This window comes from Kogia breviceps, chromosome 7 (genome assembly GCF_026419965.1).
Source record: "Kogia breviceps isolate mKogBre1 chromosome 7, mKogBre1 haplotype 1, whole genome shotgun sequence".
Classification (NCBI taxonomy): domain Eukaryota; kingdom Metazoa; phylum Chordata; class Mammalia; order Artiodactyla; family Physeteridae; genus Kogia; species Kogia breviceps.
The window spans coordinates 87676956-87745124 of NC_081316.1; positions in this window are offsets into that span (position 1 = coordinate 87676956).

The following is a 68169-nucleotide window of genomic DNA, read 5'->3' on the forward strand; positions in this document are numbered from 1 at the left end:
TTCAGTGTCAGGGTTTTAGCTAGGGTTAGGTTTAGGCTCCCAGTGAGGTTTAGGTTCAAGATTGGGGTACGGATACGTGTTTGGGGGCATGTGCGTTGCAGGACGTGGCTTATCGTTACTGTAGGCCTCTGGTTTCAGGCGGCGGGTGAGGTTAGGGTTAAGGGTCAGTGTTGGAGGTAGGGTTAGGGTTAGGCTCCTAGTTAGGGCTAGCGTCGAGATTGGGGTACGGATATATGTTAGGGGGCGAGTGCGTTGCATGGTGCAGCTTACCCTTAGGGTAGGCCTCTGAGTTCAGGCTGAGGGTGAGGCTTATTGGTCAGGGTCACGGTTGGAGCTAGGTTTACAGTTCGGGTCCCGGGGAGGCCTAGGGTCGAGATTGGGGTACGGATATGTGTTATGAGGCGTGTGCGTTGCATGGTGCGGCTTATCGTTAGGGTAGGCCTCAGGGTTCAGGTTGCGGGTTAGGATCAGGTTTCAGGGTCACGGTTTTAGCTAGGGTTAGGTTTAGTCTCCCGTTGAGGCCTATGGTGGAGACTGGGGTACGGAAACGTGTTCGGGGGCGTGTGCGTTGCAGCGCGTGGCTTATCGATAGGGTAGGCCTCAGGGTTCAGCCTGCGGGTGAGGCTTAGTGTTCAGGGTAAGGGTTGGACTTAGGGTTAGGATTAGGCTTCCGGTGAGGCCTAGGATTGCGATTGGGGTACGGATACGTGTTAGAGGGCATGTGCATTTCAGCACGCGGCTTATCGTTAGGGTAGGCCTCTGGGTACACCCTGCGTGTGAGGCTTTGTGTTCAGGGACAGGGTTGGAGCTAGGGTTAGTGTGAGGCTCCCGATTAAGCCTAAGGTCGAGATTGGGGTACGGATACGTGTTAGGGGGCGTGTGCGTTGCATGGTATGGCATATCGTTAGGGTCGGCCTCAGGTTCCAGTCTGTGGGTGAGGCTTATTGTTCAGGGTCAGGGTTGGAGCTAGGGTTAGGGTTAGGCTCCCGGGGAGGTCTAGGGACGAGATTGGGGTACGGATACATGTTAGGGGGCGTGTGCGTTACATGGTGCTGCTTATCGTTAGGGTAGGCCTCAGGGTTCAGGCTGCGGGTGAGGCTTAGTGTTCAGGGTCAGGGTAGGAGCTAGGGTTAGATTTAGGCTCCCGTTGCGTCCCAAGGTCGAGATTGGGGTCCGGATACGTGTTAGGGGGCATGTGCGTTGCAGGGCGCGGCATATCGTTAGGGTTGACTTCAGGGTTGAGCGTGCGGGTGAGGCTTTGTATTCAGTGTCAGGGTTTTAGCTAGGGTTAGGTTTAGGCTCCCAGTGAGGTTTAGGTTCAAGATTGGGGTACGGATACGTGTTTGGGGGCATGTGCGTTGCAGGACGTGGCTTATCGTTAGTGTAGGCCTCTGGTTTCAGGCGGCGGGTGAGGTTAGGGTTAAGGGTCAGTGTTGGAGGTAGGGTTAGGATTAGGCTCCCAGTTAGGGCTAGCGTCGAGATTGGGGTACGGATATATGTTAGGGGGCGAGTGCGTTGCATGGTGCAGCTTACCCTTAGGGTAGGCCTCTGGGTTCAGGCTGAGGGTGAGGCTTATTGGTCAGGGTCACGGTTGGAGCTAGGTTTACAGTTCGGGTCCCGGGGAGGCCTAGGGTCGAGATTGGGGTACGGATATGTGTTATGAGGCGTGTGCGTTGCATGGTGCGGCTTATCGTTAGGGTAGGCCTCAGGGTTCAGGTTGCGGGTTAGGATCAGGTTTCAGGGTCACGGTTTTAGCTATGGTTAGGTTTAGTCTCCCGGTGAGGCCTATGGTGGAGACTGGGGTACGGATACGTGTTCGGGGGCGTGTGCGTTGCAGCGCGTGGCTTATCGATAGGGTAGTCCTCAGGGTTCAGCCTGCGGGTGAGGCTTAGTGTTCAGGGTAAGGGTTGGACTTAGGGTTAGGATTAGGCTCTCAGTGAGTCCGAGGGTCGAGATTGGGGTACGGATATGTGTTAGGGGGCGTTTTCGTTGCAGGGCGTGGCTTATCGTTAGGGTAGGACTCAGGGTTCAGGCTGCGGGTGAGGCTTATCGTTCAGGGTCAGGGTTCGAGCTAGGGTTAGGGTTAGGCTCCCGGTGACGCCTAGGTTCGAGATTGGGGTACGGATACGTGTTAGGGGGCGTGTGAGTTGCAGGGCACGGCTTATCATTAGGGTAGGCCTCAGGTTCCAGGACGCGGGTGACGCTTTGTGTTCAGGGTCAGGGATGGAGATAGGGTTAGGGTTAGGCTCCCGGTTAGGCCTAGGGTCGAGATTGGGGTACGGATAATTGTTAGGGGGCATGTTCCTTGCAGGGCGCGGCTTATTGTTAGGGTTGGCCTCAGGGTTTAGGGTGCGGTTGAGGCTTAGGGTTCAGGGTCAGGGTTTTAGCTATGGTCAGGGTTAGGCTCCCAGGGAGGTTTAGGGTCGAGATTGGGGTACGGATATGTGTTTGGGGGCGTGCGCGTTGAAGGACGTGTCTTATCGTTAGGGTAGGCCTCAGGGTTCAGGCTGCGGTGAGGCTTAGGGTTCAGGGTCAGGGCTGTATCTAGGGTTAGGGTCACGCTCCCGGTTAGGGCTAAGGTCGAGATTGGGGTACGCATAGTTGTTAGGGCGCGTGTGCGTTGCAGGGTGCGGCTAATCGTTAAGGGAGGCCTCAGGGTTCACGCTGCTGGTGAGGCTTAGCGTTCTGGGTCAGCATTGGAGCTAGGGTTAGGTTTAGTCTCCCGGTGAGGCCTATGGTTGAGATTGGGGTACGGATACGTGTTAGGGGGTGTGTGCATTGCAGGGCGCGGCTTATCGTTAGGGCAGGGCTCAGGGTTCAGCCTGCCGGTGAGGCTTAGGGTTCAGGGTAAGGGTTAGATTTAGGGTTAGTGTTAGGCTCCCAGTGAGGCCTAGGGTCGCGATTGGGGTACGGATATATATTAGTGGGCGTGTGCCTTGCAGGGCGCGGCTTATCGTTAGGGTAGGCCTCAGGATTCAGGCTGCTGGTGAGGCTGAGATTTCAGGGTCAGGTTTGGAGCCAGGGTTAGAGTTAGGCTCCCGGTGAAGCCTAGGGTCGAGATTAGTGTACGGATACATGTTAGGGGGTATGTGCGTTCCAGGACGCGGCTTATCGTTTGGGTTGTCCTCAGGGTTGAGGCTGCGGGTGAGGCTTAGGGTTCAGGGTCAGGGTTTTAGCTATGGTTAGGGTTAGGCTCCCAGTGAGGTTTCGGGTCGAGATTGGGTTACAGATACATGTTTGGGGCGTGTGCGATGGAGGACGTGACTTATCGTTAGAGTAGGCCTCAGGGTTCAGGCTGCGGTGAGGCTTAGGTTTCAGGGTCAGGGTTGGAGCTAGGGTTAGGGTTAGGCTCCCGGTTAGGGCTAGGGTCGAGATTGGGGTACGGATATGTGTTAGGGGGCGTGTGCCTTGCAGGGTGCGGCTTATCGTTAGGGTAGGCCTCAGGGTTCAGGCTGCGGGTGAGGCTTAGGGTTCAGGGTCAGGTTTGGAGCTAGGGTTAGGTTTAGTCACCCGGTTTGGCCTGGGGCCGTGTTTGTGGTACGTATACGTGTTGGGGTACGTGTGCGTTGCAGGGCGTGGCTTATAGTTAGGGTACACCTCAGGGTTCAGGCTGCGGGTGAGGCTTTGTGTTCAAGGTAAGGGTTGGACTTAGGGTTACGGATAGTCTCCCGGTGAGGCCTGCGGTCGAGATTGTGGTATGGATACGTGTTAGTGGACAGGTGCATTGCAGGGCGCGGCGTATCGTTAGGGTAGGCCTCAGGTTACAGTGTGCGGGTGAGGCTTCGGGTTCCTGTCACGGATGGAGCTAGGGTTACATTTAGGGTCCCGGTTAGGCCTAGGGTCGAGATTGGGTTTCGGATACGAGTTAGGGGGCGTCTGCGTTGCAGGGCATGGCTTATCGTTAGGGTAGGCCTCAGGGTTCAGGCTGCGGGTGAGGCTTATCGTTCAGGGTCAGGGTTCGAGCTAGGGTTAGGGTTAGGCTCCCAGTGAAGTTTAGGGTCGAGATTGGGTTTCGGATACATGTTAGGGGCGTGTGCCTTGCAGCGTGTAGCTTATCGTGAGGGTAGGCCTCAAGGTTCAGGCTGTGGGTGAGGCTTAGGGCTCAGGGTCAGGGTTTTAGCTATGGTTAGGCTTAGGCTCCCAGTGAGGATTAGGGTCGAGATTGTGGTAGGGATACGTGTTTGGGGGCGTGTGCGTTGCAGGACGTGGCTTATCGTTAGTGTAGGCCTCAGGGTTCAGGCTGCAGGTGAGGCTTAGTGTTCAGGGTCAGTGTTGGAACTAGGGTTAGGGTTTGGCTCCCGGTTAGGGCTAGGGTCCAAATTGGGATACGGATACGTGTTCGGGGTGTGTGCGTTTCAGGGTGCGGCTTATTGTTAGCGTAGGGCTCTGGGTTCAGGCTTCGGGTGAGGTTTAGTGTTTAGGGTCAGGGTAGGAGTGAGGGTTTCGTTTAGGCTCCCTGGGAGGCCTAGGGTCGAGATTGCGGTACGGATATGACTTAGGGGGCGTGTGCGTTGCATCGTGGGGCTTATCGTTATGGTAGGCCTCAGGGTTCAGGCTGTGGGTGAGCCTTAGTTTTCAGGGTAAGGGTTGGACTTAGGTTTAGGGTTAGGCTCCCGGTGAGGCCTAGGATTGCGATTGGGGTACGGATACGTGTTAGAGGGCATGTGCATTTCAGCGCGCGGCTTATCGTTAGGGTAGGCCTCTGGGTACACCCTGCGTGTGAGGCTTTGTGTTCAGGGACAGGGTTGGAGCTAGGGTTAGTGTGAGGCTCCCGATTAAGCCTAAGGTCGAGATTGGGGTACGGATACGTGTTAGGGGGCGTGTGCGTTGCATGGTATGGCATATCGTTAGGGTCGGCCTCAGGTTCCAGTCTGTGGGTGAGGCTTATTGTTCAGGGTCAGGGTTGGAGCTAGGGTTAGGGTTAGGCTCCCGGGGAGGTCTAGGGACGAGATTGGGGTACGGATACATGTTCGGGGGCGTGTGCGTTACATGGTGCTGCTTATCGTTAGGGTAGGCCTCAGGGTTCAGGCTGCGGGTGAGGCTTAGTGTTCAGGGTCAGGATAGGAGCTAGGGTTAGATTTAGGCTCCCGTTGCGTCCCAAGGTCGAGATTGGGGTCCGGATACGTGTTAGGGGGCATGTGCGTTGCAGGGCGTGGCATATCGTTAGGGTTGACTTCAGGGTTGAGCGTGCGGGTGAGGCTTTGTATTCAGTGTCAGGGTTTTAGCTAGGGTTAGGTTTAGGCTCCCAGTGAGGTTTAGGTTCAAGATTGGGGTACGGATACGTGTTTGGGGGCATGTGCGTTTCAGGACGTGGCTTATCGTTAGTGTAGGCCTCTGGTTTCAGGCGGCGGGTGAGGTTAGGGTTAAGGGTCAGTGTTGGAGGTAGGGTTAGGGTTAGGCTCCTAGTTAGGGCTAGCGTCGAGATTGGGGTACGGATATATGTTAGGGGGCGAGTGCGTTGCAGGGTGCAGCTTACCCTTAGGGTAGGCCTCTGGGTTCAGGCTGAGGGTGAGGCTTATTGGTCAGGGTCACGGTTGGAGCTAGGTTTACAGTTCGGGTCCCGGGGAGGCCTAGGGTCGAGATTGGGGTACGGATATGTGTTATGAGGCGTGTGCGTTGCATGGTGCGGCTTATCGTTAGGGTAGGCCTCAGGGTTCAGGTTGCGGGTTAGGATCAGGTTTCAGGGTCACGGTTTTAGCTAGGGTTAGGTTTAGTCTCCCGGTGAGGCCTATGGTGGAGACTGGGGTACGGATACGTGTTCGGGGGCGTGTGCGTTGCAGCGCGTGGCTTATCGATAGGGTAGGCCTCAGGGTTCAGCCTGCGGGTGAGGCTTAGTGTTCAGGGTAAGGGTTGGACTTAGGGTTAGGATTAGGCTCTCAGTGAGTCCGAGGGTCGAGATTGGGGTACGGATATGTGTTAGGGGGCGTTTTCGTTGCAGGGCGTGGCTTATCGTTAGGGTAGGACTCAGGGTTCAGGCTGTGGGTGAGGCTTATCGTTCAGGGTCAGGGTTCGAGCTAGGGTTAGGGTTAGGCTCCCAGTGAAGTTTAGGGTCGAGATTGGGGTACGGATACGTGTTTGGGGATGTGTGCATTGCAGTACGCGGCTTATCGTTAGGGCAGGCGACAGGGTTCAGGCTGTTGGTGAGGCTTAGTGTTCAGGGTCAGGGTTGGAGCCAGTGTTAGGGTTAGGCTCCCGGTGAGGCCTAGGGTCGCTATTGGGGTACGGATACATGTTAGGGGCGTGTGCCTTGCAGCGTGTAGCTTATCGTGAGGGTAGGCCTCAGGGTTCAGGCTGCGGGTGAGGCTTAGTGTTCAGGGTCAGGGTTGGAGCTAGGGTTAGGGTTAGGCTCCCGGGGAGGTCTAGGGACGAGATTGGGGTACGGATACATGTTCGGGGGCGTGTGCCTTACATGGTGCTGCTTATCGTTAGGGTAGGCCTCAGGGTTCAGGCTGCGGGTGAGGCTTAGTGTTCAGGGTCAGGATAGGAGCTAGGGTTAGATTTAGGCTCCCGTTGCGTCCCAAGGTCGAGATTGGGGTCCGGATACGTGTTAGGGGGCATGTGCGTTGCAGGGCGTGGCATATCGTTAGGGTTGACTTCAGGGTTGAGCGTGCGGGTGAGGCTTTGTATTCAGTGTCAGGGTTTTAGCTAGGGTTAGGTTTAGGCTCCCAGTGAGGTTTAGGTTCAAGATTGGGGTACGGATACGTGTTTGGGGGCATGTGCGTTGCAGGACGTGGCTTATCGTTAGTGTAGGCCTCTGGTTTCAGGCGGCGGGTGAGGTTAGGGTTAAGGGTCAGTGTTGGAGGTAGGGTTAGGGTTAGGCTCCTAGTTAGGGCTAGCGTCGAGATTGGGGTACGGATATATGTTAGGGGGCGAGTGCGTTGCATGGTGCAGCTTACCCTTAGGGTAGGCCTCTGGGTTCAGGCTGAGGGTGAGGCTTATTGGTCAGGGTCACGGTTGGAGCTAGGTTTACAGTTCGGGTCCCGGGGAGGCCTAGGGTCGAGATTGGGGTACGGATATGTGTTATGAGGCGTGTGCGTTGCATGGTGCGGCTTATCGTTAGGGTAGGCCTCAGGGTTCAGGTTGCGGGTTAGGATCAGGTTTCAGGGTCACGGTTTTAGCTAGGGTTAGGTTTAGTCTCCCGTTGAGGCCTATGGTGGAGACTGGGGTACGGAAACGTGTTCGGGGGCGTGTGCGTTGCAGCGCGTGGCTTATCGATAGGGTAGGCCTCAGGGTTCAGCCTGCGGGTGAGGCTTAGTGTTCAGGGTAAGGGTTGGACTTAGGGTTAGGATTAGGCTTCCGGTGAGGCCTAGGATTGCGATTGGGGTACGGATACGTGTTAGAGGGCATGTGCATTTCAGCACGCGGCTTATCGTTAGGGTAGGCCTCTGGGTACACCCTGCGTGTGAGGCTTTGTGTTCAGGGACAGGGTTGGAGCTAGGGTTAGTGTGAGGCTCCCGATTAAGCCTAAGGTCGAGATTGGGGTACGGATACGTGTTAGGGGGCGTGTGCGTTGCATGGTATGGCATATCGTTAGGGTCGGCCTCAGGTTCCAGTCTGTGGGTGAGGCTTATTGTTCAGGGTCAGGGTTGGAGCTAGGGTTAGGGTTAGGCTCCCGGGGAGGTCTAGGGACGAGATTGGGGTACGGATACATGTTCGGGGGCGTGTGCGTTACATGGTGCTGCTTATCGTTAGGGTAGGCCTCAGGGTTCAGGCTGCGGGTGAGGCTTAGTGTTCAGGGTCAGGGTAGGAGCTAGGGTTAGATTTAGGCTCCCGTTGCGTCCCAAGGTCGAGATTGGGGTCCGGATACGTGTTAGGGGGCATGTGCGTTGCAGGGCGTGGCATATCGTTAGGGTTGACTTCAGGGTTGAGCGTGCGGGTGAGGCTTTGTATTCAGTGTCAGGGTTTTAGCTAGGGTTAGGTTTAGGCTCCCAGTGAGGTTTAGGTTCAAGATTGGGGTACGGATACGTGTTTGGGGGCATGTGCGTTTCAGGACGTGGCTTATCGTTAGTGTAGGCCTCTGGTTTCAGGCGGCGGGTGAGGTTAGGGTTAAGGGTCAGGGTTGGAGGTAGGGTTAGGGTTAGGCTCCTAGTTAGGGCTAGCGTCGAGATTGGGGTACGGATATATGTTAGGGGGCGAGTGCGTTGCATGGTGCAGCTTACCCTTAGGGTAGGCCTCTGGGTTCAGGCTGAGGGTGAGGCTTATTGGTCAGGGTCACGGTTGGAGCTAGGTTTACAGTTCGGGTCCCGGGGAGGCCTAGGGTCGAGATTGGGGTACGGATATGTGTTATGAGGCGTGTGCGTTGCATGGTGCGGCTTATCGTTAGGGTAGGCCTCAGGGTTCAGGTTGCGGGTTAGGATCAGGTTTCAGGGTCACGGTTTTAGCTAGGGTTAGGTTTAGTCTCCCGTTGAGGCCTATGGTGGAGACTGGGGTACGGATACGTGTTCGGGGGCGTGTGTGTTGCAGCGCGTGGCTTATCGATAGGGTAGGCCTCAGGGTTCAGCCTGCGGGTGAGGCTTAGTGTTCAGGGTAAGGGTTGGACTTAGGGTTAGGATTAGGCTCTCAGTGAGTCCGAGGGTCGAGATTGGGGTACGGATATGTGTTAGGGGGCGTTTTCGTTGCAGGGCGTGGCTTATCGTTAGGGTAGGACTCAGGGTTCAGGCTGTGGGTGAGGCTTATCGTTCAGGGTCAGGGTTCGAGCTAGGGTTAGGGTTAGGCTCCCAGTGAAGTTTAGGGTCGAGATTGGGGTACGGATACGTGTTTGGGGATGTGTGCATTGCAGTACGCGGCTTATCGTTAGGGCAGGCGACAGGGTTCAGGCTGTTGGTGAGGCTTAGTGTTCAGGGTCAGGGTTGGAGCCAGTGTTAGGGTTAGGCTCCCGGTGAGGCCTAGGGTCGCTATTGGGGTACGGATACATGTTAGGGGCGTGTGCCTTGCAGCGTGTAGCTTATCGTGAGGGTAGGCCTCAGGGTTCAGGCTGCGGGTGAGGCTTAGTGTTCAGGGTCAGGGTTGGAGCTAGGGTTAGGGTTAGGCTCCCGGGGAGGTCTAGGGACGAGATTGGGGTACGGATACATGTTCGGGGGCATGTGCGTTTCAGGGCGTGGCATATCGTTAGGGTTGACTTCAGGGTTGAGCGTGCGGGTGAGGCTTTGTATTCAGTGTCAGGGTTTTAGCTAGGGTTAGGTTTAGGCTCCCAGTGAGGTTTAGGTTCAAGATTGGGGTACGGATACGTGTTTGGGGGCATGTGCGTTTCAGGACGTGGCTTATCGTTAGTGTAGGCCTCTGGTTTCAGGCGGCGGGTGAGGTTAGGGTTAAGGGTCAGTGTTGGAGGTAGGGTTAGGGTTAGGCTCCTAGTTAGGGCTAGCGTCGAGATTGGGGTACGGATATATGTTAGGGGGCGAGTGCGTTGCATGGTGCAGCTTACCCTTAGGGTAGGCCTCTGGGTTCAGGCTGAGGGTGAGGCTTATTGGTCAGGGTCACGGTTGGAGCTAGGTTTACAGTTTGCGTCCCGGGGAGGCCTAGGGTCGAGATTGGGGTACGGATATGTGTTATGAGGCGTGTGCGTTGCATGGTGCGGCTTATCATTAGGGTAGGCCTCAGGGTTCAGGTTGCGGGTTAGGATCAGGTTTCAGGGTCACGGTTTTAGCTATGGTTAGGTTTAGTCTCCCGGTGAGGCCTATGGTGGAGACTGGGGTACGGATACGTGTTCGGGGGCGTGTGCGTTGCAGCGCGTGGCTTATCGATAGGGTAGGCCTCAGGGTTCAGCCTGCGGGTGAGGCTTAGTGTTCAGGGTAAGGGTTGGACTTAGGGTTAGGATTAGGCTCTCAGTGAGTCCGAGGGTCGAGATTGGGGTACGGATATGTGTTAGGGGGCGTTTTCGTTGCAGGGCGTGGCTTATCGTTAGGGTAGGACTCAGGGTTCAGGCTGTGGGTGAGGCTTATCGTTCAGGGTCAGGGTTCGAGCTAGGGTTAGGGTTAGGCTCCCAGTGAAGTTTAGGGTCGAGATTGGGGTACGGATACGTGTTTGGGGATGTGTGCATTGCAGTACGCGGCTTATCGTTAGGGCAGGCGACAGGGTTCAGGCTGTTGGTGAGGCTTAGTGTTCAGGGTCAGGGTTGGAGCCAGTGTTAGGGTTAGGCTCCCGGTGAGGCCTAGGGTCGCTATTGGGGTACGGATACATGTTAGGGGCGTGTGCCTTGCAGCGTGTAGCTTATCGTGAGGGTAGGCCTCAGGGTTCAGGCTGCGGGTGAGGCTTAGTGTTCAGGGTCAGGGTTGGAGCTAGGGTTAGGGTTAGGCTCCCGGGGAGGTCTAGGGACGAGATTGGGGTACGGATACATGTTCGGGGGCGTGTGCCTTACATGGTGCTGCTTATCGTTAGGGTAGGCCTCAGGGTTCAGGCTGCGGGTGAGGCTTAGTGTTCAGGGTCAGGATAGGAGCTAGGGTTAGATTTAGGCTCCCGTTGCGTCCCAAGGTCGAGATTGGGGTCCGGATACGTGTTAGGGGGCATGTGCGTTGCAGGGCGTGGCATATCGTTAGGGTTGACTTCAGGGTTGAGCGTGCGGGTGAGGCTTTGTATTCAGTGTCAGGGTTTTAGCTAGGGTTAGGTTTAGGCTCCCAGTGAGGTTTAGGTTCAAGATTGGGGTACGGATACGTGTTTGGGGGCATGTGCGTTGCAGGACGTGGCTTATCGTTAGTGTAGGCCTCTGGTTTCAGGCGGCGGGTGAGGTTAGGGTTAAGGGTCAGTGTTGGAGGTAGGGTTAGGGTTAGGCTCCTAGTTAGGGCTAGCGTCGAGATTGGGGTACGGATATATGTTAGGGGGCGAGTGCGTTGCATGGTGCAGCTTACCCTTAGGGTAGGCCTCTGGGTTCAGGCTGAGGGTGAGGCTTATTGGTCAGGGTCACGGTTGGAGCTAGGTTTACAGTTCGGGTCCCGGGGAGGCCTAGGGTCGAGATTGGGGTACGGATATGTGTTATGAGGCGTGTGCGTTGCATGGTGCGGCTTATCGTTAGGGTAGGCCTCAGGGTTCAGGTTGCGGGTTAGGATCAGGTTTCAGGGTCACGGTTTTAGCTAGGGTTAGGTTTAGTCTCCCGTTGAGGCCTATGGTGGAGACTGGGGTACGGAAACGTGTTCGGGGGCGTGTGCGTTGCAGCGCGTGGCTTATCGATAGGGTAGGCCTCAGGGTTCAGCCTGCGGGTGAGGCTTAGTGTTCAGGGTAAGGGTTGGACTTAGGGTTAGGATTAGGCTTCCGGTGAGGCCTAGGATTGCGATTGGGGTACGGATACGTGTTAGAGGGCATGTGCATTTCAGCACGCGGCTTATCGTTAGGGTAGGCCTCTGGGTACACCCTGCGTGTGAGGCTTTGTGTTCAGGGACAGGGTTGGAGCTAGGGTTAGTGTGAGGCTCCCGATTAAGCCTAAGGTCGAGATTGGGGTACGGATACGTGTTAGGGGGCGTGTGCGTTGCATGGTATGGCATATCGTTAGGGTCGGCCTCAGGTTCCAGTCTGTGGGTGAGGCTTATTGTTCAGGGTCAGGGTTGGAGCTAGGGTTAGGGTTAGGCTCCCGGGGAGGTCTAGGGACGAGATTGGGGTACGGATACATGTTCGGGGGCGTGTGCGTTACATGGTGCTGCTTATCGTTAGGGTAGGCCTCAGGGTTCAGGCTGCGGGTGAGGCTTAGTGTTCAGGGTCAGGGTAGGAGCTAGGGTTAGATTTAGGCTCCCGTTGCGTCCCAAGGTCGAGATTGGGGTCCGGATACGTGTTAGGGGGCATGTGCGTTGCAGGGCGTGGCATATCGTTAGGGTTGACTTCAGGGTTGAGCGTGCGGGTGAGGCTTTGTATTCAGTGTCAGGGTTTTAGCTAGGGTTAGGTTTAGGCTCCCAGTGAGGTTTAGGTTCAAGATTGGGGTACGGATACGTGTTTGGGGGCATGTGCGTTTCAGGACGTGGCTTATCGTTAGTGTAGGCCTCTGGTTTCAGGCGGCGGGTGAGGTTAGGGTTAAGGGTCAGGGTTGGAGGTAGGGTTAGGGTTAGGCTCCTAGTTAGGGCTAGCGTCGAGATTGGGGTACGGATATATGTTAGGGGGCGAGTGCGTTGCATGGTGCAGCTTACCCTTAGGGTAGGCCTCTGGGTTCAGGCTGAGGGTGAGGCTTATTGGTCAGGGTCACGGTTGGAGCTAGGTTTACAGTTCGGGTCCCGGGGAGGCCTAGGGTCGAGATTGGGGTACGGATATGTGTTATGAGGCGTGTGCGTTGCATGGTGCGGCTTATCGTTAGGGTAGGCCTCAGGGTTCAGGTTGCGGGTTAGGATCAGGTTTCAGGGTCACGGTTTTAGCTAGGGTTAGGTTTAGTCTCCCGTTGAGGCCTATGGTGGAGACTGGGGTACGGATACGTGTTCGGGGGCGTGTGTGTTGCAGCGCGTGGCTTATCGATAGGGTAGGCCTCAGGGTTCAGCCTGCGGGTGAGGCTTAGTGTTCAGGGTAAGGGTTGGACTTAGGGTTAGGATTAGGCTCTCAGTGAGTCCGAGGGTCGAGATTGGGGTACGGATATGTGTTAGGGGGCGTTTTCGTTGCAGGGCGTGGCTTATCGTTAGGGTAGGACTCAGGGTTCAGGCTGTGGGTGAGGCTTATCGTTCAGGGTCAGGGTTCGAGCTAGGGTTAGGGTTAGGCTCCCAGTGAAGTTTAGGGTCGAGATTGGGGTACGGATACGTGTTTGGGGATGTGTGCATTGCAGTACGCGGCTTATCGTTAGGGCAGGCGACAGGGTTCAGGCTGTTGGTGAGGCTTAGTGTTCAGGGTCAGGGTTGGAGCCAGTGTTAGGGTTAGGCTCCCGGTGAGGCCTAGGGTCGCTATTGGGGTACGGATACATGTTAGGGGCGTGTGCCTTGCAGCGTGTAGCTTATCGTGAGGGTAGGCCTCAGGGTTCAGGCTGCGGGTGAGGCTTAGTGTTCAGGGTCAGGGTTGGAGCTAGGGTTAGGGTTAGGCTCCCGGGGAGGTCTAGGGACGAGATTGGGGTACGGATACATGTTCGGGGGCATGTGCGTTTCAGGGCGTGGCATATCGTTAGGGTTGACTTCAGGGTTGAGCGTGCGGGTGAGGCTTTGTATTCAGTGTCAGGGTTTTAGCTAGGGTTAGGTTTAGGCTCCCAGTGAGGTTTAGGTTCAAGATTGGGGTACGGATACGTGTTTGGGGGCATGTGCGTTTCAGGACGTGGCTTATCGTTAGTGTAGGCCTCTGGTTTCAGGCGGCGGGTGAGGTTAGGGTTAAGGGTCAGTGTTGGAGGTAGGGTTAGGGTTAGGCTCCTAGTTAGGGCTAGCGTCGAGATTGGGGTACGGATATATGTTAGGGGGCGAGTGCGTTGCATGGTGCAGCTTACCCTTAGGGTAGGCCTCTGGGTTCAGGCTGAGGGTGAGGCTTATTGGTCAGGGTCACGGTTGGAGCTAGGTTTACAGTTTGCGTCCCGGGGAGGCCTAGGGTCGAGATTGGGGTACGGATATGTGTTATGAGGCGTGTGCGTTGCATGGTGCGGCTTATCATTAGGGTAGGCCTCAGGGTTCAGGTTGCGGGTTAGGATCAGGTTTCAGGGTCACGGTTTTAGCTATGGTTAGGTTTAGTCTCCCGGTGAGGCCTATGGTGGAGACTGGGGTACGGATACGTGTTCGGGGGCGTGTGCGTTGCAGCGCGTGGCTTATCGATAGGGTAGTCCTCAGGGTTCAGCCTGCGGGTGAGGCTTAGTGTTCAGGGTAAGGGTTGGACTTAGGGTTAGGATTAGGCTCTCAGTGAGTCCGAGGGTCGAGATTGGGGTACGGATATGTGTTAGGGGGCGTTTTCGTTGCAGGGCGTGGCTTATCGTTAGGGTAGGACTCAGGGTTCAGGCTGCGGGTGAGGCTTATCGTTCAGGGTCAGGGTTCGAGCTAGGGTTAGGGTTAGGCTCCCAGTGAAGTTTAGGGTCGAGATTGGGGTACGGATACGTGTTTGGGGATGTGTGCATTGCAGTACGCGGCTTATCGTTAGGGCAGGCGACAGGGTTCAGGCTGTTGGTGAGGCTTAGTGTTCAGGGTCAGGGTTGGAGCCAGTGTTAGGGTTAGGCTCCCGGTGAGGCCTAGGGTCGCTATTGGGGTACGGATACATGTTAGGGGCGTGTGCCTTGCAGCGTGTAGCTTATCGTGAGGGTAGGCCTCAGGGTTCAGGCTGCGGGTGAGGCTTAGTGTTCAGGGTCAGGGTTGGAGCTAGGGTTAGGGTTAGGCTCCCGGGGAGGTCTAGGGACGAGATTGGGGTACGGATACATGTTCGGGGGCGTGTGCGTTACATGGTGCTGCTTATCGTTAGGGTAGGCCTCAGGGTTCAGGCTGCGGGTGAGGCTTAGTGTTCAGGGTCAGGATAGGAGCTAGGGTTAGATTTAGGCTCCCGTTGCGTCCCAAGGTCGAGATTGGGGTCCGGATACGTGTTAGGGGGCATGTGCGTTGCAGGGCGTGGCATATCGTTAGGGTTGACTTCAGGGTTGAGCGTGCGGGTGAGGCTTTGTATTCAGTGTCAGGGTTTTAGCTAGGGTTAGGTTTAGGCTCCCAGTGAGGTTTAGGTTCAAGATTGGGGTACGGATACGTGTTTGGGGGCATGTGCGTTGCAGGACGTGGCTTATCGTTAGTGTAGGCCTCTGGTTTCAGGCGGCGGGTGAGGTTAGGGTTAAGGGTCAGTGTTGGAGGTAGGGTTAGGGTTAGGCTCCCAGTTAGGGCTAGCGTCGAGATTGGGGTACGGATATATGTTAGGGGGCGAGTGCGTTGCAGGGTGCAGCTTACCCTTAGGGTAGGCCTCTGGGTTCAGGCTGAGGGTGAGGCTTATTGGTCAGGGTCACGGTTGGAGCTAGGTTTACAGTTCGGGTCCCGGGGAGGCCTAGGGTCGAGATTGGGGTACGGATATGTGTTATGAGGCGTGTGCGTTGCATGGTGCGGCTTATCGTTAGGGTAGGCCTCAGGGTTCAGGTTGCGGGTTAGGATCAGGTTTCAGGGTCACGGTTTTAGCTATGGTTAGGTTTACTCTCCCGGTGAGGCCTATGGTGGAGACTGGGGTACGGATACGTGTTCGGGGGCGTGTGCGTTGCAGCGCGTGGCTTATCGATAGGGTAGTCCTCAGGGTTCAGCCTGCGGGTGAGGCTTAGTGTTCAGGGTAAGGGTTGGACTTAGGGTTAGGATTAGGCTCTCAGTGAGTCCGAGGGTCGAGATTGGGGTACGGATATGTGTTAGGGGGCGTTTTCGTTGCAGGGCGTGGCTTATCGTTAGGGTAGGACTCAGGGTTCAGGCTGCGGGTGAGGCTTATCGTTCAGGGTCAGGGTTCGAGCTAGGGTTAGGGTTAGGCTCCCGGTGACGCCTAGGTTCGAGATTGGGGTACGGATACGTGTTAGGGGGCGTGTGAGTTGCAGGGCACGGCTTATCATTAGGGTAGGCCTCAGGTTCCAGGACGCGGGTGACGCTTTGTGTTCAGGGTCAGGGATGGAGATAGGGTTAGGGTTAGGCTCCCGGTTAGGCCTAGGGTCGAGATTGGGGTACGGATAATTGTTAGGGGGCATGTTCCTTGCAGGGCGCGGCTTATTGTTAGGGTTGGCCTCAGGGTTTAGGGTGCGGTTGAGGCTTAGGGTTCAGGGTCAGGGTTTTAGCTATGGTCAGGGTTAGGCTCCCAGGGAGGTTTAGGGTCGAGATTGGGGTACGGATATGTGTTTGGGGGCGTGCGCGTTGAAGGACGTGTCTTATCGTTAGGGTAGGCCTCAGGGTTCAGGCTGCGGTGAGGCTTAGGGTTCAGGGTCAGGGCTGTATCTAGGGTTAGGGTCACGCTCCCGGTTAGGGCTAAGGTCGAGATTGGGGTACGCATAGTTGTTAGGGCGCGTGTGCGTTGCAGGGCGCGGCTAATCGTTAAGGGAGGCCTCAGGGTTCACGCTGCTGGTGAGGCTTAGCGTTCTGGGTCAGCATTGGAGCTAGGGTTAGGTTTAGTCTCCCGGTGAGGCCTATGGTTGAGATTGGGGTACGGATACGTGTTAGGGGGTGTGTGCATTGCAGGGCGCGGCTTATCGTTAGGGCAGGGCTCAGGGTTCAGCCTGCCGGTGAGGCTTAGGGTTCAGGGTAAGGGTTAGATTTAGGGTTAGTGTTAGGCTCCCAGTGAGGCCTAGGGTCGCGATTGGGGTACGGATATATATTAGTGGGCGTGTGCCTTGCAGGGCGCGGCTTATCGTTAGGGTAGGCCTCAGGATTCAGGCTGCTGGTGAGGCTGAGATTTCAGGGTCAGGTTTGGAGCCAGGGTTAGAGTTAGGCTCCCGGTGAAGCCTAGGGTCGAGATTAGTGTACGGATACATGTTAGGGGGTATGTGCGTTCCAGGACGCGGCTTATCGTTTGGGTTGTCCTCAGGGTTGAGGCTGCGGGTGAGGCTTAGGGTTCAGGGTCAGGGTTTTAGCTATGGTTAGGGTTAGGCTCCCAGTGAGGTTTCGGGTCGAGATTGGGTTACAGATACATGTTTGGGGCGTGTGCGATGGAGGACGTGACTTATCGTTAGAGTAGGCCTCAGGGTTCAGGCTGCGGTGAGGCTTAGGTTTCAGGGTCAGGGTTGGAGCTAGGGTTAGGGTTAGGCTCCCGGTTAGGGCTAGGGTCGAGATTGGGGTACGGATATGTGTTAGGGGGCGTGTGCCTTGCAGGGTGCGGCTTATCGTTAGGGTAGGCCTCAGGGTTCAGGCTGCGGGTGAGGCTTAGGGTTCAGGGTCAGGTTTGGAGCTAGGGTTAGGTTTAGTCACCCGGTTTGGCCTGGGGCCGTGTTTGTGGTACGTATACGTGTTGGGGTACGTGTGCGTTGCAGGGCGTGGCTTATAGTTAGGGTACACCTCAGGGTTCAGGCTGCGGGTGAGGCTTTGTGTTCAAGGTAAGGGTTGGACTTAGGGTTACGGATAGTCTCCCGGTGAGGCCTGCGGTCGAGATTGTGGTATGGATACGTGTTAGTGGACAGGTGCATTGCAGGGCGCGGCGTATCGTTAGGGTAGGCCTCAGGTTACAGTGTGCGGGTGAGGCTTCGGGTTCCTGTCACGGATGGAGCTAGGGTTACATTTAGGGTCCCGGTTAGGCCTAGGGTCGAGATTGGGTTTCGGATACGAGTTAGGGGGCGTCTGCGTTGCAGGGCATGGCTTATCGTTAGGGTAGGCCTCAGGGTTCAGGCTGCGGGTGAGGCTTATCGTTCAGGGTCAGGGTTCGAGCTAGGGTTAGGGTTAGGCTCCCAGTGAAGTTTAGGGTCGAGATTGGGTTTCGGATACATGTTAGGGGCGTGTGCCTTGCAGCGTGTAGCTTATCGTGAGGGTAGGCCTCAAGGTTCAGGCTGTGGGTGAGGCTTAGGGTTCAGGGTCAGGGTTTTAGCTATGGTTAGGCTTAGGCTCCCAGTGAGGATTAGGGTCGAGATTGTGGTAGGGATACGTGTTTGGGGGCGTGTGCGTTGCAGGACGTGGCTTATCGTTAGTGTAGGCCTCAGGGTTCAGGCTGCAGGTGAGGCTTAGTGTTCAGGGTCAGTGTTGGAACTAGGGTTAGGGTTTGGCTCCCGGTTAGGGCTAGGGTCGAAATTGGGATACGGATACGTGTTCGGGGGTGTGTGCGTTTCAGGGTGCGGCTTATTGTTAGCGTAGGGCTCTGGGTTCAGGCTTCGGGTGAGGTTTAGTGTTTAGGGTCAGGGTAGGAGTGAGGGTTTCGTTTAGGCTCCCTGGGAGGCCTAGGGTCGAGATTGCGGTACGGATATGACTTAGGGGGCGTGTGCGTTGCATCGTGGGGCTTATCGTTATGGTAGGCCTCAGGGTTCAGGCTGTGGGTGAGCCTTAGTTTTCAGGGTAAGGGTTGGACTTAGGTTTAGGGTTAGGCTCCCGGTGAGGCCTAGGATTGCGATTGGGGTACGGATACGTGTTAGAGGGCATGTGCATTTCAGCGCGCGGCTTATCGTTAGGGTAGGCCTCTGGGTACACCCTGCGTGTGAGGCTTTGTGTTCAGGGACAGGGTTGGAGCTAGGGTTAGTGTGAGGCTCCCGATTAAGCCTAAGGTCGAGATTGGGGTACGGATACGTGTTAGGGGGCGTGTGCGTTGCATGGTATGGCATATCGTTAGGGTCGGCCTCAGGTTCCAGTCTGTGGGTGAGGCTTATTGTTCAGGGTCAGGGTTGGAGCTAGGGTTAGGGTTAGGCTCCCGGGGAGGTCTAGGGACGAGATTGGGGTACGGATACATGTTCGGGGGCGTGTGCGTTACATGGTGCTGCTTATCGTTAGGGTAGGCCTCAGGGTTCAGGCTGCGGGTGAGGCTTAGTGTTCAGGGTCAGGATAGGAGCTAGGGTTAGATTTAGGCTCCCGTTGCGTCCCAAGGTCGAGATTGGGGTCCGGATACATGTTAGGGGGCATGTGCGTTTCAGGGCGTGGCATATCGTTAGGGTTGACTTCAGGGTTGAGCGTGCGGGTGAGGCTTTGTATTCAGTGTCAGGGTTTTAGCTAGGGTTAGGTTTAGGCTCCCAGTGAGGTTTAGGTTCAAGATTGGGGTACGGATACGTGTTTGGGGGCATGTGCGTTTCAGGACGTGGCTTATCGTTAGTGTAGGCCTCTGGTTTCAGGCGGCGGGTGAGGTTAGGGTTAAGGGTCAGTGTTGGAGGTAGGGTTAGGGTTAGACTCCTAGTTAGGGCTAGCGTCGAGATTGGGGTACGGATATATGTTAGGGGGCGAGTGCGTTGCATGGTGCAGCTTACCCTTAGGGTAGGCCTCTGGGTTCAGGCTGAGGGTGAGGCTTATTGGTCAGGGTCACGGTTGGAGCTAGGTTTACAGTTCGGGTCCCGGGGAGGCCTAGGGTCGAGATTGGGGTACGGATATGTGTTATGAGGCGTGTGCGTTGCATGGTGCGGCTTATCGTTAGGGTAGGCCTCAGGGTTCAGGTTGCGGGTTAGGATCAGGTTTCAGGGTCACGGTTTTAGCTAGGGTTAGGTTTAGTCTCCCGTTGAGGCCTATGGTGGAGACTGGGGTACGGATACGTGTTCGGGGGCGTGTGTGTTGCAGCGCGTGGCTTATCGATAGGGTAGGCCTCAGGGTTCAGCCTGCGGGTGAGGCTTAGTGTTCAGGGTAAGGGTTGGACTTAGGGTTAGGATTAGGCTCTCAGTGAGTCCGAGGGTCGAGATTGGGGTACGGATATGTGTTAGGGGGCGTTTTCGTTGCAGGGCGTGGCTTATCGTTAGGGTAGGACTCAGGGTTCAGGCTGTGGGTGAGGCTTATCGTTCAGGGTCAGGGTTCGAGCTAGGGTTAGGGTTAGGCTCCCAGTGAAGTTTAGGGTCGAGATTGGGGTACGGATACGTGTTTGGGGATGTGTGCATTGCAGTACGCGGCTTATCGTTAGGGCAGGCGACAGGGTTCAGGCTGTTGGTGAGGCTTAGTGTTCAGGGTCAGGGTTGGAGCCAGTGTTAGGGTTAGGCTCCCGGTGAGGCCTAGGGTCGCTATTGGGGTACGGATACATGTTAGGGGCGTGTGCCTTGCAGCGTGTAGCTTATCGTGAGGGTAGGCCTCAGGGTTCAGGCTGCGGGTGAGGCTTAGTGTTCAGGGTCAGGGTTGGAGCTAGGGTTAGGGTTAGGCTCCCGGGGAGGTCTAGGGACGAGATTGGGGTACGGATACATGTTCGGGGGCATGTGCGTTTCAGGGCGTGGCATATCGTTAGGGTTGACTTCAGGGTTGAGCGTGCGGGTGAGGCTTTGTATTCAGTGTCAGGGTTTAAGCTAGGGTTAGGTTTAGGCTCCCAGTGAGGTTTAGGTTCAAGATTGGGGTACGGATACGTGTTTGGGGGCATGTGCGTTTCAGGACGTGGCTTATCGTTAGTGTAGGCCTCTGGTTTCAGGCGGCGGGTGAGGTTAGGGTTAAGGGTCAGTGTTGGAGGTAGGGTTAGGGTTAGGCTCCCGGGGAGGTCTATGGACGAGATTGGGGTACGGATACATGTTAGGGGGCGTGTGCGTTACATGGTGCTGCTTATCGTTAGGGTAGGCCTCAGGGTTCAGGCTGCGGGTGAGGCTTAGTGTTCAGGGTCAGGGTAGGAGCTAGGGTTAGATTTAGGCTCCCGTTGCGTCCCAAGGTCGAGATTGGGGTCCGGATACGTGTTATGCGGCATGTGCGTTGCAGGGCGCGGCATATCGTTAGGGTTGACTTCAGGGTTGAGCGTGCGGGTGAGGCTTTGTATTCAGTGTCAGGGTTTTAGCTAGGGTTAGGTTTAGGCTCCCAGTGAGGTTTAGGTTCAAGATTGGGGTACGGATACGTGTTTGGGGGCATGTGCGTTGCAGGACGTGGCTTATCGTTAGTGTAGGCCTCTGGGTTCAGGCTGCGGGTGAGGTTAGCGTTCAGGGTCAGGGTTGGAGGTAGGGTTAGGGTTAGGCTCCTAGTTAGGGCTAGCGTCGAGATTGGGGTACGGATATATGTTAGGGGGCGAGTGCGTTGCAGGGTGCAGCTTACCCTTAGGGTAGGCCTCTGGGTTCAGGCTGAGGGTGAGGCTTATTGGTCAGGGTCACGGTTGGAGCTAGGTTTACAGTTCGGGTCCCGGGGAGGCCTAGGGTCGAGATTGGGGTACGGATATGTGTTATGAGGCGTGTGCGTTGCATGGTGCGGCTTATCGTTAGGGTAGGCCTCAGGGTTCAGGTTGCGGGTTAGGATCAGGTTTCAGGGTCACGGTTTTAGCTAGGGTTAGGTTTAGTCTCCCGTTGAGGCCTATGGTGGAGACTGGGGTACGGATACGTGTTCGGGGGCGTGTGCGTTGCAGCGCGTGGCTTATCGATAGGGTAGGCCTCAGGGTTCAGCCTGCGGGTGAGGCTTAGTGTTCAGGGTAAGGGTTGGACTTAGGGTTAGGATTAGGCTCTCAGTGAGTCCGAGGGTCGAGATTGGGGTACGGATATGTGTTAGGGGGCGTTTTCGTTGCAGGGCGTGGCTTATCGTTAGGGTAGGACTCAGGGTTCAGGCTGCGGGTGAGGCTTATCGTTCAGGGTCAGGGTTCGAGCTAGGGTTAGGGTTAGGCTCCCAGTGAAGTTTAGGGTCGAGATTGGGGTACGGATACGTGTTTGGGGATGTGTGCATTGCAGTACGCGGCTTATCGTTAGGGCAGGCGACAGGGTTCAGGCTGTTGGTGAGGCTTAGTGTTCAGGGTCAGGGTTGGAGCCAGTGTTAGGGTTAGGCTCCCGGTGAGGCCTAGGGTCGCTATTGGGGTACGGATACATGTTAGGGGCGTGTGCCTTGCAGCGTGTAGCTTATCGTGAGGGTAGGCCTCAGGGTTCAGGCTGCGGGTGAGGCTTAGTGTTCAGGGTCAGGGTTGGAGCTAGGGTTAGGGTTAGGCTCCCGGGGAGGTCTAGGGACGAGATTGGGGTACGGATACATGTTCGGGGGCGTGTGCGTTACATGGTGCTGCTTATCGTTAGGGTAGGCCTCAGGGTTCAGGCTGCGGGTGAGGCTTAGTGTTCAGGGTCAGGATAGGAGCTAGGGTTAGATTTAGGCTCCCGTTGCGTCCCAAGGTCGAGATTGGGGTCCGGATACGTGTTAGGGGGCATGTGCGTTGCAGGGCGTGGCATATCGTTAGGGTTGACTTCAGGGTTGAGCGTGCGGGTGAGGCTTTGTATTCAGTGTCAGGGTTTTAGCTAGGGTTAGGTTTAGGCTCCCAGTGAGGTTTAGGTTCAAGATTGGGGTACGGATACGTGTTTGGGGGCATGTGCGTTGCAGGACGTGGCTTATCGTTAGTGTAGGCCTCTGGTTTCAGGCGGCGGGTGAGGTTAGGGTTAAGGGTCAGTGTTGGAGGTAGGGTTAGGGTTAGGCTCCCAGTTAGGGCTAGCGTCGAGATTGGGGTACGGATATATGTTAGGGGGCGAGTGCGTTGCAGGGTGCAGCTTACCCTTAGGGTAGGCCTCTGGGTTCAGGCTGAGGGTGAGGCTTATTGGTCAGGGTCACGGTTGGAGCTAGGTTTACAGTTCGGGTCCCGGGGAGGCCTAGGGTCGAGATTGGGGTACGGATATGTGTTATGAGGCGTGTGCGTTGCATGGTGCGGCTTATCGTTAGGGTAGGCCTCAGGGTTCAGGTTGCGGGTTAGGATCAGGTTTCAGGGTCACGGTTTTAGCTATGGTTAGGTTTACTCTCCCGGTGAGGCCTATGGTGGAGACTGGGGTACGGATACGTGTTCGGGGGCGTGTGCGTTGCAGCGCGTGGCTTATCGATAGGGTAGTCCTCAGGGTTCAGCCTGCGGGTGAGGCTTAGTGTTCAGGGTAAGGGTTGGACTTAGGGTTAGGATTAGGCTCTCAGTGAGTCCGAGGGTCGAGATTGGGGTACGGATATGTGTTAGGGGGCGTTTTCGTTGCAGGGCGTGGCTTATCGTTAGGGTAGGACTCAGGGTTCAGGCTGCGGGTGAGGCTTATCGTTCAGGGTCAGGGTTCGAGCTAGGGTTAGGGTTAGGCTCCCGGTGACGCCTAGGTTCGAGATTGGGGTACGGATACGTGTTAGGGGGCGTGTGAGTTGCAGGGCACGGCTTATCATTAGGGTAGGCCTCAGGTTCCAGGACGCGGGTGACGCTTTGTGTTCAGGGTCAGGGATGGAGATAGGGTTAGGGTTAGGCTCCCGGTTAGGCCTAGGGTCGAGATTGGGGTACGGATAATTGTTAGGGGGCATGTTCCTTGCAGGGCGCGGCTTATTGTTAGGGTTGGCCTCAGGGTTTAGGGTGCGGTTGAGGCTTAGGGTTCAGGGTCAGGGTTTTAGCTATGGTCAGGGTTAGGCTCCCAGGGAGGTTTAGGGTCGAGATTGGGGTACGGATATGTGTTTGGGGGCGTGCGCGTTGAAGGACGTGTCTTATCGTTAGGGTAGGCCTCAGGGTTCAGGCTGCGGTGAGGCTTAGGGTTCAGGGTCAGGGCTGTATCTAGGGTTAGGGTCACGCTCCCGGTTAGGGCTAAGGTCGAGATTGGGGTACGCATAGTTGTTAGGGCGCGTGTGCGTTGCAGGGCGCGGCTAATCGTTAAGGGAGGCCTCAGGGTTCACGCTGCTGGTGAGGCTTAGCGTTCTGGGTCAGCATTGGAGCTAGGGTTAGGTTTAGTCTCCCGGTGAGGCCTAGGGTTGAGATTGGGGTACGGATACGTGTTAGGGGGTGTGTGCATTGCAGGGCGCGGCTTATCGTTAGGGCAGGGCTCAGGGTTCAGCCTGCCGGTGAGGCTTAGGGTTCAGGGTAAGGGTTAGATTTAGGGTTAGTGTTAGGCTCCCAGTGAGGCCTAGGGTCGCGATTGGGGTACGGATATATATTAGTGGGCGTGTGCCTTGCAGGGCGCGGCTTATCGTTAGGGTAGGCCTCAGGATTCAGGCTGCTGGTGAGGCTGAGATTTCAGGGTCAGGTTTGGAGCCAGGGTTAGAGTTAGGCTCCCGGTTAGGGCTAGGGTCGAGATTGGGGTACGGATATGTGTTAGGGGGCGTGTGCCTTGCAGGGTGCGGCTTATCGTTAGGGTAGGCCTCAGGGTTCAGGCTGCGGGTGAGGCTTAGGGTTCAGGGTCAGGTTTGGAGCTAGGGTTAGGTTTAGTCACCCGGTTTGGCCTGGGGCCGTGTTTGTGGTACGTATACGTGTTGGGGTACGTGTGCGTTGCAGGGCGTGGCGTATAGTTAGGGTACACCTCAGGGTTCAGGCTGCGGGTGAGGCTTTGTGTTCAAGGTAAGGGTTGGACTTAGGGTTACGGATAGTCTCCCGGTGAGGCCTGCGGTCGAGATTGTGGTATGGATACGTGTTAGTGGACAGGTGCATTGCAGGGCGCGGCGTATCGTTAGGGTAGGCCTCAGGTTACAGTGTGCGGGTGAGGCTTCGGGTTCCTGTCACGGATGGAGCTAGGGTTACATTTAGGGTCCCGGTTAGGCCTAGGGTCGAGATTGGGTTTCGGATACGAGTTAGGGGGCGTCTGCGTTGCAGGGCATGGCTTATCGTTAGGGTAGGCCTCAGGGTTCAGGCTGCGGGTGAGGCTTATCGTTCAGGGTCAGGGTTCGAGCTAGGGTTAGGGTTAGGCTCCCAGTGAAGTTTAGGGTCGAGATTGGGTTTCGGATACATGTTAGGGGCGTGTGCCTTGCAGCGTGTAGCTTATCGTGAGGGTAGGCCTCAAGGTTCAGGCTGTGGGTGAGGCTTAGGGTTCAGGGTCAGGGTTTTAGCTATGGTTAGGCTTAGGCTCCCAGTGAGGATTAGGGTCGAGATTGTGGTAGGGATACGTGTTTGGGGGCGTGTGCGTTGCAGGACGTGGCTTATCGTTAGTGTAGGCCTCAGGGTTCAGGCTGCAGGTGAGGCTTAGTGTTCAGGGTCAGTGTTGGAACTAGGGTTAGGGTTTGGCTCCCGGTTAGGGCTAGGGTCCAAATTGGGATACGGATACGTGTTCGGGGGTGTGTGCGTTTCAGGGTGCGGCTTATTGTTAGCGTAGGGCTCTGGGTTCAGGCTTCGGGTGAGGTTTAGTGTTTAGGGTCAGGGTAGGAGTGAGGGTTTCGTTTAGGCTCCCTGGGAGGCCTAGGGTCGAGATTGCGGTACGGATATGACTTAGGGGGCGTGTGCGTTGCATCGTGGGGCTTATCGTTATGGTAGGCCTCAGGGTTCAGGCTGTGGGTGAGCCTTAGTTTTCAGGGTAAGGGTTGGACTTAGGTTTAGGGTTAGGCTCCCGGTGAGGCCTAGGATTGCGATTGGGGTACGGATACGTGTTAGAGGGCATGTGCATTTCAGCGCGCGGCTTATCGTTAGGGTAGGCCTCTGGGTACACCCTGCGTGTGAGGCTTTGTGTTCAGGGACAGGGTTGGAGCTAGGGTTAGTGTGAGGCTCCCGATTAAGCCTAAGGTCGAGATTGGGGTACGGATACGTGTTAGGGGGCGTGTGCGTTGCATGGTATGGCATATCGTTAGGGTCGGCCTCAGGTTCCAGTCTGTGGGTGAGGCTTATTGTTCAGGGTCAGGGTTGGAGCTAGGGTTAGGGTTAGGCTCCCGGGGAGGTCTAGGGACGAGATTGGGGTACGGATACATGTTCGGGGGCGTGTGCGTTACATGGTGCTGCTTATCGTTAGGGTAGGCCTCAGGGTTCAGGCTGCGGGTGAGGCTTAGTGTTCAGGGTCAGGATAGGAGCTAGGGTTAGATTTAGGCTCCCGTTGCGTCCCAAGGTCGAGATTGGGGTCCAGATACGTGTTAGGGGGCATGTGCGTTTCAGGGCGTGGCATATCGTTAGGGTTGACTTCAGGGTTGAGCGTGCGGGTGAGGCTTTGTATTCAGTGTCAGGGTTTTAGCTAGGGTTAGGTTTAGGCTCCCAGTGAGGTTTAGGTTCAAGATTGGGGTACGGATACGTGTTTGGGGGCATGTGCGTTTCAGGACGTGGCTTATCGTTAGTGTAGGCCTCTGGTTTCAGGCGGCGGGTGAGGTTAGGGTTAAGGGTCAGTGTTGGAGGTAGGGTTAGGGTTAGGCTCCTAGTTAGGGCTAGCGTCGAGATTGGGGTACGGATATATGTTAGGGGGCGAGTGCGTTGCATGGTGCAGCTTACCCTTAGGGTAGGCCTCTGGGTTCAGGCTGAGGGTGAGGCTTATTGGTCAGGGTCACGGTTGGAGCTAGGTTTACAGTTCGGGTCCCGGGGAGGCCTAGGGTCGAGATTGGGGTACGGATATGTGTTATGAGGCGTGTGCGTTGCATGGTGCGGCTTATCGTTAGGGTAGGCCTCAGGGTTCAGGTTGCGGGTTAGGATCAGGTTTCAGGGTCACGGTTTTAGCTAGGGTTAGGTTTAGTCTCCCGTTGAGGCCTATGGTGGAGACTGGGGTACGGATACGTGTTCGGGGGCGTGTGTGTTGCAGCGCGTGGCTTATCGATAGGGTAGGCCTCAGGGTTCAGCCTGCGGGTGAGGCTTAGTGTTCAGGGTAAGGGTTGGACTTAGGGTTAGGATTAGGCTCTCAGTGAGTCCGAGGGTCGAGATTGGGGTACGGATATGTGTTAGGGGGCGTTTTCGTTGCAGGGCGTGGCTTATCGTTAGGGTAGGACTCAGGGTTCAGGCTGTGGGTGAGGCTTATCGTTCAGGGTCAGGGTTCGAGCTAGGGTTAGGGTTAGGCTCCCAGTGAAGTTTAGGGTCGAGATTGGGGTACGGATACGTGTTTGGGGATGTGTGCATTGCAGTACGCGGCTTATCGTTAGGGCAGGCGACAGGGTTCAGGCTGTTGGTGAGGCTTAGTGTTCAGGGTCAGGGTTGGAGCCAGTGTTAGGGTTAGGCTCCCGGTGAGGCCTAGGGTCGCTATTGGGGTACGGATACATGTTAGGGGCGTGTGCCTTGCAGCGTGTAGCTTATCGTGAGGGTAGGCCTCAGGGTTCAGGCTGCGGGTGAGGCTTAGTGTTCAGGGTCAGGGTTGGAGCTAGGGTTAGGGTTAGGCTCCCGGGGAGGTCTAGGGACGAGATTGGGGTACGGATACATGTTCGGGGGCATGTGCGTTTCAGGGCGTGGCATATCGTTAGGGTTGACTTCAGGGTTGAGCGTGCGGGTGAGGCTTTGTATTCAGTGTCAGGGTTTTAGCTAGGGTTAGGTTTAGGCTCCCAGTGAGGTTTAGGTTCAAGATTGGGGTACGGATACGTGTTTGGGGGCATGTGCGTTTCAGGACGTGGCTTATCGTTAGTGTAGGCCTCTGGTTTCAGGCGGCGGGTGAGGTTAGGGTTAAGGGTCAGTGTTGGAGGTAGGGTTAGGGTTAGGCTCCTAGTTAGGGCTAGCGTCGAGATTGGGGTACGGATATATGTTAGGGGGCGAGTGCGTTGCATGGTGCAGCTTACCCTTAGGGTAGGCCTCTGGGTTCAGGCTGAGGGTGAGGCTTATTGGTCAGGGTCACGGTTGGAGCTAGGTTTACAGTTTGCGTCCCGGGGAGGCCTAGGGTCGAGATTGGGGTACGGATATGTGTTATGAGGCGTGTGCGTTGCATGGTGCGGCTTATCATTAGGGTAGGCCTCAGGGTTCAGGTTGCGGGTTAGGATCAGGTTTCAGGGTCACGGTTTTAGCTATGGTTAGGTTTAGTCTCCCGGTGAGGCCTATGGTGGAGACTGGGGTACGGATACGTGTTCGGGGGCGTGTGCGTTGCAGCGCGTGGCTTATCGATAGGGTAGTCCTCAGGGTTCAGCCTGCGGGTGAGGCTTAGTGTTCAGGGTAAGGGTTGGACTTAGGGTTAGGATTAGGCTCTCAGTGAGTCCGAGGGTCGAGATTGGGGTACGGATATGTGTTAGGGGGCGTTTTCGTTGCAGGGCGTGGCTTATCGTTAGGGTAGGACTCAGGGTTCAGGCTGCGGGTGAGGCTTATCGTTCAGGGTCAGGGTTCGAGCTAGGGTTAGGGTTAGGCTCCCGGTGACGCCTAGGTTCGAGATTGGGGTACGGATACGTGTTAGGGGGCGTGTGAGTTGCAGGGCACGGCTTATCATTAGGGTAGGCCTCAGGTTCCAGGACGCGGGTGACGCTTTGTGTTCAGGGTCAGGGATGGAGATAGGGTTAGGGTTAGGCTCCCGGTTAGGCCTAGGGTCGAGATTGGGGTACGGATAATTGTTAGGGGGCATGTTCCTTGCAGGGCGCGGCTTATTGTTAGGGTTGGCCTCAGGGTTTAGGGTGCGGTTGAGGCTTAGGGTTCAGGGTCAGGGTTTTAGCTATGGTCAGGGTTAGGCTCCCAGGGAGGTTTAGGGTCGAGATTGGGGTACGGATATGTGTTTGGGGGCATGCGCGTTGAAGGACGTGTCTTATCGTTAGGGTAGGCCTCAGGGTTCAGGCTGCGGTGAGGCTTAGGGTTCAGGGTCAGGGCTGTATCTAGGGTTAGGGTCACGCTCCCGGTTAGGGCTAAGGTCGAGATTGGGGTACGCATAGTTGTTAGGGCGCGTGTGCGTTGCAGGGCGCGGCTAATCGTTAAGGGAGGCCTCAGGGTTCACGCTGCTGGTGAGGCTTAGCGTTCTGGGTCAGCATTGGAGCTAGGGTTAGGTTTAGTCTCCCGGTGAGGCCTATGGTTGAGATTGGGGTACGGATACGTGTTAGGGGGTGTGTGCATTGCAGGGCGCGGCTTATCGTTAGGGCAGGGCTCAGGGTTCAGCCTGCCGGTGAGGCTTAGGGTTCAGGGTAAGGGTTAGATTTAGGGTTAGTGTTAGGCTCCCAGTGAGGCCTAGGGTCGCGATTGGGGTACGGATATATATTAGTGGGCGTGTGCCTTGCAGGGCGCGGCTTATCGTTAGGGTAGGCCTCAGGATTCAGGCTGCTGGTGAGGCTGAGATTTCAGGGTCAGGTTTGGAGCCAGGGTTAGAGTTAGGCTCCCGGTGAAGCCTAGGGTCGAGATTAGTGTACGGATACATGTTAGGGGGTATGTGCGTTCCAGGACGCGGCTTATCGTTTGGGTTGTCCTCAGGGTTGAGGCTGCGGGTGAGGCTTAGGGTTCAGGGTCAGGGTTTTAGCTATGGTTAGGGTTAGGCTCCCAGTGAGGTTTCGGGTCGAGATTGGGTTACAGATACATGTTTGGGGCGTGTGCGATGGAGGACGTGACTTATCGTTAGAGTAGGCCTCAGGGTTCAGGCTGCGGTGAGGCTTAGGTTTCAGGGTCAGGGTTGGAGCTAGGGTTAGGGTTAGGCTCCCGGTTAGGGCTAGGGTCGAGATTGGGGTACGGATATGTGTTAGGGGGCGTGTGCCTTGCAGGGTGCGGCTTATCGTTAGGGTAGGCCTCAGGGTTCAGGCTGCGGGTGAGGCTTAGGGTTCAGGGTCAGGTTTGGAGCTAGGGTTAGGTTTAGTCACCCGGTTTGGCCTGGGGCCGTGTTTGTGGTACGTATACGTGTTGGGGTACGTGTGCGTTGCAGGGCGTGGCTTATAGTTAGGGTACACCTCAGGGTTCAGGCTGTGGGTGAGGCTTTGTGTTCAAGGTAAGGGTTGGACTTAGGGTTACGGATAGTCTCCCGGTGAGGCCTGCGGTCGAGATTGTGGTATGGATACGTGTTAGTGGACAGGTGCATTGCAGGGCGCGGCGTATCGTTAGGGTAGGCCTCAGGTTACAGTGTGCGGGTGAGGCTTCGGGTTCCTGTCACGGATGGAGCTAGGGTTACATTTAGGGTCCCGGTTAGGCCTAGGGTCGAGATTGGGTTTCGGATACGAGTTAGGGGGCGTCTGCGTTGCAGGGCATGGCTTATCGTTAGGGTAGGCCTCAGGGTTCAGGCTGCGGGTGAGGCTTATCGTTCAGGGTCAGGGTTCGAGCTAGGGTTAGGGTTAGGCTCCCAGTGAAGTTTAGGGTCGAGATTGGGTTTCGGATACATGTTAGGGGCGTGTGCCTTGCAGCGTGTAGCTTATCGTGAGGGTAGGCCTCAAGGTTCAGGCTGTGGGTGAGGCTTAGGGTTCAGGGTCAGGGTTTTAGCTATGGTTAGGCTTAGGCTCCCAGTGAGGATTAGGGTCGAGATTGTGGTAGGGATACGTGTTTGGGGGCGTGTGCGTTGCAGGACGTGGCTTATCGTTAGTGTAGGCCTCAGGGTTCAGGCTGCAGGTGAGGCTTAGTGTTCAGGGTCAGTGTTGGAACTAGGGTTAGGGTTTGGCTCCCGGTTAGGGCTAGGGTCGAAATTGGGATACGGATACGTGTTCGGGGGTGTGTGCGTTTCAGGGTGCGGCTTATTGTTAGCGTAGGGCTCTGGGTTCAGGCTTCGGGTGAGGTTTAGTGTTTAGGGTCAGGGTAGGAGTGAGGGTTTCGTTTAGGCTCCCTGGGAGGCCTAGGGTCGAGATTGCGGTACGGATATGACTTAGGGGGCGTGTGCGTTGCATCGTGGGGCTTATCGTTATGGTAGGCCTCAGGGTTCAGGCTGTGGGTGAGCCTTAGTTTTCAGGGTAAGGGTTGGACTTAGGTTTAGGGTTAGGCTCCCGGTGAGGCCTAGGATTGCGATTGGGGTACGGATACGTGTTAGAGGGCATGTGCATTTCAGCGCGCGGCTTATCGTTAGGGTAGGCCTCTGGGTACACCCTGCGTGTGAGGCTTTGTGTTCAGGGACAGGGTTGGAGCTAGGGTTAGTGTGAGGCTCCCGATTAAGCCTAAGGTCGAGATTGGGGTACGGATACGTGTTAGGGGGCGTGTGCGTTGCATGGTATGGCATATCGTTAGGGTCGGCCTCAGGTTCCAGTCTGTGGGTGAGGCTTATTGTTCAGGGTCAGGGTTGGAGCTAGGGTTAGGGTTAGGCTCCCGGGGAGGTCTAGGGACGAGATTGGGGTACGGATACATGTTCGGGGGCGTGTGCGTTACATGGTGCTGCTTATCGTTAGGGTAGGCCTCAGGGTTCAGGCTGCGGGTGAGGCTTAGTGTTCAGGGTCAGGATAGGAGCTAGGGTTAGATTTAGGCTCCCGTTGCGTCCCAAGGTCGAGATTGGGGTCCGGATACATGTTAGGGGGCATGTGCGTTTCAGGGCGTGGCATATCGTTAGGGTTGACTTCAGGGTTGAGCGTGCGGGTGAGGCTTTGTATTCAGTGTCAGGGTTTTAGCTAGGGTTAGGTTTAGGCTCCCAGTGAGGTTTAGGTTCAAGATTGGGGTACGGATACGTGTTTGGGGGCATGTGCGTTTCAGGACGTGGCTTATCGTTAGTGTAGGCCTCTGGTTTCAGGCGGCGGGTGAGGTTAGGGTTAAGGGTCAGTGTTGGAGGTAGGGTTAGGGTTAGACTCCTAGTTAGGGCTAGCGTCGAGATTGGGGTACGGATATATGTTAGGGGGCGAGTGCGTTGCATGGTGCAGCTTACCCTTAGGGTAGGCCTCTGGGTTCAGGCTGAGGGTGAGGCTTATTGGTCAGGGTCACGGTTGGAGCTAGGTTTACAGTTCGGGTCCCGGGGAGGCCTAGGGTCGAGATTGGGGTACGGATATGTGTTATGAGGCGTGTGCGTTGCATGGTGCGGCTTATCGTTAGGGTAGGCCTCAGGGTTCAGGTTGCGGGTTAGGATCAGGTTTCAGGGTCACGGTTTTAGCTAGGGTTAGGTTTAGTCTCCCGTTGAGGCCTATGGTGGAGACTGGGGTACGGATACGTGTTCGGGGGCGTGTGTGTTGCAGCGCGTGGCTTATCGATAGGGTAGGCCTCAGGGTTCAGCCTGCGGGTGAGGCTTAGTGTTCAGGGTAAGGGTTGGACTTAGGGTTAGGATTAGGCTCTCAGTGAGTCCGAGGGTCGAGATTGGGGTACGGATATGTGTTAGGGGGCGTTTTCGTTGCAGGGCGTGGCTTATCGTTAGGGTAGGACTCAGGGTTCAGGCTGTGGGTGAGGCTTATCGTTCAGGGTCAGGGTTCGAGCTAGGGTTAGGGTTAGGCTCCCAGTGAAGTTTAGGGTCGAGATTGGGGTACGGATACGTGTTTGGGGATGTGTGCATTGCAGTACGCGGCTTATCGTTAGGGCAGGCGACAGGGTTCAGGCTGTTGGTGAGGCTTAGTGTTCAGGGTCAGGGTTGGAGCCAGTGTTAGGGTTAGGCTCCCGGTGAGGCCTAGGGTCGCTATTGGGGTACGGATACATGTTAGGGGCGTGTGCCTTGCAGCGTGTAGCTTATCGTGAGGGTAGGCCTCAGGGTTCAGGCTGCGGGTGAGGCTTAGTGTTCAGGGTCAGGGTTGGAGCTAGGGTTAGGGTTAGGCTCCCGGGGAGGTCTAGGGACGAGATTGGGGTACGGATACATGTTCGGGGGCATGTGCGTTTCAGGGCGTGGCATATCGTTAGGGTTGACTTCAGGGTTGAGCGTGCGGGTGAGGCTTTGTATTCAGTGTCAGGGTTTAAGCTAGGGTTAGGTTTAGGCTCCCAGTGAGGTTTAGGTTCAAGATTGGGGTACGGATACGTGTTTGGGGGCATGTGCGTTTCAGGACGTGGCTTATCGTTAGTGTAGGCCTCTGGTTTCAGGCGGCGGGTGAGGTTAGGGTTAAGGGTCAGTGTTGGAGGTAGGGTTAGGGTTAGGCTCCCGGGGAGGTCTATGGACGAGATTGGGGTACGGATACATGTTAGGGGGCGTGTGCGTTACATGGTGCTGCTTATCGTTAGGGTAGGCCTCAGGGTTCAGGCTGCGGGTGAGGCTTAGTGTTCAGGGTCAGGGTAGGAGCTAGGGTTAGATTTAGGCTCCCGTTGCGTCCCAAGGTCGAGATTGGGGTCCGGATACGTGTTATGCGGCATGTGCGTTGCAGGGCGCGGCATATCGTTAGGGTTGACTTCAGGGTTGAGCGTGCGGGTGAGGCTTTGTATTCAGTGTCAGGGTTTTAGCTAGGGTTAGGTTTAGGCTCCCAGTGAGGTTTAGGTTCAAGATTGGGGTACGGATACGTGTTTGGGGGCATGTGCGTTGCAGGACGTGGCTTATCGTTAGTGTAGGCCTCTGGGTTCAGGCTGCGGGTGAGGTTAGCGTTCAGGGTCAGGGTTGGAGGTAGGGTTAGGGTTAGGCTCCTAGTTAGGGCTAGCGTCGAGATTGGGGTACGGATATATGTTAGGGGGCGAGTGCGTTGCAGGGTGCAGCTTACCCTTAGGGTAGGCCTCTGGGTTCAGGCTGAGGGTGAGGCTTATTGGTCAGGGTCACGGTTGGAGCTAGGTTTACAGTTCGGGTCCCGGGGAGGCCTAGGGTCGAGATTGGGGTACGGATATGTGTTATGAGGCGTGTGCGTTGCATGGTGCGGCTTATCGTTAGGGTAGGCCTCAGGGTTCAGGTTGCGGGTTAGGATCAGGTTTCAGGGTCACGGTTTTAGCTAGGGTTAGGTTTAGTCTCCCGTTGAGGCCTATGGTGGAGACTGGGGTACGGATACGTGTTCGGGGGCGTGTGCGTTGCAGCGCGTGGCTTATCGATAGGGTAGGCCTCAGGGTTCAGCCTGCGGGTGAGGCTTAGTGTTCAGGGTAAGGGTTGGACTTAGGGTTAGGATTAGGCTCTCAGTGAGTCCGAGGGTCGAGATTGGGGTACGGATATGTGTTAGGGGGCGTTTTCGTTGCAGGGCGTGGCTTATCGTTAGGGTAGGACTCAGGGTTCAGGCTGCGGGTGAGGCTTATCGTTCAGGGTCAGGGTTCGAGCTAGGGTTAGGGTTAGGCTCCCAGTGAAGTTTAGGGTCGAGATTGGGGTACGGATACGTGTTTGGGGATGTGTGCATTGCAGTACGCGGCTTATCGTTAGGGCAGGCGACAGGGTTCAGGCTGTTGGTGAGGCTTAGTGTTCAGGGTCAGGGTTGGAGCCAGTGTTAGGGTTAGGCTCCCGGTGAGGCCTAGGGTCGCTATTGGGGTACGGATACATGTTAGGGGCGTGTGCCTTGCAGCGTGTAGCTTATCGTGAGGGTAGGCCTCAGGGTTCAGGCTGCGGGTGAGGCTTAGTGTTCAGGGTCAGGGTTGGAGCTAGGGTTAGGGTTAGGCTCCCGGGGAGGTCTAGGGACGAGATTGGGGTACGGATACATGTTCGGGGGCGTGTGCGTTACATGGTGCTGCTTATCGTTAGGGTAGGCCTCAGGGTTCAGGCTGCGGGTGAGGCTTAGTGTTCAGGGTCAGGATAGGAGCTAGGGTTAGATTTAGGCTCCCGTTGCGTCCCAAGGTCGAGATTGGGGTCCGGATACGTGTTAGGGGGCATGTGCGTTGCAGGGCGTGGCATATCGTTAGGGTTGACTTCAGGGTTGAGCGTGCGGGTGAGGCTTTGTATTCAGTGTCAGGGTTTTAGCTAGGGTTAGGTTTAGGCTCCCAGTGAGGTTTAGGTTCAAGATTGGGGTACGGATACGTGTTTGGGGGCATGTGCGTTGCAGGACGTGGCTTATCGTTAGTGTAGGCCTCTGGTTTCAGGCGGCGGGTGAGGTTAGGGTTAAGGGTCAGTGTTGGAGGTAGGGTTAGGGTTAGGCTCCCAGTTAGGGCTAGCGTCGAGATTGGGGTACGGATATATGTTAGGGGGCGAGTGCGTTGCAGGGTGCAGCTTACCCTTAGGGTAGGCCTCTGGGTTCAGGCTGAGGGTGAGGCTTATTGGTCAGGGTCACGGTTGGAGCTAGGTTTACAGTTCGGGTCCCGGGGAGGCCTAGGGTCGAGATTGGGGTACGGATATGTGTTATGAGGCGTGTGCGTTGCATGGTGCGGCTTATCGTTAGGGTAGGCCTCAAGGTTCAGGTTGCGGGTTAGGATCAGGTTTCAGGGTCACGGTTTTAGCTATGGTTAGGTTTACTCTCCCGGTGAGGCCTATGGTGGAGACTGGGGTACGGATACGTGTTCGGGGGCGTGTGCGTTGCAGCGCGTGGCTTATCGATAGGGTAGTCCTCAGGGTTCAGCCTGCGGGTGAGGCTTAGTGTTCAGGGTAAGGGTTGGACTTAGGGTTAGGATTAGGCTCTCAGTGAGTCCGAGGGTCGAGATTGGGGTACGGATATGTGTTAGGGGGCGTTTTCGTTGCAGGGCGTGGCTTATCGTTAGGGTAGGACTCAGGGTTCAGGCTGCGGGTGAGGCTTATCGTTCAGGGTCAGGGTTCGAGCTAGGGTTAGGGTTAGGCTCCCGGTGACGCCTAGGTTCGAGATTGGGGTACGGATACGTGTTAGGGGGCGTGTGAGTTGCAGGGCACGGCTTATCATTAGGGTAGGCCTCAGGTTCCAGGACGCGGGTGACGCTTTGTGTTCAGGGTCAGGGATGGAGATAGGGTTAGGGTTAGGCTCCCGGTTAGGCCTAGGGTCGAGATTGGGGTACGGATAATTGTTAGGGGGCATGTTCCTTGCAGGGCGCGGCTTATTGTTAGGGTTGGCCTCAGGGTTTAGGGTGCGGTTGAGGCTTAGGGTTCAGGGTCAGGGTTTTAGCTATGGTCAGGGTTAGGCTCCCAGGGAGGTTTAGGGTCGAGATTGGGGTACGGATATGTGTTTGGGGGCGTGCGCGTTGAAGGACGTGTCTTATCGTTAGGGTAGGCCTCAGGGTTCAGGCTGCGGTGAGGCTTAGGGTTCAGGGTCAGGGCTGTATCTAGGGTTAGGGTCACGCTCCCGGTTAGGGCTAAGGTCGAGATTGGGGTACGCATAGTTGTTAGGGCGCGTGTGCGTTGCAGGGCGCGGCTAATCGTTAAGGGAGGCCTCAGGGTTCACGCTGCTGGTGAGGCTTAGCGTTCTGGGTCAGCATTGGAGCTAGGGTTAGGTTTAGTCTCCCGGTGAGGCCTAGGGTTGAGATTGGGGTACGGATACGTGTTAGGGGGTGTGTGCATTGCAGGGCGCGGCTTATCGTTAGGGCAGGGCTCAGGGTTCAGCCTGCCGGTGAGGCTTAGGGTTCAGGGTAAGGGTTAGATTTAGGGTTAGTGTTAGGCTCCCAGTGAGGCCTAGGGTCGCGATTGGGGTACGGATATATATTAGTGGGCGTGTGCCTTGCAGGGCGCGGCTTATCGTTAGGGTAGGCCTCAGGATTCAGGCTGCTGGTGAGGCTGAGATTTCAGGGTCAGGTTTGGAGCCAGGGTTAGAGTTAGGCTCCCGGTTAGGGCTAGGGTCGAGATTGGGGTACGGATATGTGTTAGGGGGCGTGTGCCTTGCAGGGTGCGGCTTATCGTTAGGGTAGGCCTCAGGGTTCAGGCTGCGGGTGAGGCTTAGGGTTCAGGGTCAGGTTTGGAGCTAGGGTTAGGTTTAGTCACCCGGTTTGGCCTGGGGCCGTGTTTGTGGTACGTATACGTGTTGGGGTACGTGTGCGTTGCAGGGCGTGGCGTATAGTTAGGGTACACCTCAGGGTTCAGGCTGCGGGTGAGGCTTTGTGTTCAAGGTAAGGGTTGGACTTAGGGTTACGGATAGTCTCCCGGTGAGGCCTGCGGTCGAGATTGTGGTATGGATACGTGTTAGTGGACAGGTGCATTGCAGGGCGCGGCGTATCGTTAGGGTAGGCCTCAGGTTACAGTGTGCGGGTGAGGCTTCGGGTTCCTGTCACGGATGGAGCTAGGGTTACATTTAGGGTCCCGGTTAGGCCTAGGGTCGAGATTGGGTTTCGGATACGAGTTAGGGGGCGTCTGCGTTGCAGGGCATGGCTTATCGTTAGGGTAGGCCTCAGGGTTCAGGCTGCGGGTGAGGCTTATCGTTCAGGGTCAGGGTTCGAGCTAGGGTTAGGGTTAGGCTCCCAGTGAAGTTTAGGGTCGAGATTGGGTTTCGGATACATGTTAGGGGCGTGTGCCTTGCAGCGTGTAGCTTATCGTGAGGGTAGGCCTCAAGGTTCAGGCTGTGGGTGAGGCTTAGGGTTCAGGGTCAGGGTTTTAGCTATGGTTAGGCTTAGGCTCCCAGTGAGGATTAGGGTCGAGATTGTGGTAGGGATACGTGTTTGGGGGCGTGTGCGTTGCAGGACGTGGCTTATCGTTAGTGTAGGCCTCAGGGTTCAGGCTGCAGGTGAGGCTTAGTGTTCAGGGTCAGTGTTGGAACTAGGGTTAGGGTTTGGCTCCCGGTTAGGGCTAGGGTCGAAATTGGGATACGGATACGTGTTCGGGGGTGTGTGCGTTTCAGGGTGCGGCTTATTGTTAGCGTAGGGCTCTGGGTTCAGGCTTCGGGTGAGGTTTAGTGTTTAGGGTCAGGGTAGGAGTGAGGGTTTCGTTTAGGCTCCCTGGGAGGCCTAGGGTCGAGATTGCGGTACGGATATGACTTAGGGGGCGTGTGCGTTGCATCGTGGGGCTTATCGTTATGGTAGGCCTCAGGGTTCAGGCTGTGGGTGAGCCTTAGTTTTCAGGGTAAGGGTTGGACTTAGGTTTAGGGTTAGGCTCCCGGTGAGGCCTAGGATTGCGATTGGGGTACGGATACGTGTTAGAGGGCATGTGCATTTCAGCGCGCGGCTTATCGTTAGGGTAGGCCTCTGGGTACACCCTGCGTGTGAGGCTTTGTGTTCAGGGACAGGGTTGGAGCTAGGGTTAGTGTGAGGCTCCCGATTAAGCCTAAGGTCGAGATTGGGGTACGGATACGTGTTAGGGGGCGTGTGCGTTGCATGGTATGGCATATCGTTAGGGTCGGCCTCAGGTTCCAGTCTGTGGGTGAGGCTTATTGTTCAGGGTCAGGGTTGGAGCTAGGGTTAGGGTTAGGCTCCCGGGGAGGTCTAGGGACGAGATTGGGGTACGGATACATGTTCGGGGGCGTGTGCGTTACATGGTGCTGCTTATCGTTAGGGTAGGCCTCAGGGTTCAGGCTGCGGGTGAGGCTTAGTGTTCAGGGTCAGGATAGGAGCTAGGGTTAGATTTAGGCTCCCGTTGCGTCCCAAGGTCGAGATTGGGGTCCGGATACGTGTTAGGGGGCATGTGCGTTTCAGGGCGTGGCATATCGTTAGGGTTGACTTCAGGGTTGAGCGTGCGGGTGAGGCTTTGTATTCAGTGTCAGGGTTTTAGCTAGGGTTAGGTTTAGGCTCCCAGTGAGGTTTAGGTTCAAGATTGGGGTACGGATACGTGTTTGGGGGCATGTGCGTTTCAGGACGTGGCTTATCGTTAGTGTAGGCCTCTGGTTTCAGGCGGCGGGTGAGGTTAGGGTTAAGGGTCAGTGTTGGAGGTAGGGTTAGGGTTAGGCTCCTAGTTAGGGCTAGCGTCGAGATTGGGGTACGGATATATGTTAGGGGGCGAGTGCGTTGCAGGGTGCAGCTTACCCTTAGGGTAGGCCTCTGGGTTCAGGCTGAGGGTGAGGCTTATTGGTCAGGGTCACGGTTGGAGCTAGGTTTACAGTTCGGGTCCCGGGGAGGCCTAGGGTCGAGATTGGGGTACGGATATGTGTTATGAGGCGTGTGCGTTGCATGGTGCGGCTTATCGTTAGGGTAGGCCTCAGGGTTCAGGTTGCGGGTTAGGATCAGGTTTCAGGGTCACGGTTTTAGCTAGGGTTAGGTTTAGTCTCCCGGTGAGGCCTATGGTGGAGACTGGGGTACGGATACGTGTTCGGGGGCGTGTGCGTTGCAGCGCGTGGCTTATCGATAGGGTAGGCCTCAGGGTTCAGCCTGCGGGTGAGGCTTAGTGTTCAGGGTAAGGGTTGGACTTAGGGTTAGGATTAGGCTCTCAGTGAGTCCGAGGGTCGAGATTGGGGTACGGATATGTGTTAGGGGGCGTTTTCGTTGCAGGGCGTGGCTTATCGTTAGGGTAGGACTCAGGGTTCAGGCTGTGGGTGAGGCTTATCGTTCAGGGTCAGGGTTCGAGCTAGGGTTAGGGTTAGGCTCCCAGTGAAGTTTAGGGTCGAGATTGGGGTACGGATACGTGTTTGGGGATGTGTGCATTGCAGTACGCGGCTTATCGTTAGGGCAGGCGACAGGGTTCAGGCTGTTGGTGAGGCTTAGTGTTCAGGGTCAGGGTTGGAGCCAGTGTTAGGGTTAGGCTCCCGGTGAGGCCTAGGGTCGCTATTGGGGTACGGATACATGTTAGGGGCGTGTGCCTTGCAGCGTGTAGCTTATCGTGAGGATAGGCCTCAGGGTTCAGGCTGCGGGTGAGGCTTAGTGTTCAGGGTCAGGGTTGGAGCTAGGGTTAGGGTTAGGCTCCCGGGGAGGTCTAGGGACGAGATTGGGGTACGGATACATGTTCGGGGGCGTGTGCCTTACATGGTGCTGCTTATCGTTAGGGTAGGCCTCAGGGTTCAGGCTGCGGGTGAGGCTTAGTGTTCAGGGTCAGGATAGGAGCTAGGGTTAGATTTAGGCTCCCGTTGCGTCCCAAGGTCGAGATTGGGGTCCGGATACGTGTTAGGGGGCATGTGCGTTGCAGGGCGTGGCATATCGTTAGGGTTGACTTCAGGGTTGAGCGTGCGGGTGAGGCTTTGTATTCAGTGTCAGGGTTTTAGCTAGGGTTAGGTTTAGGCTCCCAGTGAGGTTTAGGTTCAAGATTGGGGTACGGATACGTGTTTGGGGGCATGTGCGTTGCAGGACGTGGCTTATCGTTAGTGTAGGCCTCTGGTTTCAGGCGGCGGGTGAGGTTAGGGTTAAGGGTCAGTGTTGGAGGTAGGGTTAGGGTTAGGCTCCTAGTTAGGGCTAGCGTCGAGATTGGGGTACGGATATATGTTAGGGGGCGAGTGCGTTGCATGGTGCAGCTTACCCTTAGGGTAGGCCTCTGGGTTCAGGCTGAGGGTGAGGCTTATTGGTCAGGGTCACGGTTGGAGCTAGGTTTACAGTTCGGGTCCCGGGGAGGCCTAGGGTCGAGATTGGGGTACGGATATGTGTTATGAGGCGTGTGCGTTGCATGGTGCGGCTTATCGTTAGGGTAGGCCTCAGGGTTCAGGTTGCGGGTTAGGATCAGGTTTCAGGGTCACGGTTTTAGCTAGGGTTAGGTTTAGTCTCCCGTTGAGGCCTATGGTGGAGACTGGGGTACGGAAACGTGTTCGGGGGCGTGTGTGTTGCAGCGCGTGGCTTATCGATAGGGTAGGCCTCAGGGTTCAGCCTGCGGGTGAGGCTTAGTGTTCAGGGTAAGGGTTGGACTTAGGGTTAGGATTAGGCTTCCGGTGAGGCCTAGGATTGCGATTGGGGTACGGATACGTGTTAGAGGGCATGTGCATTTCAGCACGCGGCTTATCGTTAGGGTAGGCCTCTGGGTACACCCTGCGTGTGAGGCTTTGTGTTCAGGGACAGGGTTGGAGCTAGGGTTAGTGTGAGGCTCCCGATTAAGCCTAAGGTCGAGATTGGGGTACGGATACGTGTTAGGGGGCGTGTGCGTTGCATGGTATGGCATATCGTTAGGGTCGCCCTTAGGTTCCAGTCTGTGGGTGAGGCTTATTGTTCAGGGTCAGGGTTGGAGCTAGGGTTAGGGTTAGGCTCCCGGGGAGGTCTAGGGACGAGATTGGGGTACGGATACATGTTCGGGGGCGTGTGCGTTACATGGTGCTGCTTATCGTTAGGGTAGGCCTCAGGGTTCAGGCTGCGGGTGAGGCTTAGTGTTCAGGGTCAGGGTAGGAGCTAGGGTTAGATTTAGGCTCCCGTTGCGTCCCAAGGTCGAGATTGGGGTCCGGATACGTGTTAGGGGGCATGTGCGTTGCAGGGCGTGGCATATCGTTAGGGTTGACTTCAGGGTTGAGCGTGCGGGTGAGGCTTTGTATTCAGTGTCAGGGTTTTAGCTAGGGTTAGGTTTAGGCTCCCAGTGAGGTTTAGGTTCAAGATTGGGGTACGGATACGTGTTTGGGGGCATGTGCGTTTCAGGACGTGGCTTATCGTTAGTGTAGGCCTCTGGTTTCAGGCGGCGGGTGAGGTTAGGGTTAAGGGTCAGGGTTGGAGGTAGGGTTAGGGTTAGGCTCCTAGTTAGGGCTAGCGTCGAGATTGGGGTACGGATATATGTTAGGGGGCGAGTGCGTTGCATGGTGCAGCTTACCCTTAGGGTAGGCCTCTGGGTTCAGGCTGAGGGTGAGGCTTATTGGTCAGGGTCACGGTTGGAGCTAGGTTTACAGTTCGGGTCCCGGGGAGGCCTAGGGTCGAGATTGGGGTACGGATATGTGTTATGAGGCGTGTGCGTTGCATGGTGCGGCTTATCGTTAGGGTAGGCCTCAGGGTTCAGGTTGCGGGTTAGGATCAGGTTTCAGGGTCACGGTTTTAGCTAGGGTTAGGTTTAGTCTCCCGTTGAGGCCTATGGTGGAGACTGGGGTACGGATACGTGTTCGGGGGCGTGTGTGTTGCAGCGCGTGGCTTATCGATAGGGTAGGCCTCAGGGTTCAGCCTGCGGGTGAGGCTTAGTGTTCAGGGTAAGGGTTGGACTTAGGGTTAGGATTAGGCTCTCAGTGAGTCCGAGGGTCGAGATTGGGGTACGGATATGTGTTAGGGGGCGTTTTCGTTGCAGGGCGTGGCTTATCGTTAGGGTAGGACTCAGGGTTCAGGCTGTGGGTGAGGCTTATCGTTCAGGGTCAGGGTTCGAGCTAGGGTTAGGGTTAGGCTCCCAGTGAAGTTTAGGGTCGAGATTGGGGTACGGATACGTGTTTGGGGATGTGTGCATTGCAGTACGCGGCTTATCGTTAGGGCAGGCGACAGGGTTCAGGCTGTTGGTGAGGCTTAGTGTTCAGGGTCAGGGTTGGAGCCAGTGTTAGGGTTAGGCTCCCGGTGAGGCCTAGGGTCGCTATTGGGGTACGGATACATGTTAGGGGCGTGTGCCTTGCAGCGTGTAGCTTATCGTGAGGGTAGGCCTCAGGGTTCAGGCTGCGGGTGAGGCTTAGTGTTCAGGGTCAGGGTTGGAGCTAGGGTTAGGGTTAGGCTCCCGGGGAGGTCTAGGGACGAGATTGGGGTACGGATACATGTTCGGGGGCATGTGCGTTTCAGGGCGTGGCATATCGTTAGGGTTGACTTCAGGGTTGAGCGTGCGGGTGAGGCTTTGTATTCAGTGTCAGGGTTTTAGCTAGGGTTAGGTTTAGGCTCCCAGTGAGGTTTAGGTTCAAGATTGGGGTACGGATACGTGTTTGGGGGCATGTGCGTTTCAGGACGTGGCTTATCGTTAGTGTAGGCCTCTGGTTTCAGGCGGCGGGTGAGGTTAGGGTTAAGGGTCAGTGTTGGAGGTAGGGTTAGGGTTAGGCTCCTAGTTAGGGCTAGCGTCGAGATTGGGGTACGGATATATGTTAGGGGGCGAGTGCGTTGCATGGTGCAGCTTACCCTTAGGGTAGGCCTCTGGGTTCAGGCTGAGGGTGAGGCTTATTGGTCAGGGTCACGGTTGGAGCTAGGTTTACAGTTTGGGTCCCGGGGAGGCCTAGGGTCGAGATTGGGGTACGGATATGTGTTATGAGGCGTGTGCGTTGCATGGTGCGGCTTATCATTAGGGTAGGCCTCAGGGTTCAGGTTGCGGGTTAGGATCAGGTTTCAGGGTCACGGTTTTAGCTATGGTTAGGTTTAGTCTCCCGGTGAGGCCTATGGTGGAGACTGGGGTACGGATACGTGTTCGGGGGCGTGTGCGTTGCAGCGCGTGGCTTATCGATAGGGTAGTCCTCAGGGTTCAGCCTGCGGGTGAGGCTTAGTGTTCAGGGTAAGGGTTGGACTTAGGGTTAGGATTAGGCTCTCAGTGAGTCCGAGGGTCGAGATTGGGGTACGGATATGTGTTAGGGGGCGTTTTCGTTGCAGGGCGTGGCTTATCGTTAGGGTAGGACTCAGGGTTCAGGCTGCGGGTGAGGCTTATCGTTCAGGGTCAGGGTTCGAGCTAGGGTTAGGGTTAGGCTCCCGGTGACGCCTAGGTTCGAGATTGGGGTACGGATACGTGTTAGGGGGCGTGTGAGTTGCAGGGCACGGCTTATCATTAGGGTAGGCCTCAGGTTCCAGGACGCGGGTGACGCTTTGTGTTCAGGGTCAGGGATGGAGATAGGGTTAGGGTTAGGCTCCCGGTTAGGCCTAGGGTCGAGATTGGGGTACGGATAATTGTTAGGGGGCATGTTCCTTGCAGGGCGCGGCTTATTGTTAGGGTTGGCCTCAGGGTTTAGGGTGCGGTTGAGGCTTAGGGTTCAGGGTCAGGGTTTTAGCTATGGTCAGGGTTAGGCTCCCAGGGAGGTTTAGGGTCGAGATTGGGGTACGGATATGTGTTTGGGGGCGTGCGCGTTGAAGGACGTGTCTTATCGTTAGGGTAGGCCTCAGGGTTCAGGCTGCGGTGAGGCTTAGGGTTCAGGGTCAGGGCTGTATCTAGGGTTAGGGTCACGCTCCCGGTTAGGGCTAAGGTCGAGATTGGGGTACGCATAGTTGTTAGGGCGCGTGTGCGTTGCAGGGCGCGGCTAATCGTTAAGGGAGGCCTCAGGGTTCACGCTGCTGGTGAGGCTTAGCGTTCTGGGTCAGCATTGGAGCTAGGGTTAGGTTTAGTCTCCCGGTGAGGCCTATGGTTGAGATTGGGGTACGGATACGTGTTAGGGGGTGTGTGCATTGCAGGGCGCGGCTTATCGTTAGGGCAGGGCTCAGGGTTCAGCCTGCCGGTGAGGCTTAGGGTTCAGGGTAAGGGTTAGATTTAGGGTTAGTGTTAGGCTCCCAGTGAGGCCTAGGGTCGCGATTGGGGTACGGATATATATTAGTGGGCGTGTGCCTTGCAGGGCGCGGCTTATCGTTAGGGTAGGCCTCAGGATTCAGGCTGCTGGTGAGGCTGAGATTTCAGGGTCAGGTTTGGAGCCAGGGTTAGAGTTAGGCTCCCGGTGAAGCCTAGGGTCGAGATTAGTGTACGGATACATGTTAGGGGGTATGTGCGTTCCAGGACGTGGCTTATCGTTTGGGTTGTCCTCAGGGTTGAGGCTGCGGGTGAGGCTTAGGGTTCAGGGTCAGGGTTTTAGCTATGGTTAGGGTTAGGCTCCCAGTGAGGTTTCGGGTCGAGATTGGGTTACAGATACATGTTTGGGGCGTGTGCGATGGAGGACGTGACTTATCGTTAGAGTAGGCCTCAGGGTTCAGGCTGCGGTGAGGCTTAGGTTTCAGGGTCAGGGTTGGAGCTAGGGTTAGGGTTAGGCTCCCGGTTAGGGCTAGGGTCGAGATTGGGGTACGGATATGTGTTAGGGGGCGTGTGCCTTGCAGGGTGCGGCTTATCGTTAGGGTAGGCCTCAGGGTTCAGGCTGCGGGTGAGGCTTAGGGTTCAGGGTCAGGTTTGGAGCTAGGGTTAGGTTTAGTCACCCGGTTTGGCCTGGGGCCGTGTTTGTGGTACGTATACGTGTTGGGGTACGTGTGCGTTGCAGGGCGTGGCGTATAGTTAGGGTACACCTCAGGGTTCAGGCTGCGGGTGAGGCTTTGTGTTCAAGGTAAGGGTTGGACTTAGGGTTACGGATAGTCTCCCGGTGAGGCCTGCGGTCGAGATTGTGGTATGGATACGTGTTAGTGGACAGGTGCATTGCAGGGCGCGGCGTATCGTTAGGGTAGGCCTCAGGTTACAGTGTGCGGGTGAGGCTTCGGGTTCCTGTCACGGATGGAGCTAGGGTTACATTTAGGGTCCCGGTTAGGCCTAGGGTCGAGATTGGGTTTCGGATACGAGTTAGGGGGCGTCTGCGTTGCAGGGCATGGCTTATCGTTAGGGTAGGCCTCAGGGTTCAGGCTGCGGGTGAGGCTTATCGTTCAGGGTCAGGGTTCGAGCTAGGGTTAGGGTTAGGCTCCCAGTGAAGTTTAGGGTCGAGATTGGGTTTCGGATACATGTTAGGGGCGTGTGCCTTGCAGCGTGTAGCTTATCGTGAGGGTAGGCCTCAAGGTTCAGGCTGTGGGTGAGGCTTAGGGTTCAGGGTCAGGGTTTTAGCTATGGTTAGGCTTAGGCTCCCAGTGAGGATTAGGGTCGAGATTGTGGTAGGGATACGTGTTTGGGGGCGTGTGCGTTGCAGGACGTGGCTTATCGTTAGTGTAGGCCTCAGGGTTCAGGCTGCAGGTGAGGCTTAGTGTTCAGGGTCAGTGTTGGAACTAGGGTTAGGGTTTGGCTCCCGGTTAGGGCTAGGGTCCAAATTGGGATACGGATACGTGTTCGGGGGTGTGTGCGTTTCAGGGTGCGGCTTATTGTTAGCGTAGGGCTCTGGGTTCAGGCTTCGGGTGAGGTTTAGTGTTTAGGGTCAGGGTAGGAGTGAGGGTTTCGTTTAGGCTCCTTGGGAGGCCTAGGGTCGAGATTGCGGTACGGATATGACTTAGGGGGCGTGTGCGTTGCATCGTGGGGCTTATCGTTATGTTAGGCCTCAGGGTTCAGGCTGTGGGTGAGCCTTAGTTTTCAGGGTAAGGGTTGGACTTAGGTTTAGGGTTAGGCTCCCGGTGAGGCCTAGGATTGCGATTGGGGTACGGATACGTGTTAGAGGGCATGTGCATTTCAGCGCGCGGCTTATCGTTAGGGTAGGCCTCTGGGTACACCCTGCGTGTGAGGCTTTGTGTTCAGGGACAGGGTTGGAGCTAGGGTTAGTGTGAGGCTCCCGATTAAGCCTAAGGTCGAGATTGGGGTACGGATACGTGTTAGGGGGCGTGTGCGTTGCATGGTATGGCATATCGTTAGGGTCGGCCTCAGGTTCCAGTCTGTGGGTGAGGCTTATTGTTCAGGGTCAGGGTTGGAGCTAGGGTTAGGGTTAGGCTCCCGGGGAGGTCTAGGGACGAGATTGGGGTACGGATACATGTTCGGGGGCGTGTGCGTTACATGGTGCTGCTTATCGTTAGGGTAGGCCTCAGGGTTCAGGCTGCGGGTGAGGCTTAGTGTTCAGGGTCAGGATAGGAGCTAGGGTTAGATTTAGGCTCCCGTTGCGTCCCAAGGTCGAGATTGGGGTCCGGATACGTGTTAGGGGGCATGTGCGTTTCAGGGCGTGGCATATCGTTAGGGTTGACTTCAGGGTTGAGCGTGCGGGTGAGGCTTTGTATTCAGTGTCAGGGTTTTAGCTAGGGTTAGGTTTAGGCTCCCAGTGAGGTTTAGGTTCAAGATTGGGGTACGGATACGTGTTTGGGGGCATGTGCGTTGCAGGACGTGGCTTATCGTTAGTGTAGGCCTCTGGTTTCAGGCGGCGGGTGAGGTTAGGGTTAAGGGTCAGTGTTGGAGGTAGGGTTAGGGTTAGGCTCCTAGTTAGGGCTAGCGTCGAGATTGGGGTACGGATATATGTTAGGGGGCGAGTGCGTTGCAGGGTGCAGCTTACCCTTAGGGTAGGCCTCTGGGTTCAGGCTGAGGGTGAGGCTTATTGGTCAGGGTCACGGTTGGAGCTAGGTTTACAGTTCGGGTCCCGGGGAGGCCTAGGGTCGAGATTGGGGTACGGATATGTGTTATGAGGCGTGTGCGTTGCATGGTGCGGCTTATCGTTAGGGTAGGCCTCAGGGTTCAGGTTGCGGGTTAGGATCAGGTTTCAGGGTCACGGTTTTAGCTATGGTTAGGTTTAGTCTCCCGGTGAGGCCTATGGTGGAGACTGGGGTACGGATACGTGTTCGGGGGCGTGTGCGTTGCAGCGCGTGGCTTATCGATAGGGTAGGCCTCAGGGTTCAGCCTGCGGGTGAGGCTTAGTGTTCAGGGTAAGGGTTGGACTTAGGGTTAGGATTAGGCTCTCAGTGAGTCCGAGGGTCGAGATTGGGGTACGGATATGTGTTAGGGGGCGTTTTCGTTGCAGGGCGTGGCTTATCGTTAGGGTAGGACTCAGGGTTCAGGCTGTGGGTGAGGCTTATCGTTCAGGGTCAGGGTTCGAGCTAGGGTTAGGGTTAGGCTCCCAGTGAAGTTTAGGGTCGAGATTGGGGTACGGATACGTGTTTGGGGATGTGTGCATTGCAGTATGCGGCTTATCGTTAGGGCAGGCGACAGGGTTCAGGCTGTTGGTGAGGCTTAGTGTTCAGGGTCAGGGTTGGAGCCAGTGTTAGGGTTAGGCTCCCGGTGAGGCCTAGGGTCGCTATTGGGGTACGGATACATGTTAGGGGCGTGTGCCTTGCAGCGTGTAGCTTATCGTGAGGATAGGCCTCAGGGTTCAGGCTGCGGGTGAGGCTTAGTGTTCAGGGTCAGGGTTGGAGCTAGGGTTAGGGTTAGGCTCCCGGGGAGGTCTAGGGACGAGATTGGGGTACGGATACATGTTCGGGGGCGTGTGCCTTACATGGTGCTGCTTATCGTTAGGGTAGGCCTCAGGGTTCAGGCTGCGGGTGAGGCTTAGTGTTCAGGGTCAGGATAGGAGCTAGGGTTAGATTTAGGCTCCCGTTGCGTCCCAAGGTCGAGATTGGGGTCCGGATACGTGTTAGGGGGCATGTGCGTTGCAGGGCGTGGCATATCGTTAGGGTTGACTTCAGGGTTGAGCGTGCGGGTGAGGCTTTGTATTCAGTGTCAGGGTTTTAGCTAGGGTTAGGTTTAGGCTCCCAGTGAGGTTTAGGTTCAAGATTGGGGTACGGATACGTGTTTGGGGGCATGTGCGTTGCAGGACGTGGCTTATCGTTAGTGTAGGCCTCTGGTTTCAGGCGGCGGGTGAGGTTAGGGTTAAGGGTCAGTGTTGGAGGTAGGGTTAGGGTTAGGCTCCTAGTTAGGGCTAGCGTCGAGATTGGGGTACGGATATATGTTAGGGGGCGAGTGCGTTGCATGGTGCAGCTTACCCTTAGGGTAGGCCTCTGGGTTCAGGCTGAGGGTGAGGCTTATTGGTCAGGGTCACGGTTGGAGCTAGGTTTACAGTTCGGGTCCCGGGGAGGCCTAGGGTCGAGATTGGGGTACGGATATGTGTTATGAGGCGTGTGCGTTGCATGGTGCGGCTTATCGTTAGGGTAGGCCTCAGGGTTCAGGTTGCGGGTTAGGATCAGGTTTCAGGGTCACGGTTTTAGCTAGGGTTAGGTTTAGTCTCCCGTTGAGGCCTATGGTGGAGACTGGGGTACGGAAACGTGTTCGGGGGCGTGTGCGTTGCAGCACGTGGCTTATCGATAGGGTAGGCCTCAGGGTTCAGCCTGCGGGTGAGGCTTAGTGTTCAGGGTAAGGGTTGGACTTAGGGTTAGGATTAGGCTTCCGGTGAGGCCTAGGATTGCGATTGGGGTACGGATATGTGTTAGAGGGCATGTGCATTTCAGCACGCGGCTTATCGTTAGGGTAGGCCTCTGGGTACACCCTGCGTGTGAGGCTTTGTGTTCAGGGACAGGGTTGGAGCTAGGGTTAGTGTGAGGCTCCCGATTAAGCCTAAGGTCGAGATTGGGGTACGGATACGTGTTAGGGGGCGTGTGCGTTGCATGGTATGGCATATCGTTAGGGTCGGCCTTAGGTTCCAGTCTGTGGGTGAGGCTTATTGTTCAGGGTCAGGGTTGGAGCTAGGGTTAGGGTTAGGCTCCCGGGGAGGTCTAGGGACGAGATTGGGGTACGGATACATGTTCGGGGACGTGTGCGTTACATGGTGCTGCTTATCGTTAGGGTAGGCCTCAGGGTTCAGGCTGCGGGTGAGGCTTAGTGTTCAGGGTCAGGGTAGGAGCTAGGGTTAGATTTAGGCTCCCGTTGCGTCCCAAGGTCGAGATTGGGGTCCGGATACGTGTTAGGGGGCATGTGCATTGCAGGGCGTGGCATATCGTTAGGGTTGACTTCAGGGTTGAGCGTGCGGGTGAGGCTTTGTATTCAGTGTCAGGGTTTTAGCTAGGGTTAGGTTTAGGCTCCCAGTGAGGTTTAGGTTCAAGATTGGGGTACGGATACGTGTTTGGGGGCATGTGCGTTGCAGGACGTGGCTTATCGTTAGTGTAGGCCTCTGGTTTCAGGCGGCGGGTGAGGTTAGGGTTAAGGGTCAGGGTTGGAGGTAGGGTTAGGGTTAGGCTCCTAGTTAGGGCTAGCGTCGAGATTGGGGTACGGATATATGTTAGGGGGCGAGTGCGTTGCATGGTGCAGCTTACCCTTAGGGTAGGCCTCTGGGTTCAGGCTGAGGGTGAGGCTTATTGGTCAGGGTCACGGTTGGAGCTAGGTTTACAGTTCGGGTCCCGGGGAGGCCTAGGGTCGAGATTGGGGTACGGATATGTGTTATGAGGCGTGTGCGTTGCATGGTGCGGCTTATCGTTAGGGTAGGCCTCAGGGTTCAGGTTGCGGGTTAGGATCAGGTTTCAGGGTCACGGTTTTAGCTAGGGTTAGGTTTAGTCTCCCGTTGAGGCCTATGGTGGAGACTGGGGTACGGATACGTGTTCGGGGGCGTGTGTGTTGCAGCGCGTGGCTTATCGATAGGGTAGGCCTCAGGGTTCAGCCTGCGGGTGAGGCTTAGTGTTCAGGGTAAGGGTTGGACTTAGGGTTAGGATTAGGCTCTCAGTGAGTCCGAGGGTCGAGATTGGGGTACGGATATGTGTTAGGGGGCGTTTTCGTTGCAGGGCGTGGCTTATCGTTAGGGTAGGACTCAGGGTTCAGGCTGTGGGTGAGGCTTATCGTTCAGGGTCAGGGTTCGAGCTAGGGTTAGGGTTAGGCTCCCAGTGAAGTTTAGGGTCGAGATTGGGGTACGGATACGTGTTTGGGGATGTGTGCATTGCAGTACGCGGCTTATCGTTAGGGCAGGCGACAGGGTTCAGGCTGTTGGTGAGGCTTAGTGTTCAGGGTCAGGGTTGGAGCCAGTGTTAGGGTTAGGCTCCCGGTGAGGCCTAGGGTCGCTATTGGGGTACGGATACATGTTAGGGGCGTGTGCCTTGCAGCGTGTAGCTTATCGTGAGGGTAGGCCTCAGGGTTCAGGCTGCGGGTGAGGCTTAGTGTTCAGGGTCAGGGTTGGAGCTAGGGTTAGGGTTAGGCTCCCGGGGAGGTCTAGGGACGAGATTGGGGTACGGAGACATGTTCGGGGGCATGTGCGTTTCAGGGCGTGGCATATCGTTAGGGTTGACTTCAGGGTTGAGCGTGCGGGTGAGGCTTTGTATTCAGTGTCAGGGTTTTAGCTAGGGTTAGGTTTAGGCTCCCAGTGAGGTTTAGGTTCAAGATTGGGGTACGGATACGTGTTTGGGGGCATGTGCGTTTCAGGACGTGGCTTATCGTTAGTGTAGGCCTCTGGTTTCAGGCGGCGGGTGAGGTTAGGGTTAAGGGTCAGTGTTGGAGGTAGGGTTAGGGTTAGGCTCCTAGTTAGGGCTAGCGTCGAGATTGGGGTACGGATATATGTTAGGGGGCGAGTGCGTTGCATGGTGCAGCTTACCCTTAGGGTAGGCCTCTGGGTTCAGGCTGAGGGTGAGGCTTATTGGTCAGGGTCACGGTTGGAGCTAGGTTTACAGTTTGGGTCCCGGGGAGGCCTAGGGTCGAGATTGGGGTACGGATATGTGTTATGAGGCGTGTGCGTTGCATGGTGCGGCTTATCATTAGGGTAGGCCTCAGGGTTCAGGTTGCGGGTTAGGATCAGGTTTCAGGGTCACGGTTTTAGCTATGGTTAGGTTTAGTCTCCCGGTGAGGCCTATGGTGGAGACTGGGGTACGGATACGTGTTCGGGGGCGTGTGCGTTGCAGCGCGTGGCTTATCGATAGGGTAGTCCTCAGGGTTCAGCCTGCGGGTGAGGCTTAGTGTTCAGGGTAAGGGTTGGACTTAGGGTTAGGATTAGGCTCTCAGTGAGTCCGAGGGTCGAGATTGGGGTACGGATATGTGTTAGGGGGCGTTTTCATTGCAGGGCGTGGCTTATCGTTAGGGTAGGACTCAGGGTTCAGGCTGCGGGTGAGGCTTATCGTTCAGGGTCAGGGTTCGAGCTAGGGTTAGGGTTAGGCTCCCGGTGACGCCTAGGTTCGAGATTGGGGTACGGATACGTGTTAGGGGGCGTGTGAGTTGCAGGGCACGGCTTATCATTAGGGTAGGCCTCAGGTTCCAGGACGCGGGTGACGCTTTGTGTTCAGGGTCAGGGATGGAGATAGGGTTAGGGTTAGGCTCCCGGTTAGGCCTAGGGTCGAGATTGGGGTACGGATAATTGTTAGGGGGCATGTTCCTTGCAGGGCGCGGCTTATTGTTAGGGTTGGCCTCAGGGTTTAGGGTGCGGTTGAGGCTTAGGGTTCAGGGTCAGGGTTTTAGCTATGGTCAGGGTTAGGCTCCCAGGGAGGTTTAGGGTCGAGATTGGGGTACGGATATGTGTTTGGGGGCGTGCGCGTTGAAGGACGTGTCTTATCGTTAGGGTAGGCCTCAGGGTTCAGGCTGCGGTGAGGCTTAGGGTTCAGGGTCAGGGCTGTATCTAGGGTTAGGGTCACGCTCCCGGTTAGGGCTAAGGTCGAGATTGGGGTACGCATAGTTGTTAGGGCGCGTGTGCGTTGCAGGGCGCGGCTAATCGTTAAGGGAGGCCTCAGGGTTCACGCTGCTGGTGAGGCTTAGCGTTCTGGGTCAGCATTGGAGCTAGGGTTAGGTTTAGTCTCCCGGTGAGGCCTATGGTTGAGATTGGGGTACGGATACGTGTTAGGGGGTGTGTGCATTGCAGGGCGCGGCTTATCGTTAGGGCAGGGCTCAGGGTTCAGCCTGCCGGTGAGGCTTAGGGTTCAGGGTAAGGGTTAGATTTAGGGTTAGTGTTAGGCTCCCAGTGAGGCCTAGGGTCGCGATTGGGGTACGGATATATATTAGTGGGCGTGTGCCTTGCAGGGCGCGGCTTATCGTTAGGGTAGGCCTCAGGATTCAGGCTGCTGGTGAGGCTGAGATTTCAGGGTCAGGTTTGGAGCCAGGGTTAGAGTTAGGCTCCCGGTGAAGCCTAGGGTCGAGATTAGTGTACGGATACATGTTAGGGGGTATGTGCGTTCCAGGACGCGGCTTATCGTTTGGGTTGTCCTCAGGGTTGAGGCTGCGGGTGAGGCTTAGGGTTCAGGGTCAGGGTTTTAGCTATGGTTAGGGTTAGGCTCCCAGTGAGGTTTCGGGTCGAGATTGGGTTACAGATACATGTTTGGGGCGTGTGCGATGGAGGACGTGACTTATCGTTAGAGTAGGCCTCAGGGTTCAGGCTGCGGTGAGGCTTAGGTTTCAGGGTCAGGGTTGGAGCTAGGGTTAGGGTTAGGCTCCCGGTTAGGGCTAGGGTCGAGATTGGGGTACGGATATGTGTTAGGGGGCGTGTGCCTTGCAGGGTGCGGCTTATCGTTAGGGTAGGCCTCAGGGTTCAGGCTGCGGGTGAGGCTTAGGGTTCAGGGTCAGGTTTGGAGCTAGGGTTAGGTTTAGTCACCCGGTTTGGCCTGGGGCCGTGTTTGTGGTACGTATACGTGTTGGGGTACGTGTGCGTTGCAGGGCGTGGCGTATAGTTAGGGTACACCTCAGGGTTCAGGCTGCGGGTGAGGCTTTGTGTTCAAGGTAAGGGTTGGACTTAGGGTTACGGATAGTCTCCCGGTGAGGCCTGCGGTCGAGATTGTGGTATGGATACGTGTTAGTGGACAGGTGCATTGCAGGGCGCGGCGTATCGTTAGGGTAGGCCTCAGGTTACAGTGTGCGGGTGAGGCTTCGGGTTCCTGTCACGGATGGAGCTAGGGTTACATTTAGGGTCCCGGTTAGGCCTAGGGTCGAGATTGGGTTTCGGATACGAGTTAGGGGGCGTCTGCGTTGCAGGGCATGGCTTATCGTTAGGGTAGGCCTCAGGGTTCAGGCTGCGGGTGAGGCTTATCGTTCAGGGTCAGGGTTCGAGCTAGGGTTAGGGTTAGGCTCCCAGTGAAGTTTAGGGTCGAGATTGGGTTTCGGATACATGTTAGGGGCGTGTGCCTTGCAGCGTGTAGCTTATCGTGAGGGTAGGCCTCAAGGTTCAGGCTGTGGGTGAGGCTTAGGGTTCAGGGTCAGGGTTTTAGCTATGGTTAGGCTTAGGCTCCCAGTGAGGATTAGGGTCGAGATTGTGGTAGGGATACGTGTTTGGGGGCGTGTGCGTTGCAGGACGTGGCTTATCGTTAGTGTAGGCCTCAGGGTTCAGGCTGCAGGTGAGGCTTAGTGTTCAGGGTCAGTGTTGGAACTAGGGTTAGGGTTTGGCTCCCGGTTAGGGCTAGGGTCCAAATTGGGATACGGATACGTGTTCGGGGGTGTGTGCGTTTCAGGGTGCGGCTTATTGTTAGCGTAGGGCTCTGGGTTCAGGCTTCGGGTGAGGTTTAGTGTTTAGGGTCAGGGTAGGAGTGAGGGTTTCGTTTAGGCTCCCTGGGAGGCCTAGGGTCGAGATTGCGGTACGGATATGACTTAGGGGGCGTGTGCGTTGCATCGTGGGGCTTATCGTTATGGTAGGCCTCAGGGTTCAGGCTGTGGGTGAGCCTTAGTTTTCAGGGTAAGGGTTGGACTTAGGTTTAGGGTTAGGCTCCCGGTGAGGCCTAGGATTGCGATTGGGGTACGGATACGTGTTAGAGGGCATGTGCATTTCAGCGCGCGGCTTATCGTTAGGGTAGGCCTCTGGGTACACCCTGCGTGTGAGGCTTTGTGTTCAGGGACAGGGTTGGAGCTAGGGTTAGTGTGAGGCTCCCGATTAAGCCTAAGGTCGAGATTGGGGTACGGATACGTGTTAGGGGGCGTGTGCGTTGCATGGTATGGCATATCGTTAGGGTCGGCCTCAGGTTCCAGTCTGTGGGTGAGGCTTATTGTTCAGGGTCAGGGTTGGAGCTAGGGTTAGGGTTAGGCTCCCGGGGAGGTCTAGGGACGAGATTGGGGTACGGATACATGTTCGGGGGCGTGTGCGTTACATGGTGCTGCTTATCGTTAGGGTAGGCCTCAGGGTTCAGGCTGCGGGTGAGGCTTAGTGTTCAGGGTCAGGATAGGAGCTAGGGTTAGATTTAGGCTCCCGTTGGGTCCCAAGGTCGAGATTGGGGTCCGGATACGTGTTAGGGGGCATGTGCGTTTCAGGGCGTGGCATATCGTTAGGGTTGACTTCAGGGTTGAGCGTGCGGGTGAGGCTTTGTATTCAGTGTCAGGGTTTTAGCTAGGGTTAGGTTTAGGCTCCCAGTGAGGTTTAGGTTCAAGATTGGGGTACGGATACGTGTTTGGGGGCATGTGCGTTTCAGGACGTGGCTTATCGTTAGTGTAGGCCTCTGGTTTCAGGCGGCGGGTGAGGTTAGGGTTAAGGGTCAGTGTTGGAGGTAGGGTTAGGGTTAGGCTCCTAGTTAGGGCTAGCGTCGAGATTGGGGTACGGATATATGTTAGGGGGCGAGTGCGTTGCAGGGTGCAGCTTACCCTTAGGGTAGGCCTCTGGGTTCAGGCTGAGGGTGAGGCTTATTGGTCAGGGTCACGGTTGGAGCTAGGTTTACAGTTCGGGTCCCGGGGAGGCCTAGGGTCGAGATTGGGGTACGGATATGTGTTATGAGGCGTGTGCGTTGCATGGTGCGGCTTATCGTTAGGGTAGGCCTCAGGGTTCAGGTTGCGGGTTAGGATCAGGTTTCAGGGTCACGGTTTTAGCTAGGGTTAGGTTTAGTCTCCCGGTGAGGCCTATGGTGGAGACTGGGGTACGGATACGTGTTCGGGGGCGTGTGCGTTGCAGCGCGTGGCTTATCAATAGGGTAGGCCTCAGGGTTCAGCCTGCGGGTGAGGCTTAGTGTTCAGGGTAAGGGTTGGACTTAGGGTTAGGATTAGGCTCTCAGTGAGTCCGAGGGTCGAGATTGGGGTACGGATATGTGTTAGGGGGCGTTTTCGTTGCAGGGCGTGGCTTATCGTTAGGGTAGGACTCAGGGTTCAGGCTGTGGGTGAGGCTTATCGTTCAGGGTCAGGGTTCGAGCTAGGGTTAGGGTTAGGCTCCCAGTGAAGTTTAGGGTCGAGATTGGGGTACGGATACGTGTTTGGGGATGTGTGCATTGCAGTACGCGGCTTATCGTTAGGGCAGGCGACAGGGTTCAGGCTGTTGGTGAGGCTTAGTGTTCAGGGTCAGGGTTGGAGCCAGTGTTAGGGTTAGGCTCCCGGTGAGGCCTAGGGTCGCTATTGGGGTACGGATACATGTTAGGGGCGTGTGCCTTGCAGCGTGTAGCTTATCGTGAGGGTAGGCCTCAGGGTTCAGGCTGCGGGTGAGGCTTAGTGTTCAGGGTCAGGGTTGGAGCTAGGGTTAGGGTTAGGCTCCCGGGGAGGTCTAGGGACGAGATTGGGGTACGGATACATGTTCGGGGGCGTGTGCGTTACATGGTGCTGCTTATCGTTAGGGTAGGCCTCAGGGTTCAGGCTGCGGGTGAGGCTTAGTGTTCAGGGTCAGGATAGGAGCTAGGGTTAGATTTAGGCTCCCGTTGCGTCCCAAGGTCGAGATTGGGGTCCGGATACGTGTTAGGGGGCATGTGCGTTGCAGGGCGTGGCATATCGTTAGGGTTGACTTCAGGGTTGAGCGTGCGGGTGAGGCTTTGTATTCAGTGTCAGGGTTTTAGCTAGGGTTAGGTTTAGGCTCCCAGTGAGGTTTAGGTTCAAGATTGGGGTACGGATACGTGTTTGGGGGCATGTGCGTTGCAGGACATGGCTTATCGTTAGTGTAGGCCTCTGGTTTCAGGCGGCGGGTGAGGTTAGGGTTAAGGGTCAGTGTTGGAGGTAGGGTTAGGGTTAGGCTCCTAGTTAGGGCTAGCGTCGAGATTGGGGTACGGATATATGTTAGGGGGCGAGTGCGTTGCATGGTGCAGCTTACCCTTAGGGTAGGCCTCTGGGTTCAGGCTGAGGGTGAGGCTTATTGGTCAGGGTCACGGTTGGAGCTAGGTTTACAGTTCGGGTCCCGGGGAGGCCTAGGGTCGAGATTGGGGTACGGATATGTGTTATGAGGCGTGTGCGTTGCATGGTGCGGCTTATCGTTAGGGTAGGCCTCAGGGTTCAGGTTGCGGGTTAGGATCAGGTTTCAGGGTCACGGTTTTAGCTAGGGTTAGGTTTAGTCTCCCGTTGAGGCCTATGGTGGAGACTGGGGTACGGAAACGTGTTCGGGGGCGTGTGCGTTGCAGCGCGTGGCTTATCGATAGGGTAGGCCTCAGGGTTCAGCCTGCGGGTGAGGCTTAGTGTTCAGGGTAAGGGTTGGACTTAGGGTTAGGATTAGGCTTCCGGTGAGGCCTAGGATTGCGATTGGGGTACGGATACGTGTTAGAGGGCATGTGCATTTCAGCACGCGGCTTATCGTTAGGGTAGGCCTCTGGGTACACCCTGCGTGTGAGGCTTTGTGTTCAGGGACAGGGTTGGAGCTAGGGTTAGTGTGAGGCTCCCGATTAAGCCTAAGGTCGAGATTGGGGTACGGATACGTGTTAGGGGGCGTGTGCGTTGCATGGTATGGCATATCGTTAGGGTCGGCCTCAGGTTCCAGTCTGTGGGTGAGGCTTATTGTTCAGGGTCAGGGTTGGAGCTAGGGTTAGGGTTAGGCTCCCGGGGAGGTCTAGGGACGAGATTGGGGTACGGATACATGTTCGGGGGCGTGTGCGTTACATGGTGCTGCTTATCGTTAGGGTAGGCCTCAGGGTTCAGGCTGCGGGTGAGGCTTAGTGTTCAGGGTCAGGGTAGGAGCTAGGGTTAGATTTAGGCTCCCGTTGCGTCCCAAGGTCGAGATTGGGGTCCGGATACGTGTTAGGGGGCATGTGCGTTGCAGGGCGTGGCATATCGTTAGGGTTGACTTCAGGGTTGAGCGTGCAGGTGAGGCTTTCTATTCAGTGTCAGGGTTTTAGCTAGGGTTAGGTTTAGGCTCCCAGTGAGGTTTAGGTTCAAGATTGGGGTACGGATACGTGTTTGGGGGCATGTGCGTTTCAGGACGTGGCTTATCGTTAGTGTAGGCCTCTGGTTTCAGGCGGCGGGTGAGGTTAGGGTTAAGGGTCAGGGTTGGAGGTAGGGTTAGGGTTAGGCTCCTAGTTAGGGCTAGCGTCGAGATTGGGGTACGGATATATGTTAGGGGGCGAGTGCGTTGCATGGTGCAGCTTACCCTTAGGGTAGGCCTCTGGGTTCAGGCTGAGGGTGAGGCTTATTGGTCAGGGTCACGGTTGGAGCTAGGTTTACAGTTCGGGTCCCGGGGAGGCCTAGGGTCGAGATTGGGGTACGGATATGTGTTATGAGGCGTGTGCGTTGCATGGTGCGGCTTATCGTTAGGGTAGGCCTCAGGGTTCAGGTTGCGGGTTAGGATCAGGTTTCAGGGTCACGGTTTTAGCTAGGGTTAGGTTTAGTCTCCCGTTGAGGCCTATGGTGGAGACTGGGGTACGGATACGTGTTCGGGGGCGTGTGTGTTGCAGCGCGTGGCTTATCGATAGGGTAGGCCTCAGGGTTCAGCCTGCGGGTGAGGCTTAGTGTTCAGGGTAAGGGTTGGACTTAGGGTTAGGATTAGGCTCTCAGTGAGTCCGAGGGTCGAGATTGGGGTACGGATATGTGTTAGGGGGCGTTTTCGTTGCAGGGCGTGGCTTATCGTTAGGGTAGGACTCAGGGTTCAGGCTGTGGGTGAGGCTTATCGTTCAGGTTCAGGGTTCGAGCTAGGGTTAGGGTTAGGCTCCCAGTGAAGTTTAGGGTCGAGATTGGGGTACGGATACGTGTTTGGGGATGTGTGCATTGCAGTACGCGGCTTATCGTTAGGGCAGGCGACAGGGTTCAGGCTGTTGGTGAGGCTTAGTGTTCAGGGTCAGGGTTGGAGCCAGTGTTAGGGTTAGGCTCCCGGTGAGGCCTAGGGTCGCTATTGGGGTACGGATACATGTTAGGGGCGTGTGCCTTGCAGCGTGTAGCTTATCGTGAGGGTAGGCCTCAGGGTTCAGGCTGCGGGTGAGGCTTAGTGTTCAGGGTCAGGGTTGGAGCTAGGGTTAGGGTTAGGCTCCCGGGGAGGTCTAGGGACGAGATTGGGGTACGGATACATGTTCGGGGGCATGTGCGTTTCAGGGCGTGGCATATCGTTAGGGTTGACTTCAGGGTTGAGCGTGCGGGTGAGGCTTTGTATTCAGTGTCAGGGTTTTAGCTAGGGTTAGGTTTAGGCTCCCAGTGAGGTTTAGGTTCAAGATTGGGGTACGGATACGTGTTTGGGGGCATGTGCGTTTCAGGACGTGGCTTATCGTTAGTGTAGGCCTCTGGTTTCAGGCGGCGGGTGAGGTTAGGGTTAAGGGTCAGTGTTGGAGGTAGGGTTAGGGTTAGGCTCCTAGTTAGGGCTAGCGTCGAGATTGGGGTACGGATATATGTTAGGGGGCGAGTGCGTTGCATGGTGCAGCTTACCCTTAGGGTAGGCCTCTGGGTTCAGGCTGAGGGTGAGGCTTATTGGTCAGGGTCACGGTTGGAGCTAGGTTTACAGTTTGGGTCCCGGGGAGGCCTAGGGTCGAGATTGGGGTACGGATATGTGTTATGAGGCGTGTGCGTTGCATGGTGCGGCTTATCATTAGGGTAGGCCTCAGGGTTCAGGTTGCGGGTTAGGATCAGGTTTCAGGGTCACGGTTTTAGCTATGGTTAGGTTTAGTCTCCCGGTGAGGCCTATGGTGGAGACTGGGGTACGGATACGTGTTCGGGGGCGTGTGCGTTGCAGCGCGTGGCTTATCGATAGGGTAGTCCTCAGGGTTCAGCCTGCGGGTGAGGCTTAGTGTTCAGGGTAAGGGTTGGACTTAGGGTTAGGATTAGGCTCTCAGTGAGTCCGAGGGTCGAGATTGGGGTACGGATATGTGTTAGGGGGCGTTTTCGTTGCAGGGCGTGGCTTATCGTTAGGGTAGGACTCAGGGTTCAGGCTGCGGGTGAGGCTTATCGTTCAGGGTCAGGGTTCGAGCTAGGGTTAGGGTTAGGCTCCCGGTGACGCCTAGGTTCGAGATTGGGGTACGGATACGTGTTAGGGGGCGTGTGAGTTGCAGGGCACGGCTTATCATTAGGGTAGGCCTCAGGTTCCAGGACGCGGGTGACGCTTTGTGTTCAGGGTCAGGGATGGAGATAGGGTTAGGGTTAGGCTCCCGGTTAGGCCTAGGGTCGAGATTGGGGTACGGATAATTGTTAGGGGGCGTGTTCGTTGCAGGGCGCGGCTTATTGTTAGGGTTGGCCTCAGGGTTTAGGGTGCGGGTGAGGCTTAGGGTTCAGGGTCAGGATTTTAGCTATGGTCAGGGTTAGGCTCCCAGGGAGGTTTAGGGTCGAGATTGGGGTACGGATATGTGTTTGGGGGCGTGCGCGTTGAAGGACGTGTCTTATCGTTAGGGTAGGCCTCAGGGTTCAGGCTGCGGTGAGGCTTAGGGTTCAGGGTCAGGGCTGTATCTAGGGTTAGGGTCACGCTCCCGGTTAGGGCTAAGGTCGAGATTGGGGTACGAATAGTTGTTAGGGCGCGTGTGCGTTGCAGGGCGCGGCTAATCGTTAAGGGAGGCCTCAGGGTTCACGCTGCTGGTGAGGCTTAGCGTTCTGGGTCAGCATTGGAGCTAGGGTTAGGTTTAGTCTCCCGGTGAGGCCTATGGTTGAGATTGGGGTACGGATACGTGTTAGGGGGTGTGTGCATTGCAGGGCGCGGCTTATCGTTAGGGCAGGGCTCAGGGTTCAGCCTGCCGGTGAGGCTTAGGGTTCAGGGTAAGGGTTAGATTTAGGGTTAGTGTTAGGCTCCCAGTGAGGCCTAGGGTCGCGATTGGGGTACGGATATATATTAGTGGGCGTGTGCCTTGCAGGGCGCGGCTTATCGTTAGGGTAGGCCTCAGGATTCAGGCTGCTGGTGAGGCTGAGATTTCAGGGTCAGGTTTGGAGCCAGGGTTAGAGTTAGGCTCCCGGTGAAGCCTAGGGTCGAGATTAGTGTACGGATACATGTTAGGGGGTATGTGCGTTCCAGGACGCGGCTTATCGTTTGGGTTGTCCTCAGGGTTGAGGCTGCGGGTGAGGCTTAGGGTTCAGGGTCAGGGTTTTAGCTATGGTTAGGGTTAGGCTCCCAGTGAGGTTTCGGGTCGAGATTGGGTTACGGATACATGTTTGGGGCGTGTGCGATGGAGGACGTGACTTATCGTTAGAGTAGGCCTCAGGGTTCAGGCTGCGGTGAGGCTTAGGTTTCAGGGTCAGGGTTGGAGCTAGGGTTAGGGTTAGGCTCCCGGTTAGGGCTAGGGTCGAGATTGGGGTACGGATATGTGTTAGGGGGCGTGTGCCTTGCAGGGTGCGGCTTATCGTTAGGGTAGGCCTCAGGGTTCAGGCTGCGGGTGAGGCTTAGGGTTCAGGGTCAGGTTTGGAGCTAGGGTTAGGTTTAGTCACCCGGTTTGGCCTGGGGCCGTGTTTGTGGTACGTATACGTGTTGGGGTACGTGTGCGTTGCAGGGCGTGGCGTATAGTTAGGGTACACCTCAGGGTTCAGGCTGCGGGTGAGGCTTTGTGTTCAAGGTAAGGGTTGGACTTAGGGTTACGGATAGTCTCCCGGTGAGGCCTGCGGTCGAGATTGTGGTATGGATACGTGTTAGTGGACAGGTGCATTGCAGGGCGCGGCGTATCGTTAGGGTAGGCCTCAGGTTACAGTGTGCGGGTGAGGCTTCGGGTTCCTGTCACGGATGGAGCTAGGGTTACATTTAGGGTCCCGGTTAGGCCTAGGGTCGAGATTGGGTTTCGGATACGAGTTAGGGGGCGTCTGCGTTGCAGGGCATGGCTTATCGTTAGGGTAGGCCTCAGGGTTCAGGCTGCGGGTGAGGCTTATCGTTCAGGGTCAGGGTTCGAGCTAGGGTTAGGGTTAGGCTCCCAGTGAAGTTTAGGGTCGAGATTGGGTTTCGGATACATGTTAGGGGCGTGTGCCTTGCAGCGTGTAGCTTATCGTGAGGGTAGGCCTCAAGGTTCAGGCTGTGGGTGAGGCTTAGGGTTCAGGGTCAGGGTTTTAGCTATGGTTAGGCTTAGGCTCCCAGTGAGGATTAGGGTCGAGATTGTGGTAGGGATACGTGTTTGGGGGCGTGTGCGTTGCAGGACGTGGCTTATCGTTAGTGTAGGCCTCAGGGTTCAGGCTGCAGGTGAGGCTTAGTGTTCAGGGTCAGTGTTGGAACTAGGGTTAGGGTTTGGCTCCCGGTTAGGGCTAGGGTCGAAATTGGGATACGGATACGTGTTCGGGGGTGTGTGCGTTTCAGGGTGCGGCTTATTGTTAGCGTAGGGCTCTGGGTTCAGGCTTCGGGTGAGGTTTAGTGTTTAGGGTCAGGGTAGGAGTGAGGGTTTCGTTTAGGCTCCCTGGGAGGCCTAGGGTCGAGATTGCGGTACGGATATGACTTAGGGGGCGTGTGCGTTGCATCGTGGGGCTTATCGTTATGGTAGGCCTCAGGGTTCAGGCTGTGGGTGAGCCTTAGTTTTCAGGGTAAGGGTTGGACTTAGGTTTAGGGTTAGGCTCCCGGTGAGGCCTAGGATTGCGATTGGGGTACGGATACGTGTTAGAGGGCATGTGCATTTCAGCGCGCGGCTTATCGTTAGGGTAGGCCTCTGGGTACACCCTGCGTGTGAGGCTTTGTGTTCAGGGACAGGGTTGGAGCTAGGGTTAGTGTGAGGCTCCCGATTAAGCCTAAGGTCGAGATTGGGGTACGGATACGTGTTAGGGGGCGTGTGCGTTGCATGGTATGGCATATCGTTAGGGTCGGCCTCAGGTTCCAGTCTGTGGGTGAGGCTTATTGTTCAGGGTCAGGGTTGGAGCTAGGGTTAGGGTTAGGCTCCCGGGGAGGTCTAGGGACGAGATTGGGGTACGGATACATGTTCGGGGGCGTGTGCGTTACATGGTGCTGCTTATCGTTAGGGTAGGCCTCAGGGTTCAGGCTGCGGGTGAGGCTTAGTGTTCAGGGTCAGGATAGGAGCTAGGGTTAGATTTAGGCTCCCGTTGCGTCCCAAGGTCGAGATTGGGGTCCGGATACGTGTTAGGGGGCATGTGCGTTGCAGGGCGTGGCATATCGTTAGGGTTGACTTCAGGGTTGAGCGTGCGGGTGAGGCTTTGTATTCAGTGTCAGGGTTTTAGCTAGGGTTAGGTTTAGGCTCCCAGTGAGGTTTAGGTTCAAGATTGGGGTACGGATACGTGTTTGGGGGCATGTGCATTGCAGGACGTGGCTTATCGTTAGTGTAGGCCTCTGGGTTCAGGCTGCGGGTGAGGTTAGCGTTCAGGGTCAGGGTTGGAGGTAGGGTTAGGTTTAGGCTCCCAGTTAGGGCTAGCGTCGAGATTGGGGTACGGATATATGTTAGGGGGCAAGTGCGTTGCAGGGTGCAGCTTACCCTTAGGGTAGGCCTCTGGGTTCAGGCTGAGGGTGAGGCTTATTGGTCAGGGTCACGGTTGGAGCTAGGTTTACAGTTCGGGTCCCGGGGAGGCCTAGGGTCGAGATTGGGGTACGGATATGTGTTATGAGGCGTGTGCGTTGCATGGTGCGGCTTATCGTTAGGGTAGGCCTCAGGGTTCAGGTTGCGGGTTAGGATCAGGTTTCAGGGTCACGGTTTTAGCTAGGGTTAGGTTTAGTCTCCCGGTGAGGCCTATGGTGGAGACTGGGGTACGGATACGTGTTCGGGGGCGTGTGCGTTGCAGCGCGTGGCTTATCGATAGGGTAGGCTTCAGGGTTCAGCCTGCGGGTGAGGCTTAGTGTTCAGGGTAAGGGTTGGACTTAGGGTTAGGATTAGGCTCTCAGTGAGTCCGAGGGTCGAGATTGGGGTACGGATATGTGTTAGGGGGCGTTTTCGTTGCAGGCCGTGGCTTATCATTAGGGTAGGACTCAGGGTTCAGGCTGCGGGTAAGGCTTATCTTTCAGGGTCAGGGTTCGAGCTAGGGTTAGGGTTAGGCTCCCAGTGAAGTTTAGGGTCGAGATTGGGGTACGGATACGTGTTTGGGGATGTGTGCATTGCAGTACGCGGCTTATCGTTAGGGCAGGCGACAGGGCTCAGGCTGTTGGTGAGGCTTAGTGTTCAGGGTCAGGGTTGGAGCCAGTGTTAGGGTTAGGCTCCCGGTGAGGCCTAGGGTCGCTATTGGGGTACGGATACATGTTAGGGGCGTGTGCCTTGCAGCGTGTAGCTTATCGTGAGGGTAGGCCTCAGGGTTCAGGCTGCAGGTGAGGCTTAGTGTTCAGGGTCAGGGTTGGCGCTAGGGTTAGGGTTAGGCTCCCGGGGAGGTCTAGGGACGAGATTGGGGTACGGATACATGTTCGGGGGCGTGTGCGTTACATGGTGCTGCTTATCGTTAGGGTAGGCCTCAGGGTTCAGGCTGCGGGTGAGGCTTAGTGTTCAGGGTCAGGATAGGAGCTAGGGTTAGATTTAGGCTCCCGTTGCGTCCCAAGGTCGAGATTGGGGTCCGGATACGTGTTAGGGGGCATGTGCGTTGCAGGGCGTGGCATATCGTTAGGGTTGACTTCAGGGTTGAGCGTGCGGGTGAGGCTTTGTATTCAGTGTCAGGGTTTTAGCTAGGGTTAGGTTTAGGCTCCCAGTGAGGTTTAGGTTCAAGATTGGGGTACGGATACGTGTTTGGGGGCATTGCGTTGCAGGACGTGGCTTATCGTTAGTGTAGGCCTCTGGTTTCAGGCGGCGGGTGAGGTTAGGGTTAAGGGTCAGTGTTGGAGGTAGGGTTAGGGGTAGGCTCCTAGTTAGGGCTAGCGTCGAGATTGGGGTACGGATATATGTTAGGGGGCGAGTGCGTTGCATGGTGCAGCTTACCCTTAGGGTAGGCCTCTGGGTTCAGGCTGAGGGTGAGGCTTATTGGTCAGGGTCACGGTTGGAGCTAGGTTTACAGTTCGGGTCCCGGGGAGGCCTAGGGTCGAGATTGGGGTACGGATATGTGTTATGAGGCGTGTGCGTTGCATGATGCGGCTTATCGTTAGGGTAGGCCTCAGGGTTCAGGTTGCGGGTTAGGATCAGGTTTCAGGGTCACGGTTTTAGCTATGGTTAGGTTTAGTCTCCCGGTGAGGCCTATGGTGGAGACTGGGGTACGGATACGTGTTCGGGGGCGTGTGCGTTGCAGCGCGTGGCTTATCGATAGGGTAGTCCTCAGGGTTCAGCCTGCGGGTGAGGCTTAGTGTTCAGGGTAAGGGTTGGACTTAGGGTTAGGATTAGGCTCTCAGTGAGTCCGAGGGTCGAGATTGGGGTACGGATATGTGTTAGGGGGCGTTTTCGTTGCAGGGCATGGCTTATCGTTAGGGTAGGACTCAGGGTTCAGGCTGTGGTTGAAGCTTAGGGTTCAGAGTCAGGCTTGGAGCTAGGGTTAATGTTAGGCTCTCGCTGAGGCCTAGGTTCGAGATTGGGGTACGGATACATGTTAGGGGGCATGTGCGTCTCAGGGCGTGGCTTATCGTTAGGGTAGGCCTCAGGGTTCAGGCTGCGGGTTAGGCTTAGGTTTCAGGGTCAGGTTTGGAGCTAGGGTTATATGTAGTATCCTGGTGAGTCCTACGGTGGAGATTTGGGTACGGATACATGTTAGGGGGCGTGTTCATTTCATGGCGTGTGTTATCGTAAGGGTAGGCCTCAGGGTTCAGGCTACGGGTGAGGCTCAGTGTGCATGGTCATGGTTGGAGCTAGGGTTAGGTTTAGGCTCCCGGTGAGGCCCAGGGTACAGATTGGGGTATGGATACGTGTTTAGGGACGTGTGCGTTGCAGGGCGCGGTTTATCCTTACGGTAGGCTTCAGGGTTCAGTCTGCGGGTGAGGCTTAGCATTCAGGGTCAGGGTTGGAGCTAGGGTTAGGTATCGGCCCTCGTTGAGGCCTAGGGACGAGATTGGAATACGTATACGTATTAGGGGGCGTGTGCATTTCAGGGCACAGCTGATCATTAAGTTTGGCCTCAGGGTTGAGGCTGTGGGTGGAGCTTTGGGTTCAGTGTCACGGTTGTAGCTTGGGTTAGGGTACAGCTCCCGGTAAGGCCTAGTGTCGAGATTGTGGTAGGGATACGTGTTAGGGGGCGTGTGTGTTGCATGGTGCGGCTTATCGTTACGGTAGGCCTCCAGGTTCAGGCTGCGGGTGGGGCTTAGGGTTCAGGGTCAGGGTTGGAGCTAGGGTTAGGTTTAGTTTCCCGGTTAGGCCTAGGGTCGCGATTAGGGTACGAATACGTGTTATGAGGCGTGTGCGTTGCAGGGCGCAGCTTATCGTTAGGGTACGCCTCAAGGTTCACACTGCAGGTGAGGCTTAGTGTTTAGGGTCAGGGTTGGAGCTAGGGTTAGGGTTAGGCTCCCGGTTAGGGGTAGGGTCGAGATTGGGGTAAGTATACGTGTTAGTGGGCATGTGCGTTGCAGGGCGCGGCTTATCGTTAGGGTAGGCCTCAAGGTTCAGGCTGCAGTTGAGGCTTAGGTTTCAGGGTCAGGGTTCGAGCTAGGGCTAGGGTTAGGGTCCCGGTGAAGCTTCGGGACGAGATTCGGGTATGGATACGTGTTAGGGTGCGTTTGCGTTGCAGGGCGCGGTTTATCGTTAGGGTAGGCCTCAGGGATCAGGCTTCGGCTGATGCTTAGTGTTCAGGGTCATGGTTGGAGGTAAGGTTAGGTTTAATCTGCCAGTGAGGCCTAGGGTTGTGATTGGGGTACGGATTCGTGTTAGGGGGCGTGTGCGTTGCACGGCGCAGCTTATCGTTAGTGTTGGCCTCAATGTTCATGCTGCGGGTGAGGCTTAGGATTCACGGTCTGAGTTGGAGCTAGGGTTAGGGTTTGGCTCTCGCACAGGCCTAGGGTCTAAATTGGGTTACGGATATGTGTTAGGGGGCATGTGCATTGCAGGGCGTGGCTTATCGTTAGGGTAGGGCTCTGGGTTCAGTCTGCAGGTGAGGCTTAGGGTTCAGGGTCAGGGTTGGAGCTAGGGTTAGGGTTCAGCTCCCGGTGACGCTTATGGTCGAGATTGGGGTACGCAGACATGTTATGGGGCCTGTGATTTGCATGGCGTGGTTTATCGTTGGGGGAGGCCTCAGGGATCAGTCTGCAGGTGAGGCTCAGGGTTCAGGATCAGGGTTGGAGCTAGGGTTATTGTTCGGCTCCCGGTGAGACCTAGGGTCAAGATTGTGGTATGGATACGTGTTAGGGGGCGTGTGCGTTGCAGGGCGTGGCTTATCGTTATAGTAGGCCTCAGGGTTCAGGCTTCGGGTGAGGCTTAGGGTTCAGGGTCAGGGTTGTAGCTACGGTTAGGATTAGGCTCCCGGTGAGGGCTGGGTCGAGATAAGGGTATGGATATGTGTTCGGGGCGTGTGCGTTGCACCGCGCTGTTTATCATTAGGGTAGGCCTCACGGTTCAGGCTGCGGGTGAGGCTTAGTGTTCACGGTCAGGGTTGGAGCTAGGGTAAGGGTTAGGCTCCCGGTGAGGCTTCGGGTCGAGATTGGGGTACGGATACGTGTTAGGGGGCGTGTGTGTTGCAGTGCGCAGCTGATCATTAGGGTAGGCCTCAGGGTTCATGCTGCGCGGTAGACTTAGTGTTAAGGACAGGGCTGGATCTAGGGTTAGGGTTAGGCTCCCGGTGAGGCTTCGGGTCGAGATTGGGGTACGGATACGTGTTTGGGCGCGTGTGCGTTGAGGGGCGCGGGTTAACATTAGGGTAGACCTCAGGGTTCACGCTGAGGGTGAGGCTTAGTGTTCAGGGTTATCTTTGGAGCTAGGGTTAGGCTTAGACACCCGGGGAGGCCTAGGGTGGAGATTGTGTTACGGATACATGTTAGGGGGCGTTTGCTTTGCAGGGCGCGACTTATCCTTAGGGTAGGCCTCAGGGTTCAGGCTGCGGGTGAGGCTTCGGGTTCAGGGTCATGGTTGGAGGTAGGGTTAGATTTACGCTCCCGGTGAGGCTTACGGTCGAGATTGGGGTACGGATACGTGTTAGGGGGCGTGTGCATTGCAGGGCGCGGCTTATAGTTAGGGTAGGCCTCAGGGATCAGTCTTCCGGTTAGGCTAAGGGTTCAGGGTCAGGGTTGGATCTACGGTAAGGGTTCGGCTCCCGCTGAGGCCTAGGTTCGAGATTGGGGTACGGAAACGTGTTAGGGGAGGTGTGCGTTGCAGGGCGCGGCTTATCGTTATAATACGCCTCAGGGTTCAGGCTTTGGGTGAGGCTTTGTGTTCAGGGTCAGGGTTGGAGCTAGGGTTAGGATTAGGCTCCCGGTGAGGCCTAGGGTCGAGATTAGGGTACGGGGACGTGTTAGGGGGCGTGTACGTTGCACCGCGCTGCTTATCATTAGGGTAAGCCTCAGGGCTCACGCTGCGTGCGAGGCTTATGTGTCAGGGTCAGTGTTGGAGTTAGGGTTATGGTTAGGCTCCCAGTGAGGCTTCGGTTCGAGTTTGGGGTACGGATACGTGTTAGGGGGCGTGTGCGTGGAAGGGCGTGGCTTATCGTTACGGTAAGACTCCGGGTTCAGTTTGCGGATGAGGCTTAGGTTTCAGGGTCAGGGTTGGAGCTCGGGTTAGGGTTAGGCTCCCGGTGAGGCCTAGGGTCGAGTTTGGGGTACGGATACGTGTTAGGGGGCGTGTGCATTGCAGAGCGCGGCTTATCGTTAGGCTAGGCCTCAGGGTTCAGACTGCGGGTGAGGCTTCGGGTTCAGGGTCAGGGTTGGAGCTAGGGTTAGGGTTAGGCTCCCGCTGAGGTCTAGGTTCGAGATTGGGGTACGGATACGTGTTAGGGGTCGTGTGCGTTGCAGGGCACGACTTATCGTTATTGTAGTCCTCAGGGTTGAGGCTGTGGGTGAGGCTTAGGTTAAATGGTCAGGGTTTTAGGTAGGATTGGGGTTAGGCTCCCAGTGAGGTTTAGGGTCAAGATTGAGGAACGGATACGTGTTAGGGGGCGTGGGTGTTGCAGTGTGCGGCTGATCGTTAGGGTAGACCTCAGGGTTCAGGCTGAGGGTGAGGCTTAGGTTTCAGAGTCATGGTTGGATCTCGTGTTAGGGTTAGGCTCCCGGTGAGGCTTCGGATCGACATTGGGGTACGGATACGTGTTAAGCGGCGTGTGCGTTGCAGGGCGTGACTTATCGTTAGGGTAGTCTTCAGGTTTGAAGCTGTGGGTGAGGCTTAGTTTAAAGGGTCAGGGTTTTAGCTAGGGTTAGGATAAGGCACCCAGTGAGGTTTTGGGTCGAGATTGGGGAACGGATACGTGTTAGGGGGCGTGGGGGTTGCAGTGCACGGCTGATCGTTAGGGTAGGCCTCCGTGTTCAGGCTGCGGGTGAGGCTTAGGTTTCAGGATCATTGTTGGAGCTAGTGTTAGGGTTAGGCTCCCGGTGAGGCTTCGGGTTGAGATTGGGGTACCAATACGTGTTAGGGGGCGTGTGAGTTGCAGGGCGTGGTTTACAGTTAGGGTAGGCCTCAGGGTTCAGGCTGCGGGTGAGGCTTAGGGTTCAGAATAATGGTTGAAGCTAGGGTTATGGTTAGGCTCCCGGTGAGGCTTAGGGTCGCGATTGGGGTACAGATACCTGTTAGTGTGCGTGTGCGTTGCGTGGCGCAGCTTATTGTTATGGTAGGCCTCAGGTTTCAGGCTGCGGTGAGGCTTAGGGTTCAGGGTCATGGTTGGAGCTAGGGTTAGATTTAGGCTCCCGGTGAGGCTTACGGTCGAGATTGGGGTATGGATACGTGTTAGGGGGCGTGTGCATTGCAGGGCGCGGCTTATAGATAGGGTAGGCCTCAGGGATCAGTCTTCCTGTTAGGCTTAGGATTCAGGGTCAGGGTTGGAGCTAGGGTTAGGGTTAGGCTCCCGGTGAGGCCTAGGTTCGAGATTGGGGTACTGATACCTGTACCGGGTCGTGTGAGTTGCATGGCGTGGCTTATCGTGAGAGTAGGCCTTAGGGTTCAGGCTGAGGATGAGGCTTAGTTTTCAGGGTCAGCGTTGGAGCTCGGGTTACGGTTAGCCTCCTGGTGATACCTAGGGTCGAGATTGGGGTATGCATACGGGTTAGAGGGTGTATTACTTGCAGAGCCCAGCTTATCATTAGGGTAGGCCTCAGGGTACAGACGGCGGGTGAGGCTTAGGTTTCAGGGTCAGGGTTGGAGCTAGGGTTAAGGTTCGGCTCCCGCTGAGGCCTAGGTTCGAGATTGGGGTACGGAAACGTGTTAGGGGGCGTGTGCGTTGCAGGGCGCGGCGTATCGTTACAATACACCTCAGGGTTTAGGCTTTGGGTGAGGCTTTGTGTTCAGGGTCAGGGTTGGAGGTAGGGTTAGGATTAGGCTCCCAGTGAGGCCTAGGGTCGATATTAGGGTATGGCGACGTGTTAGGGTGCGTGTGCATTGCACGGCGCTGCGTATCGTTAGGGTAGGCCTCAGGGCTCACGCTGCGGGTGAGGCTTATGGGTCAGG